Raw genomic sequence first — 72,089 nt, forward strand, 5'->3', positions numbered from 1 at the left:
CCTTGAGCCTGGACAGAGGCAAACATCAGTGTCCCAAAGGACATTTGGCTAAAGAAAAATTAAGGACAATGTCAGTATTAGTGATGAATGAAGTGGCATCTCCTGCTCACTATGAGAAACTGGAAGAATATTCCACTGGGTTTCAGACCCCAAACCTAACCGACCCGTTTTCACTCATGTATGATTGCCACTATTTTTGTGCAATTCAGAATTTCAGAACCTCTCCAAAATAGAAAGTAAAATGTTAAATATACTTATGTCAATCAGCAAATACTTGGCTAGGTTATTTAATGCTGCTGGAGGGAGGCTGCACAGCATCTTTTGGCTGGCCACTGAGAATACCCCAGCTCCGCAGAGCAACTTTTAAGCTGTCCTCATTCAGCAGCCTTCTCTTCATGTTCTCAGCTGATGTTGCTTATCCAGCAATATTTCAGGCAGTGAAACTGGGTGATTGTAAAAGTGGCATGTATTTCACTGTGGAACTAGCTATGAATGAGCTATGGAATTTATAATATAAAAGCAAATAAAAAAATGGGAAGGTCTGACTACTTTATGGGACAAAAGCTAAAATGGAAAAGTCAAGGTATGAGAAGCTTTATTTGTGAATGAAAAATTGACTGTTATGGACACGAGTGCAAAAATACACTTTTTTGAAATTACTAAATGTCTTGTCAGCTCTGATTTTTCCAAGCAACTGATAGTTATGCACTTGATTCTGTAATATTCTTTTAGGAGTGAAAACTAAGCTGTATTAGAAATGGAAGAAGTCAGTTTTTATAAAGATATCTCCAGAAGGTCATTTCTCACTGAACTTGATATAATTCTGGATCTTTAGAGTTATGCTGATTTCCCAAGTTTCTTGAAACGGGTTTGAAATTTGGTGGAACTGGCTATGCTTGACTGAGGTCAGGGAGGAAAATATCCCTATCTGTTGATTTTGATAGTGGAAAAGCAAGCCTTTGGAGGAGGGCTCTTTTCTCACTACTAATAGGGAGAACCTGCTAGCCAATATAATTTCTCCAGTAAGAACAAGCTTGTTTATTTTCCATTGTAATTTCTTACAGGAATTTGTAGGGTACTGTTGAGTAGTTTTTGCATTTAAACACTGAATTACTTAGATCCTATATGAAATAATCTACTACAATGAAACATTGTATTTTAAGGTTTTTTCCAGCTTGAAAGATTCTAGGATATAGTAGGATTTAATGCAGAGTATCTCTGCTACTTGGAATCAGTGTTTTTAGGAAGGTAATTTTATTTTAGGACGGAAAATTATTTTTTTTTACAAAGATGACTATAACCAGGGAGTCTCTGTGGCGCAATAGGTTAGCGCGTTCGGCTGTTAACCGAAAGGTTGGTGGTTCGAGCCCACCCAGGGACGGGTTTGCCTCTCTCCTCTGCCCATGGCAGGGGGGTTGGAACTAGGTGATCTTTAAGGTCCCTTCCAACCCAAACCTTTCTATGAAACGCTGGAAAACAAATTCTCTGTTAGGCTCAGGCTCATTAGAACACTAGTTTGCTGAACTATCAGCAATGGATTAACACAACAAAATATTTCCATGGGTTTATTATTTATTCATTATTTAAAGAGGAAATGGCACAGAAATTGTTTAATTTAAGCAGAATATTACAGAGTGTTCCTTAGGGTTCACATTGTTCTGTCATATCTGTTTGTCTATATGATACTCTGTTGGGTTGCTGTGAGCTGTAATGCGTCTATGTAATTTTATGATGTTGAAATGTAAAAATATATATATACACAAAGTATCAACATGGGCTACTGTGCACCTCAGGGTTAGCAAAGAAATGTCCTTTAGGAATTAATAGATAGCTGAGTAGTTGTGCCATTTCCAGAAATTTTGTGTAAAAGCCTGGTGAGTTGGAATCTGCAGGACAGCTGTTATTGTTTGCTTCTAGCTTTAAATCTCCTGTGCATGGCACACTTTAATAATTGCTCTAATGACAGGCATATGGATCTAAGTCTTTGATGTGATGTTTTTGCTTATGCTTTAAAAACACTTGTACTGAGAGGCTTAACTAACAGAATATGACTTTCTCTAAAGCCTAAAACCAGAACAAATCCATATGCAGTGAAACAACTGAAGCCTATATCCTTCAGCACCTTTCAGTTACCATTGCTGTTACCATTTTATGAGTCAGCCCTCCTCTCATGGGGAAAACTGATAGGGCTCTCTCTCCACTGCCGATCTGCCTCTTTTCATGGTACGTGCAAGAATGTAATCGTTTTGAGATGTCTTCGTTTCTATAGTCTTGGAGCATAAGGACCTAAGTACTAGGAAAGAGGCAATCAAAATGCTGTTTTCAAAGTTGAAGGCAAAAACTCTAGCATACTACCAGCTTGGGAGCAGATAGTTAGCTGGTAAAGGGTGAGCCAATAGCCAAGAAAAAATGCTGGCCTTAATCTAGATGCAAAAGAGCAGCTAATAAAACCAGAAGAGATCTTTGGTCTTGTCTGTTGGCTTTGACAGAGTGCTTCCAATCTACAAATAAGGCACCAGTCTTAAAAGCACCTCCTGGTTTTCAGAAGATGGCTCTATGCCCTCAAGGTGGCAGAAGAGCGCAAAGCAACTTGAAAATGGAAAAGAAATCCCAGTTGTTTTTCAACAGACTAGATCCAGATCATATCAGATAACCAGTTTAAAATTGTTATGTTTTAGAAGATCATGCTATCATAAATTTCAGAGCTTCAGGTAGTAAAAAGCTATGAGTTTAACTGAAATATCTATTAAACTTTGTAACCATGCTAAGAAACAGATGAAGGGGTCAATAGGAATCAATGCAATTATTCTTCATGTTGTGTTTGAATAGTGCACTATCATGCAAAGAGGTAAAGGAGTTGTTTAGACAAAGCCCATAGAAAACAGCTACTGAGTTGTTGCATATGAAATTTCCACCGTATTTATGTAGAATTAACATAGAGAACAGGTTTATAGACTAACCTTCTGGAGCAGAGGATGAGGAGAAGATAAGAACACTGATATGGACCAGGAAAGAAGGTGAGAGAGAAACTCAGTTAATCCAAAGGTCAGTCCTTGTAATTTTATTAACAGAGTGGTCACACCTGGAATGGATACCCAAGTCTTATTACAAAGAAGTGATCAATGAGATCCTGATATACGGAAAACAGTAAAGGCTATGGTAATATCATTGTATACAGGGAAAGAGAAACACTGGCTTAAACATGAGCAAGGTCTTAGAAACAGTATCGTTTACTATTGGGCATGCTTGTCAAAATGCATATTTAATGGTTAACCTGTGGCAGGGGGTGGGGTGGGGCGTATGAATGTAATTCCCGAATCTCCAGGAGAGACAAAGAGCTCATACTCCCGAAGGAGCATCCCAGCTCAGGAGGAGGGATCTGAAATGTGAGTTCCTCTCACCTGGCAAAGAGAGCAGGCACGGAGAATGGAGCCAGCCAAGGACATTCTCGTCTGTAGGCACAAACCACCAGCTTGTCTTGCACAGGGAAGGTGTTCTTAACCTTAACTCTTAAGATACTCAGCAAATTGGAGACTACTAGCTAAAACAATAGTTTCAAAAGTTACGGGAACTATATGAAATAAAGTATTTGAAGTCTGTACCCCAGAACCAAATATGGAACTGAAAAAGTTCAAAGGACCTCTTGTATCTATTTGCAAATGAAAGTGGCCGAGAGAAATGAAGATGATACACACTTTAATTCTACTCTTTGTGTACTGTGAGGCATGGATGTGGTTTGCCCTCTTTGCTCCTCTTCAGAAGAATAAGCAGAGGTCCTTTGGATCTCATTGCAGAGTCTGGGGAACCAATCATTTCGGGTATGTGCAGCTTCTGTAGGAATTGAAATTTTAGATGACTGTGGTAAACCAGGCATGGTGTAGAGATAGGTACAGCAATAATAGCCATGGACGTTCTTTTGAACTGAGGAATTAGACTTAGTCTTATTCCCTGTTAAATGCTGAAAAATAAAAATTAAGGAGAGGGTAAAAAAGACTATCAACCAGAAACGATTGTATACATGAAAAACGTTTTGCCTAAATTGAGGAAGGCCCTGTGTGGGCGACTCTTCTTGACACACATTCCAGGCACTGTGCAGAGAATTTATGGGGAATCAGGAGCAGAGACTAACACCCTGAGATGCTAAATTCCTTAACCAAAAGGTAGTGGTAAACCCCTTTGGACAAAATTGCCCAGAAAAACCTATAATCGTTATGGAGGGAGGGTTTCATGAAGACAAAACCCTATCCTTCAGACGACTAAGTAGAGAAGATAATTTCAGCAATGAGGCTATTGCGTGATTTTTCCCAGGCCTGAGAACCTGGCGATAGTTACTGCTTCTGGGAAGAGTACAAAAAGCATTTGGGTATGGCAGTGGGGTAATGGAAGGATCCACTTAAAAAAAAAATCTAAGTGTAGAAGTAGAGCTGGCAGGGTGAGATAGTTTGCCATACTGGCGTTAAGGATGGAAGAAGGCGTGGAAAGAAGAAAGGGACAGATATTCCTCCAACAGTCATGAACATGGTAGAACCACTTGAACAGAAAACCAAAAGCAAATTCTGTTTTTTAATGGGAAATTTCTAATTATCACATTCTGCAATTATTTAAGTATTGCTGTTTAATAGTATAATACCAGCATTAATCAATAATGTCCTAATTAAATGTAGTTAAATGGTTAATTGATTAATATGATTAATATTTACAATAATTATAACAACTAGTTAATACTACTACATTATTTAGTTACTCAGACATCCTATTGTTCCTGTCAATTTTTAGGTAATCTAGATTTTTTTTCAGAAAGAGTATGAGTAGGCTGAGGAAATGCTGCTCTCCCGGATAGTTTGAATTTTAACAAAATACTTAAATGTCAAGACACAGGATCAAAGATCCCTTTCTTGCTTTCTGAAGTGAGAACTACCTTCTGTTTGAAAAAAAGCTGCCTGATGATAGAAGTACGAGGTCTGTGCCATTGCCTGCCTTTGCAAACAGTAAGTCAGGGCCCAATTCTCACCTACTCTGACTCTGTAGTATGGAGGAAAGACGTTCTGCCCTCCAACTGTGGAGGTAATGCTTCAGGAACTTGATGCAGATGTTGTTCATATCAAACACTCAATAAATGCTACAGCCGGTGTGTTGGCATGGTAAGAGTCTTGGAATACTGGCATTTCTGAAATAACCCTGTCTGTTGACTCCTACTGTGGCAATTTGTGGAGGAAATTTGTGCCCTCCATCAGTGATGAGAGGGCATCCAAACCCATTCTCACCTCAGACTGGTTTGCTACCATTTGACACCATTATGAACCTCACGTTAACCCTGTATATATATTTGTGTAAAGCATAATTGTTGATGCCCGTGTCCCACCATGAGGTCTGGAGGCTAATTTAGTGGGTTGTGAAGAGTTTACTCAAGCGTCGGTGCAGTTGTAAATGGCCTCCACTCACACCTCAGGACAAGGCTGTCTTTGCCTTGCACAAATAACTTTTCACCTTTCCAGAAGTGCAGGCAGACAACAGGAGGAAAAAGTTGAAACCTCGCCCTCGATTAAGATAAAATCAAATAGTCCAAAGTGATTCCAGTGTAAATGGATTGCTTAGCAAGAGAGGTGGTATAAATGCTCTACTTCTCCAGTCGATTTTCTCATCTGAAAACACGGGGTATGCTCAAAGGCTAAGGCCCTGACCGTGGGAGCTGAGCAAGCATCTAACGGTTTGTGAGGAAGATGGAGAGGAAGAAAGAGACGCCTGTGAAATGCCAGCCTGAATTTCCTTTCTGCCACCTGTGTCCTTACAAACCTCATAGCAGTATGGTGGAACAGAAGGAACCCAGTTCTGCAGTTCCTCTGTAAATTAAATTCTTTTTGCTCTGACCTGTTCCAGATCACTACCAACTGGAGTGCATACCTAAAATGACAGAAGTCCATTAACAGCTGTATCTTTGCACAGAGGTGGTTGCAGGAGATTGATAGGTGAGTTACGGGCAGCATGTTAACAAGCATTTGCTTCACTAGGGAGCTATTAATCAGATGGATTTGCATCTGCTGTTTCAGATTCATAGAACCTGACAACTGAAAGACTAAATTATTATTGTCTTGACCAGAGTCTTGACTACTAAATTGCTATTCTACCCCAAGTGAGGCTGCAGTTTGCTGCCAGGAGCTTTCCTGGTTTGGATGGGTGTTCTTCTGATGAGCTCATATATTTTTAGGATGCGTTGTGATACTGACATTTTGCAGAAATAGTCCTTGGGATATTCTTGGCCCCAAGCAGCTCAGAAGATTTGGACAGTAACCATGACAGTGAATTCAGGAAAAAAAGCTAGAAAAATACTCTTCAGGAGCCGGTAATTAGTGTCTAGGTCAATAGGTGGTGCACTACGCGTGTGGAAATGGTGGAGAACTGCTCCCGCTGTTTCACTAAGGGCCTTAAGAATTGGCATTTGGGAAATCTTGTTTCATTTTACGCAAAGAACCGATTTCGGTAGCTTGAAAGCAGTAAGAGAAAATAAAATATATATGTGTTTTTCAGGTGATGTTGACAATAATTATTGGAATGAATTATTTATATTTCAAATGCTTGTGTTCAAAATGGCATTCAAATGTTGTATTTGTTTGTTTTGATACTTAGATTTGGCTTAATGAGAACCTTCATTTCATGAGTAGTTGAAGAGTACACTTAAGTATGGAATCATGTTTAGGAAATTTTGCTCATGTAATACCTGTATTCAACCACCTATTTTCCATGAAAGGACAAATTTACTCCAGCCTAAGAATATGAAAATACAGTAATTGCTGCAGAAGATCTTCATTTATGCACCATAGATTGCATTCATTTTGCATCTGAGATTTATGGAGGAGCAATACAGAAAATCAGTGGTATTTTAATGAGCTCGGAATGAAGCCTGGGTAAAGCTAGATGAACTAGAGATTACTTCTGGTAGCATGTCTAAAAATTTCTTTATTTGAACTTGCTATTATCTCATTGTTTAAAATTGGTATACATTATTCTAATACTGTAAAACACTGCATCAAGCGGGTGGTAGAAAAACAGCTTGTAGGAGATCCTGTCTGAAACCACTAAGCATGACAGTAAAACTAGTCAAAAGTCATGTCAAAAACTGCAATTTAAAGCTGTGTGGTGGAAATGTAGATCTGTTAATCTGTTCATGTTGTTTTGTCCCTTACTTGTATTAAAGGAAATTTGTCTATTCATAGTCTTTGGCACAGTAGTCATATTTTAGACTGATAAACAGAGATCTTTAAGATAATTGTCAGTGGCTCATGATTCTCTTCCCAGTGAAAGCAGCCTGCACAGTTACAACTGTCCCTTCTACAACAGCTTTTCAGGTTTTGAAGTTTCTTTCTGCTCTGCCTTGGTTGAATTTACCGTGTTCTCATCGCCTCTATTTTTTACCTCCTTTCGCCATGTTCATGCAAAAGCACATGCTACAGGGAGCCCGCCGTGCTGCCGGCTGAGCCTGCTGAAACGGGAGACAGCGTCTATCAGCCTGGCACTGGCCCCAGGAGAGCAAGTGACGCTCAGGAGGAGCAAGGAGAGGCGAGACTGAATTCGTCACCCCCTGGCAACTGCAGTTTTGTTTCATCCCCGTTTATCCAAATGATTCCCCTGCATGCTGGGATCACAGCCTGACAGAGAGGAGTTGTGCTCATGGAAATACATGCTTATAAAAGTGCAAACTAGCCCCAAGAGCTGTTGCCCATCACAACTAGTAAAATTCAGGTATCAAGAGGACTATGTAGCAAGCCCAGTTCATACACACAGAGGCACTTTAAACACTTACATGTTTTAGTAAGATTTATGGATACAGTAAGGAATATTTGCACTGGAGACTTCAGGCTTCAGCCTAGATGCAATTCGAAGCACCTACTGACAGGAGCCTTTTAACCCCTGTTCTTCTCCTGGGGAGATAGCATAAGGAACCAACGAACAGGACACATTTATTGATCATGCAAGTGGGTGATCAGCCCCACAGAGGCCAGGGAGGAAAATGCTGCAGTGCTTTAATTTACACAATCATACCACAGCCGAGCACGGTGTATGTCAGCGGCCCCTTAGCCTCTTTACCCAGCCTCACGCCGCTTCTCCAGCAGTTCTGTTCCTACGCAGTACAGCCAGGGCTTGCTGCAACCTTTATCTTTCACCTAGTTACTCCAGCTATTTTCCTTTCCTTCCAGGTTTCTTTCTTGTTCCAAATGCAAACTTTAACCTATTTTAACCCTGTTGTTTTAGCTAATTTATGCTAAAGCTCTAGTTGCATTACTGCTGATGCATACCTACTTATAATTAAATTCTCCAGAGGTAATCCTTATAGGGAGGCAGACCACTCCCAAAGATGATTAAGCTCACTTCACTAGAAGTTTACTCAACATTTTATATTCCTGAAATTAGACAATATGAAGGCTCCCTGCGCTGTCTGTAGTTCATCTCACTTCTTACATTTAGCTACGGTCCTTGAGAGGAAAGACAGTTTCTTCAACACTGTGCATAGCATAAGCAAAATGCTTGATTGAGCAGTAAGTTCTGACGAGCTCAAAACCTGCAGGCCAAACTGAGTATCTTCTCGGTGCTAATGAGGCTAGAAGTTGTGAGGTAGGTGCTATGTATTTTTTCTGGTTTAATTTCCAAATGAGTCCACTTTTGTGGTGAAGGTGTGAAAACACAGAAGAATTTGGATGTTAACAATGGGCTGGTAGAAAGGAAGCGTTCTCTGCCTAGCAGGACGTGTTGTGGAATAGATCACAGAGAGCAAAGGAGAAATCAGAAGATGACTAAAGAGACAGCATTTGCCCTTTGTAGTTTCTTTTCTAAACCTCAAGTATTACATTAACTGTGGGGATTTTTTTCCTTCCCAGGCAGCAATAGTCCACATCCTAGTCCTAGCAATAACCTTTGCATACATCCTAGTCGATTACATAGACTGAGGGATGTAATTTTCTCTTTTCAGTCCTTGTAGGAACTTCCTGGTGTGTAGATAATCTACGTGAGAAAAGAAACTTACCATTTTAAAGCATTTAATTATTTTCTTTTTACAACAACAACAAAAATTATATTTTGAAATACTAAGGCAGTGATTGAAATACTAACACTTTAAGAATCGTTATGGTCCAATGAATAAATGCAGGTGTTAACCTGCAGTGTGTTTTACTCACTTAAGAAAAAATGGGCTGTATTTTATCATGGCACTTCCCCTTTTACTAATTCAGCACACAGCTGTGGGCACGTAGCAGCTGCATTTGGGGCCATATTTTGATATTTGCCCTTTTTTCCTTTATCAATTAATTGCAAGGAAGAATGAAAAACCTGTTCAGAAAGAGGTTTTAGTGCTTATTTCTCTTTGCACTGTTTGGAGCTGCCTTCAGACTCTCAGCCGCTAACCTTTGGAGTGGTGCTTTCTTCAAGTTACAGGAACCTTCTTCTGGATATTTTCTTCATGCTTCCCTTTGGGGGTTCCTGCTGACTAAGCCTGTCTCATCTCTCCCCTTACCTGCTTTTGCTGTTGTCCTCATGGTCCTTTGTGTGTTCTCCCAAGCGCCTTCCCAATTCCAAAAACATGGCTGTCAGAATTGCAGTTCATCTAGGGTTTTCAGAAAAGCACCGTATGATAGCAGTCTCTTAAAAGGCCTCAGGTAAGAACGGTCTTTGCTTCTCGTGGTGTTTTTTGTGTCAGTAAATTATTAAGGTTAGCAACAGCAGATAGTCCCGTGTCTCATACAGAGCTGAATGAACTGAATAAGGGGCTAACAAACCCTGATCTTCCTGACAAGACAACTAAATTTAGAGATCCCTTGCATGGACTTCTGCACATCATTTCAAAATCACACCGCACAGTTCTGCTGATTACAGCACGGCATCAGCCAGCTCTCTCAACACCAAGGAGCTTTCTGTCAAGTGTAAGACAGAAGCCTCATTTTCCTTTTTTCGGCCATTAATCCTGCTTAGCATTTGGAAAAAAGGAAGGAATCATTTCTGCTTTTGAACTTGTCCTACTATGAGCATGGAGTTACTGAGTCTCTTCTGGACTTCTCAAAAGGTGCTGTTGAAATGAAGAGTTGAATAGACAATCACACCCAGAAGGCAGTTGTAGGCAGACTTCAAATGCTGTAAGCAAATGTTTTACAGCAATGGGCTAAGATCGTTGCAGTGATGAAAACATATTGTAAATTCTGGGTACGAATATCTGCCAATGCATCTAAGCAAGTAACTTAACTCATTAAATAGTTTCTTTTGGAACACTGGACATGCTTTATTTCATTTTTTCACAATTTATTTAAACATCTCACATATACAAAATACATTTTCTTTCTTTTTTTTTGAGAAATGATGATTTTTTTTTTACCCATTGTAGAAGATGGAAATGAGATTTGAAAGCAGGAGCACCTGATTTTGGAGGAAGAGGACAAAGATGAAAAATGATCCACATGCTTAAGCTGCGGGTGAGACAGGACATTCTAAGTTTTGAGACAGTCTTCAAAGAAACAGAGAAGTGGTATTTTAAATGCTACTAGCACCATCAAAGTTCAAGTATTGGAAAGATACTCTGTAATAATGCAATTAGCACCACTGTACTTTGAGTGGAACTGAAAGTACCTCAGATCATATGGAGAAGTACCTACAAAAAACGTGGATCACACTTGATTTAGTGTATGAGGTAGTTTAAACCTTTGGAAGTCGTGGTTTTAAACTTCCTCTGTGGAAGATATTCAAAGGCCACAAATGGTGCAAACTTTCATGATTTTTTATTTTGTTTTTTTTTTTCTTTACAAAGGTTGACATTTCCCAAAGCAAGGTGTTAAATCTTGAAAGACTTCCAAGTCCTTTTGGGGCTGTATTAAATTTCATTGCACAATGCTCCAATCAATTCTTCTCCTTCTCTTTCGCCCAGAGTTTAAGCAAGTAGATGAACAGAAGAAATGGAAGGAGTCAGCTTTCATTATAAAAAGAAATGACAAGAGAATAATTTGGGAGAGGCTTTAAGTTAATTTTAGTTCATTCATTTGAAACAGACTGGGCCAATGTCCAAACCGAATTCTTGGTCAGCGCCGCCAATATCCAAAGGTGCAATGTCAAGGATGGGCAAGCGAGATGGCTTATTTGTTCTGTATTCAATGATCGTTTTGCCCCATTCATTGTTCTTTCTCTGCAAGAGAAGATTCATTACAATTGTTATTGCATTGTTCATAGCATTGAGAATTGTTTCACCTGAATTGATAATTTCTGAAAGAATTTCATATTAATTTTTCTGCCATTGTTTGCAAATCAGATACCCATATCCAACTATTTAGATCTCTGATACAGAGAAAGTATTTACTTTAATCTTCCGAAGTCATATGCGTAATGCTCTACATAAGCTACCATATTATTCACACTGATGTTAAATCCTCAGAGAACCCTGACCGAGTTTTTCAGGACTTACAGATCCTGCTCCTCCTACAGCTTGTGCAGCATCTTCTCATCAATCTTCAGCTTACCCAGAATTTGGGTCTGGTCCCTCTGAAAAGCTTTTTCTTTTTTGCCACACAGTACAAGGTAGGCTTTGTTTGTACCCCAGTCCTTCCCACTTGTTAAAGATCTGGCATAGTTGGTTTTGTAGACTGTTTACCTTTACTGCGTAAAATTTTGCTAGTCTGACTGATAATCTAATTCTGAATGAAAGCACAACTCTTTCCCTAATCACGTGCTTAAGCATGGGCAATCATGGTGCCCATGGTTTCTGCGTTACTTACAGAGCAGCCATCCTCAAGAACACTGAAAGTGAATCTGCTGTTGCCTTCAGCTCGTAGTTCAACATCGTTGGATCCCTGCAGTATAACAGCCTTTTTAAGGTTGCCAGTTTCCTCATCCATGTAGGCAATGCTGTTCTTGCAGTGGTAGGTGATGTTCTGGGAGGCATGGTTGGCCAGCAGACGCATGAAAGCAAGTTGGGTGGCCATGTCCTTTGAGGTCACTCCTTCATCATTGTATTCAAACTGAAAAACAGAAAGGAACCCAGTCAATTGTATTGCTGGGGAAAAGTGGATATTTGTAATGGAAGTATATGATATTTGCTCTAGGAACATTAAAAAAAAATCATGTAAGTCTGCAATCACTTGTCTATTGCAACTACAGAGCATCAAATAAAACTAGTAGGAGGTAGGTTGAAAATGTGACATGAGCGGATGTGCTTAAATTGCAGAACTCTGTTCCAAGACAGGGCATTATTAGTTTATGTGAATTCAAAGACAATATCAGACAAGTTCAAGAAGGAGAAATCTATTGTTTCCATAGATTCACAGAACAATGCCTGTCTCAAGAAAACCCTGAATTTTATTTATTTTTGAGTCCAAGAGAATAGTGTCTATGCATATTACAAATGTTTACTTCATTCTTATATTCTTTTACAGCACCTACTTTTAGCCACTGTAAGAAACAGGACCCTAGGCTACCCTGGACACTTGTTCTGACCCAGTGTGATCAATCTTATGTTCTCATCGTAAGATCAACTCAAATTCATTTAAGAATTATGTAATTAGATCTCCTTAGCTGTAGAAAAGTGATTTATTTGCAATTGGTTGGTACAGTGTCTAACATGCAAGTAGACATATTTCTTGTTTTTACTTACACTGGCAATTCTGAATGTTACGGTGGCATACACTCAGGATCTGTGATGTGTAATATAAATATCTTTCCAGGAACAGTGTCGTATGTAAAAAATCTCAATTGAAAGAATAAGCAAAGGTGTTTTTCTTACTTTTTCAGACAGTTTCTGGACTGTCTTTATACTAATGTACCATATTCCAGTCCAGGCTTCCCTTAGCAATAGCCATTAGGCATGCTGAATTGATTATTTGCAGACACCAAGAAAAATTAGAACAATAGTGAGAAATCCTTTTAGCAAACTGTGATCCAAACCAGAACTGGAGCTCTGTTCCCTTGAGATAAAAGATAGTTCCCTTTTTCATGTTTCTCCTCTAAGAGAGTTTAATTTATGTGTTTGCTTGCTGAGAGTCAGTGAATTGGCAGTTCTTCAGACAGCACTGTAGGAAACAATCATCCTCCTACACATCACTTACCTGGCTGCCACCGTGGATGGTTTCACCAAACCATACATGCTTCTTGTCCTTGGGATTCTTGTTGACATACCAGTTCTTAGCGGGAATATTGTCAGGGTTGGCATGGATGCAAGTCTCACCAGTGGCAAAGTCACAGTATGCTCTAATGGCATCTGCAGAGCAGCCTTGGTTAGGATCAATCCAGTAGAAGCCTGCCATTGAGGAAAGAAATGCGAACAATAGTTCACTCAGCCCAACATTTGCATTCAGTTTATATTCACTTGTTTGCTATAGGAACTCAGAGAGAGGTCATAAATATCCCAACTAGGTACAATATTAAGGTGATAGCTGGGAAGAATTCATATTTTAGATTGTTAATGTATAACAAACTGTATTTGAAAGCTAGGGTTAAATATTTTTGTATTATTTTGAAAAATTACTGCAACAATCGTGCAACAATAGCTATAAAGAGCTTTTCAGAATGTCCTTGTATCTATTTTCAGTGGAGGCAGAGAGAACTTCTTCACTGGTCATTTAGTATTTTCACTGGGTGGCCAAGGATACCATTCATCAAAGAAAGCTAATAAGCTGGAAGTACTCCCTGAGCCAGAAAGGGCAAATATCTGGCACTAACATACCGCTGCTCCATTCTGGGTGGCTAAGTCTTAGGTCACGGCAGGTGCGAGCTGGGTTCTTTCTGGAGCCTTCTGGGGTCAGCAGGGTCTCAATTTGGTTGTTCAATGTTTTCAGAGTGGCATCAACTTCATAATCCTTGGGTCTGAGAGAAGGCTGATCAGCCCGGTAGTATTCTGCATCATAGCCAACTTCATATCCACCACCATTGGGACCAGGGGGACCAGGGGGACCAGGAGGACCAGGAGGACCCTAAATTTTTCAAAAGCAAAAGACAAGAAGCATTCTATTAGACATATGGTTCTTGCAATTAAATGCTTCCACACATGTATAGTCCTACTTAACTTGTAGTACCCTCCGCTCTAATCTGAGGCAACACATATGGACCTGCTCTGTGGTGACTACTGTGGGCTCAAGCAGTAGAAGATGCACTGTGTAGGACTACCACATCTTCTTTGTGTATTTGCCGTAAGGAAAGAACACGGACTTCAGGTTTAGGCCTATTAGGGAAATGTTTAATGTTAAATAACAACAGACGTTTGGAAGTCTCTCTTTTTAAAATAAACAAACCCACATCTTTTCCTAAACTTCCAGGCTTTTGAAGTGATTTTCCTGTAACTGTGACATAAATGTGTTAAATCAACAAAAAATAAGTTATACTCACAGCAGGGCCTTGGCTACCATGAGAGCCACGCACACCAGCAGGGCCAATAGGTCCAGGGAGACCATTGCGACCATCTTTACCAGGAGGACCAGAAGGACCAGGTGGACCCTGAAAGGAAACTCTAACAGTTTAATGACAGTAGAAAACACTACAAATAAAGATTCATCTAAATGGGAGTATACATATATATTGCAAAAAAGGAATGGAAGAGTTATTTGAGTATGCTTTTAAATTCACATACCCTTGGGCCAGCAGGACCGTTGTTACCAGGAGGACCTTGATCACCATGTTGGCCCTATTGGGAAAGATACATGCATAGTCATTAAAAAAATGCAGTGGCACACACTTGTATGAGCAGGATTCAAGAGGAAGCTATAGTCAGCATGTGTATTTGGGCTCAGAGAATGGGTATCTAGGGCTAATGGCCTCTACTAGTGGAGTTGGGGTATAAAATGCCTGTTTGGGGGAGGGAGGAGAGAGAGCATAAAGAGGTATATTAATATAGATATAAAAGTTTTTATATTGTTTCTTCAGATTTTCAGAGAAGGCTTTAAAATAGAAGTCAGAATTCCTAAAGGGGATACCAGAATTTAAAGGGAAGAAAATCTACAAATTACTACTTCTTCTCTGTGATAAAAAGGCTTTACAATTTCTGGCCAAAATAAGAAATAATATTAAAACAAAGGCAGAGCTTTTGAATTCTGTGCTAACCAAATGCAGTCGAGTTTCAGGGCAACTAATGGTACTCACACTTCTAAAGTCAACTATCAATAGCAATACCAAAATTTGCCATTTTATGTGAAGAGCATTGAGTGCTGAAGAGAATCTTACGGCCTTTGAAAGATGATGCAGAGTGGAGTAAGTGGTATCAAGCTGCTGGGTTGTGCGTATGTAATTCCACACTAGGGTGACCTTATTTCCTTTTTTTGCTCTTTATATTCAAAATACTGAAAATCATTTACTTACAGCAAGACCAGGAAGACCCTGCAATCCATTGTGTCCCTTCAAGCCAGGCAGACCTCTATGCCCCTTATCACCAGGTTCACCTTTTTCACCACGTGGACCTTGTGGGCCCTAGGAAGGGATATAGATGTCAGAGGAATAAAACAGAAGGCTTCAAGTATATACCACTGTCAAAGCAAGAATTAAGCATGAGCATTCTACATTATGCCATAGGCTGCCCCTGATATATATATATATGTACATCCTGTTAACACACCTAGGAAAAGCGTCAATCCCAAAAGCTTCAGGATCGGTCCCATAAGAGAGAATGCTTATCGAGATTCTAGGTCTATAAATATTTAGAGGTCCTTAAGAACTACTTTTTGGGCCCATATCTTGAGCACAATCATGAGTCCTTATTAATAAAGCATGTTTTCTCTTCTTGCATCAATGTGGTAATGTATTTACAAATCAGACTTACAGCAAGACCTCTTGGACCAAAAGCACCAGCAGGCCCAACAGCGCCAGCAGGACCCTGAAACAGGAATAGAAAATGCATGTCACTGCTGTATATTATACCTAATAAAGGTTCCATGCTGAACACATCTCTGCAGAAAGCAAAGTAATTATCCACATATTGTAGGGGTTTGATGTATAATGTATATATATGATGGACAACTGTTAGTCCTGTGTTAATCAAAAAAATTAAGGTCTCATCCACTTACAGGATCACCACGGTTTCCAGGCTTTCCAGAAGGACCAACTTGGCCATGAGCACCAGGAGCACCCAGAGCACCACTGGGACCAGGGTTACCAGGAGCACCACGCTCACCCTGGGAACAAAGGAATGCAAAGGGAGAGACGGTATGTTACTACTGACTTACACATATTGCAATATTTCTTCCATGATTATGAAATAAAAGAAAAGAACAAGTTACCTTGAAACCAGGAGCACCATCACGGCCCGGAGGACCATCGTTTCCAGGATTGCCCTGTTAAGATACCATGAAAAAGCATTACATTCCATCAACCTTCATCTCACATGGAACTGTGTGTCAGTCTAATTGCTCCCAATGAGTAAGAAGACACTGAAATGGGATAGCATAAATCTTGAAGATAACAAACTCTTCCTTATAGATGCCACCTTCAAATCCCTTCAAATATATGAATGTTCTTAGAAAAATACGATGGTCTTCAAATATTTTAGGTTTTACAAGTTCAGTATAGAAGAAAATTACTGGGTTTTGCTATATTTCTCTAAATGAAAAGGTCAAGACAACAGTGGTCTTCATCTAGCTTGCACTCTTGTAAAACTGAGACCTACTTTTTAGATGAAAAATGCCAGTGGCGAGAAAAGGACTTCAACAGTAGTCACAGCTAAATTACTTTGTGGTGGTACTTCACAAGCTTAAATGGCTTCCTTTGTGAATGTTAATGTCACTTCAACTGTTTCACTGTGTACACTAGCAAACCTTTTCCTTCAGAAAATTCCCACAGAACAGAAAGTTTATTTCTTTTTAATACTTATAAAATAAAATCACTATTCTCTGATCTCTTTGAAATCCTGTGAGTTTCAGGACTCACAGGAGTCCTGTATTAACAATGCTCAGGTTATCAAATAAACTTCCCTGATAAGGCCCAGAGAAAACTTCATATAGTTATCCTTACAGGAGACAAGATAACGTGCTAATACTTTACTTTAACTGTTCTTATAGTGTAAGCCACTGTATGGATACCCTTCTTCAAGGTGAACTACTAACTTGGATGGTTAAATTGGATGGCTAAGTTTATTTGCTGCTCTATGAAGAACTGGGAGCAGGGTCCTATCCTCCCAGTGATCACCCACAAAGCAGGGCATTAGAGGGAGCAATTTGTTCCACGCCAGTGTTCTCACATTCCCCCTTCTGCACAGGACTCAGGTTCTCCATTGTGTCTTAACCTGCACTGATCTCTGCAGTTCAGCAGTACTTGCCACACAGGCCAGAGTTTGCTCCATCGTGTTTAGCCTACAAACATACTTTACATTTTATGGTGAGGGTATGCACATTGGGAAACATTATGTAGCTCAGCTCACAATGTTAAAGTGTGTCTGTTTTGTTAGGACTCAAAAATAGTGCTGAGTGTTGCACAAGTCCAATAATTGAATTCCAACATTTTGTGTAATGTACTTCATATGCCTCCTGAGTGAGCCTTAAGTTAAAAAACACTTTGTCTTTAATACCCCGAATCACTACATCCCTCAAGTAAAAGTGACTGCGATTTTTATACTTCCCTCAAAGATATGTATATTACATCTAACATGATGCCTAAGAAATTTTGCTGCTAACAAGCTTTCCTGATACATTCTTCTCTGTAGCCAAAACCTTATCCCCTGGGGTGTACTATTTTTCCCAGCTCCAAGAACAAAGTAATCTTTTTCCCACTCCACCTTTCTTGGCAATGAAGTAAAAAGTCAAAAAATTCTGATAGTGACTCCAGGATGTATTTCAGGCACAACTTGTGCCTTGAAGAATTTGTCACCTAGTTGGGGGCGGGAATCCATGTCTGTTAGAATCCTGCTATAATTTTCCCTGAGGACACCAGAAGGTACAAGTTTGCTAGCAGGACAACTTCCAGTTGCATCCATCTTTTCTGTGTATTTGTCTTTGGCTCAGAATAAAAGAAAAGCAATCCTGAAGAGGAAATAAGACATAGCTTACATCACGACCAGCTTCACCAGGAGCACCATTTGGACCAGGAGAACCCACAGGACCAGAGGGACCACGGGCACCAGGAGGACCAGAAACACCCAGGGGACCAGGTTCACCCTAATACAGGAACAGTGGTAACAAAATGTGACATTACAATGCAACACAAACCAGTCTTACAGAACTTTTGGCCTATATCTAAGAGAAGCATTTCTCTGCAATCAATTCTGGAAGTTAAACAGATCCAGGACACAAGAAACATATCTAACTACACCAAATATTATCCTCATTCTAAATTTTCTATCTCTTCTATCAGAAACCTCTGATGCCATTCAAAAATATGCTCACCTGCAGACACAAGTCTTGTTTGTCTGCACCAAGCAATCGTTTCTTCCACTGCTCTAAGTCTTTTAGGTCCATATCCTCTGTTTGCAGCAGCAATGGAAACAGCAGAATCTACATCTCCTTTTCCCTGGTTTCCCTTAAGAGGAGACCTCAACTTTTTTCTTTGCACCTATCTGTTTAAAGCAGTTAACTAGTCATATACTCACTGTTGCTCCAGAGATGCCTGGAAGACCACGTTCTCCTCGAGAGCCAGGCAGGCCAAGGATACCAGGAGCACCAAGAATACCCTGAGGACCTGGGCTACCAGGAGGACCCTATGACATGAAGAGAATATTATTTATATTAACAGAGAAAAAGAAATTTTTATGGCCCTCCACATTTCTCATTTGTTTTGCTCTACAACCGCTTTCCAAGAATCTCATGTGTGTCAGTGCTAGTTCCTGCATGGAAAAAGTTGTAACCAAGCCATAAGACTTTAAACTCCAAAGCTAAAGGTCTGTAAGAACGTAATGCCGGTTATACTCTCCTCACAACTGTTTTCCAGTGAAAATGCTGTTTCTGAGCAACACTATACACATGCTTTTTCCCTTCCCATTCAATAACAGTGGGTGATGCATGAAAATTGGGGTATTCAGTACAGAGAAGATGACTATGTGAGGGGATTCCATAGCAAAGAGACTGAGACAGTCTTAGAAGATTTCTAGGTGGTATGTGACATCTCCAAACAACCCTTAGAGCTCTCTACTGACCACTTGAAAGGTAATGGTTGTTTAACTAAGTGACTTTCCCATTTCCTTGAAATTTGAGCATATGTGGCACTAAACTTGGCATAAGTAATCATCCTGACAGATTACCCTAAATTATTACCCTAATTTACAGTCAGGCTTACTAGTTCAATTATGTTTTTCATAACTGAAATTAAATTAGAACATAAAAATTAGAAAATGTATTGTTTTATACTGGACATTAAAGGGCAAATTTTCAATTGTCACTTTCAAAATTTTAACATACATGTCTGACAGTGATACTGAAGATTCCATTCTTAGCTGCATCTTCTGCTGATCACAGAAGAAATGTCTATAAATTTTTATTGAGAAACAACAGAATGGCAAATCACACAAGTGCATCCTTCCATAAGACAGAAATGTGTCTGCCTTTAAAAACGCCAGTAATTCTGGATGTGCAAGCTTAAAGACACTCAAAATTGATTTATTTATTTGCCATATAATTCTAAGCCACTCTTGGGTCAGACAACTTTAACCTTGTGATCTCCACAAATTAGAATTTCTGATGCAGAAATGAATTGAGATGATTGTTCTAAATGGATGTTCACATGTTCTCCTTCTTCCATCCGTGATGCTCAATTTCAGAGCAGGAGACTCTGCCTCCCTTTCTCAGACTAAGTAGCAATTTCTTCTGCAGTTAGCCTTGTTGCTTTCACTTGGGCTACTTGCAGAGAAAGATGCAACTCACCACAAGAAAAAAAAGAGAGAAAAACCTGACCCAGAGATCAGGTTCGCTTTTTATGGCATGTTTGTCAAACATGTCTATAAACAATTTCTTGAGTCTCAGTGAAGCTTCTGCTTAAAAGCTTTGCTAAATTTGTGAACAGAAGAGAAAAGCCCTTCACAAATATCAAAAGTATCTTAGAAGCCATAATATTTACATGAAGAGAAACATTTTTAATGAGATGTGATACTCAGTAACTTACAGCTGCACCAGCCTCTCCAGATGGACCCTTCTCACCAGCAAAACCAGGTGGGCCAGCAATACCTTGTTCACCAGTACGGCCAACGGGACCAACATCGCCACGCAGTCCTCTAGCACCATCTTTGCCAGATGGGCCAGGAGGACCAGGGGGACCAGTGATGCCCTAGGATTGAGTATGAATATGATATCTTTACAATACAGACCCATCAACTGGGGAGATCAGAGATAAGTTTCATTTTATATCCATGTACAAAAATTGTGCTTTGAAATAAACAGCTGTTCTGAAGCAGCAACTTCTATTGCTTTTGTTAGCAGTGGATAGCTGGAATCAGGAGAATTACTGAACTGAGAAATTTTTTTTTTTACTCAGCACAGGTGGAAGTGGCAAAATTTGGCAGGAAAATATAGATTTGGCTCTGGAGACATTAATTGCAACTATAAAATCCATGAGAAAAAACCTCTTCCAATTCAACAGGATTATTTGCTTTGGATACTGGGATCTACAATATATTTAAATGTGGGGTATCTAAGGAAAGAAGTGCCTTTCGGTAAAGGTTGGAAACGCCTTTGAAAAGAAAACTACAAATGTCAATTTGAAATGAGAATTTTTGGCTGAAAAATAAGGAAGCAGGGATTCACATTCTTAAACACAATGAGAGGTTGCCCTACTTGAGACAGGGGCTGGAATGCAGATACTTTAGAAAGTGTGGACAGAAAATAACCTTAACATTCTTTTTCAAATAGGACATGACCTTCTTATTCCACTCAAAATCAATGGCTATGCAGTTACTCACGGAGAACAAAAGCAAAAGAAACACAGATTTTTACAAATGGTTAAGCACCTCAAGATGCAGAGGAATGCTTGATGGATTGTAAAAAAAACCCAACAAACTAAATGCATAACTCCCACTCTGGGAGTTTAAACAGTTAAGAGACTTTTTATTACCTCATCCAGTCCTATAAGGATCTGAGATGATTCCAGTGCAGTTAGAATTTGTGTCCATGTAACAAAAACGAGGATTATCCCTAACCAATGCAACTTCTGACTTATCTCCCATTAGAACTTCTTCATTAGTTACTCACAGCAGGGCCAGGAGGACCAACTCTTCCAGCAGCACCAGGGAAACCAGTCATGCCCTAAAAATAAAAGGGAAAAGGAAGATTTAGTTTAAAGGAAACAATGACTTCATGAAAAGCAACAATGTCAGTGCCAAAAGCCTGAAGACTTACAGGAGGACCAGCATCACCACGGGGGCCAGCAGGACCAGCAGCACCAGCAGGACCCTATGTATGAAGGATTGAAAAAGACAGATGAATCAAGCAAAGACTGTTAATGATGTTCCCTATTTAGAATAAGGGCTCAGTCTCACTCTCATGGAAGTTAAGGGCAATTTTACTTTTTACTTTAACAGGAGGAGGACTGGGCCCAAACCCACAACTCCTGTCCTGATACTAGGGTAGTAAATTCTCACAGACATTTTATATCAGTATCGTAAGGACTGAGAAGAGTTGCGTAAGGCATTTATGATTCAAATGAATTTGCTTTGCAAATGTTACGTGCATCTAAGCAAATGTGGAAGTCAAAATGTGAAAGACATAGAAAGGCAAAGAACAGCAAGTCCTCTGTTTGCATTGTATGACTAGTTCAGCCACGTAGTGCAAGGCCCTGGTATTGCTCTATTAGAAGCATACAGTAAGAACCCCAAACCATGTTATCTTGCAACACTTTACAGTATTTGAGATACCAGGGCCTAACTTTCTGCATCATTTCAACCAGTTCCCCAATAATGGGCTGCATGCATGTGAAGTTGTATATACCTTTGGGCTATAAAAGGATTAGCACATGAAAAGCCTGTGTGCAAGTAGGTGCACGGACAAATTTGCACATATGCTTCTGCATGACTGGGTCTGAAAGTTAGACTGCGACAGCACATCCTGTCTTTGAGAGGAAGATACCACCCTCCTCAGCTCTGAACTTACCCAAAATCATCCCCTGAATGATCCAAGATAGACTGATTTTGCTGATCTTCAGGGCATGTTGAAAATTTTTTTTTTTCCTCTTCATTTCAGTTCTAGACTCATGATCTGAGCCCACATAAATAGACTGACAAAGTTCATATAATGTGTGAAAATCAGTATGGTGACTTTCCTCACAGCCTAGTTTGAAGTTTTGTTTCTTTTTTTAATTACCTTTTCAAAATTCAAAGCCTTCGGGCTAGCGTATGGCCTGCACAGCACAGATAAGGACCATGCATTTTACAGAGACACAGTTCACTTACTGGTGGTCCAGAAGCACCGATTGGGCCAATAGCACCTGTTGGTCCACTTTCACCCTTAGGTCCTTTAGGCCCACGCTCGCCTTTAGCACCAGGCTGACCAGCTGCACCCTATGGGCAGAAAAACACACAGGACAAGGAGTTGGAAAAGCAAGCAAAGGAAATAGAGGAATGGCATGGCATCAATAAGAGAAAAGCACAAACAATACTCACAGGAGGCCCAGCAAATCCACTAGGACCTACAGGACCAGGCTCACCGCGTTCACCCTAAAGAGAGGACAAAGAAGAGAGGACTAGTTGGAATGGCCTTTAAAAGTGCATTTTTCTGAACATCGTGTCTTTGACACAGAAATAGTTGTAGGAATTGCTACTTACAGGGATACCACGGGCACCAGCAGGACCAGCGGCACCAGCAGGACCTCCTTCACCCTAAAACAGATGGCAGAAAACATTACGACACTGTGGGGGAAGGCCTCACTGCAGTCAGAACAGGGGTGATCTTGTGGTACAGATGCATATAGCAAGTCACCCTGAGTCTCCAATGGAGATGAAAATGCTGAAAATGCTTCTGTTTTGACCTGCCCTTTATTAATAATTTCTAACGATACTCAGGCAGGATAAAGAATCATTCTGAGCTAATGTGTGGTTGTCCATCACCGTATCAAAACCTCTTCTCACAGTGTGAGGAGGATTGTGGAGATTAGCCTCAACGAGGAAGAATTCAGACAAAGCCTAAATCAGAATCTTCTCCCCATATAACCCACTGCCATGTAGATGTGCATCCCTTCCCTTCCCTTTTAGGAAAAGGTTTGGGGTGCTATAGCAAACTTCACTAAATAGTTCTGCAGTCCCAATAACACTTGCTTCCCAAATCTGAAAAACTTGAAGAACTTGTGCACACTAGAAACATGGAACTGGTTTTTATGGAACTCCTCATCTTAAATATTCATGCGTGGGTAAACTGCATAAACCAACACGACACTTTTTCATTCAAAGAGTAGACTTACCCGATCACCAGCACCACCAGCAGGGCCAGGAGCACCAATAGCACCAGGCAGACCCTATAGGTCAAAAGACAGGACACCATTTCTAACAAAATGTAAGCAGGAGTCACTACTTTTAATATTTTTTCTTTTTCCTCCTGGAGACAGGTGTGTGACTTTCTTCCAGCTTTTTTCAGTATAAAGGACACATGATTTTATAAAACAAAATCTATTCTGTTATTTTCCTTCCAAAGTATGAATTTTAGGACAGACAGCCAAAACCTCAAATTAATGATAATTTTGTGCAGCTTTTCAGGCTGCCTTTAGAATTAGCTGTCTGGGCTGAGCCCATAAAGTTGAACAGGATAATGTCACACTGAACAACTGTCTACAAAATACAAGGTTCTCTGCTGATGTAATTTCTCTGCTTGTGTGCATGAGAAGTTCTAATTTTTCTCTCTTTCCCCCACATTCAAACATCCCTGGACAAGGGGCAACAAAATCATATTGATTTGTATCAAAAGTGAGCAGATATAAGAGGAAATGCAATACAGTGGGAAATGTAAGTCCTGAACATCCTTTTTAGTCACTTAAGTTCTGAGCTGTAGCAAGGTAAACTCAAGTAGAACCAAAAGACACTTACACGAGCACCATCTCTTCCTGTTGCACCAGTATCACCTCTCAGACCTGGGGCACCCTAGAATACACACAGGGGAAAAAAAGCATATTGGTAACGAACACAATAGTTTGTATGAACGAAGTCTCGAACTGTTTGCTGAATATCCATGTATTACTTGCATATCATATGAAATGCTTACCATGCTAGTTTGTTTGGGGAATGGACTTTGATTATTATTTCATTCTTATCGCTGAGCATGTACTGACTCGCAAAGCGAGAATTTGCAGATAAAGGGGACTGACGTGCTTTTCAGAATTATGAGCCTGCCTCTTTCATGGGAAACCTATTTAGTTTCCCCCAGGTGGCAGGAATTTTGAATGGAGGTAAAAATTCAAAACCAAGTTGATGTATATTCCAAATGATGAATGTAAATCCCTGCTGAAAATCCCTTTTCTTTTGGTCAAGAAATAACCACACATAAAAATTCCTTTGGGTATTCATGTTATACTTTTCTATTTGAAGCAGGAAAAGAACTGTTAAAAACAATGATGTCATATGAGTGATCACATAAAATGCCGTGTTTTGTGTAACAAAAAGTTATGTCCAGACCATCACTAGTGTCAAGAAATCAGACAGCACTGTTCTATCTCTTTTTTTTTAATACATCCTACTCTTCTGCATTAATCTGCATGTCAGTACATAGCGTTTTATAAAAAGTTGCAAGCAATTTTCATCTTAATTTCCTTACAACTCCATTTATGCTAAATTACTATGGATTTTTTTAGTCCAAACAAATAAGGCAGTTCTAGAAATCTCAGTTTAGCGTTTAAATAAGAACACAAGAGAATATGGAATGAGATGTACATAACAAGATAAAAATCAATTTTATAGATAATTATACGGATAAAGCAGATGTAGCAACAAGACTTGCAACCAGACTTCACAGCTTTGTATAAGGGCTTACATTGGCTAAAATGTTTTCTGATTTTATAGACAACCGATATAATCACAGAATGTTTTTAACTGGTTTACTTATATGATAGTCACTGCACCTAGCGCAGTCAAGGATTTGATGAGAGACTCAGTCCTTTGTGATCAGTAGGCCCATTCCTACTATAAAACCTATACTCAAAGACAGCTTTAGTATTTCTTCGGTAAGATAAGCTCATTGTTAACCAATCCTGTGAAGCACTAACTGCCACTTAAACCAATTCCAAATGCTGAGCAAAGATCAAAATACAACCTTAGAAAACACTGTCAGTCTGTTAGACCAACAAAACCTCTACTTATTGACTACTAATGAGTCATCATGTAATACAGTTTCACAGTAAGTAACATATTGGGGTAACCTGCAGGTTTTTTTAAGTTAATGAAATTCAAGCATCTCCCAAACCTGTGCATGCCATAACAAAGCAGGTTAGACTGTCCACCTTACCTTTTCACCCTTGCCTCCTGGAACACCAGCAACACCTCTCTCTCCTGGGATTCCACCCGAGCCAGCAGGACCAGGACTACCAGCAGCACCAACATTGCCAGGCTCACCCTAGCAGCAACAGCGTATCATGTAAGGCAGGTCAAATCATTCACACAACTTGGAACAAAATTCTGTCATTACTACTTTGCCCATCATTCTGCTTGCTTGTAAATAGTGTGAGTAGTAGCATTTAATCTTAAGCTATTGTACTTATTTTACTTTTTCAGCTAGTGAAGATGCCAGACGCGAACACTCTCTCTGATTCTGTGGGCTCCTGAGGTTTTAGGGTATCCCATATTCCAAACTAAACTTCTGTGGAAAGACCACCCACAAAAATCTTGAAAACTAAGACCCATATTCAATTAGCATCAAGCCAACGTTATTTTGGTAGATGAGGCCTATTATTGTGCTAATGTTTTGGGGAAAATACTGCTTACTAGACACAAGAACTCCCTGTGTATAAGTAGAGGTGGGAATAAATAGAAGACAGCATGAATTTTGGCCAAAATCTCGGACTCTATCTTAGAACAGAATAATAGTATACCCAGCTGACAAGCTGTATTCAAACTGATTCCAAACTGGAGTTCCCCTCCTGTCATCTATAGTGCCAAACATAAAAACCTTTAATATTGGTGTGGGCTAGCTGGGATGAAGCTTTACCATTTGAAGAAATGACCCAATGGCTATGGCATATAGACAACTACCTGTTACCAGTCATCACTTACGCTCTTAAGAAAGAAGGTTTTGGATTGCATTCATCAGGAATTCAACAATGAGGTAATGGCAGCTGGAACAGTAAGGCAATGGCAGCTGGAAAAGGCATACCTTGTTACCATCAGGGCCTGGTGGGCCAGACGGACCACGGCTTCCAATGGAACCAGCAGGACCAACAGCACCACTTTCACCAGGAGGACCACGTTCACCCTGCAGGAGACAGTCTGATTTGAGTTTTTTCTTGAATTGTTCTATAGCTTAGAGGTTTAAAAGCACTGACTAGTAGCAATGACAATGCGATGCATTTTTAGCAGAACAAACCATCAAGAACTATATTAGATTTGTGCAGATATTAACTAAACCGGTCATAAAAATTGCTCTAGCTTTTGACACAAATACAGCAAAGTGAAGTACTAAAGTCTTGCATCATGATAACAGCTGACAAAGTAAAACTACTTCTTGAACATGGATTTTGGCTACTGTGCTGATTCTGGTAATGGTGTCTTGCATTCTATTGTCAAATGGAGCTTCTGATACCAATTTGAGGGCAGATAATGGATTCTAGTGAAATTAGAGCCATAGTAATTGGCAAACAATTATTTTTACAGTGGCAAATGCCTGGTGAATATTGGAGAATAAAGGTGACAGCTAAAGCCTACTAATGTGACCTGTACATTATAACAGGTATAAGGATAAATTCTGAAACAGAGGTCATCTGGAGATGTGGAAGTAGCCAGAAACTGGGCTTAAATGCACAATAGATCTATCAAAGGTAGAAATATCAGTTTTACTAAAGGCATCTCAAATTGTCCCAGTGTGATCAAGCTGGACATCAGTGAATAATCTCATAAGGCATAACGGAGATTTTTAGTTACGTTGGAGAATCTGGGAGTTTGAATGAGAACTATAATGTGGTCAGAAAACTGACTCAAGGAGAGGTACCACACTGCTGAAAAGTACCAATAATGCAGAAGGCTAACTTACATTGTAGTGATGTTCCCCAATTAATATATCATTTCATTATTTTTACATATATTTTGTTAATGACAGAGAGGCAGAAAAGGAAGAAAGATATTTATAAAACATGCAGATATCACAAAGGTGAAAGCTTTCGTCAACAGGAAGAAGGGTTAGCATATTACACAGAAAGAAGTGAATAACCTGCTGGCTGTCACAGTAGAAATGGGACAAAATTCAAGAATGCAAAGTACCAGGCCATTTATTTAGGTACCAAAAACGAGTATTTGTGCTGTAAATGGGGGGGTTCACCTGGTGAAAATGACAGAAGGGGAAAGGTGACAAACAATAGCCAACAATATGATGCTGACATGAAAAAGGCAAATGTGATCTGGCACAAGCAGTGAGGTATTTTTAGGAAGTGTTAATTTTGTTGTACAAAGCATCAGTAAGACCTCATCTGGAATACTGAATGAAGTACTCTCTGGCTGAGTACGAGATGCTTAAGGCAAGCTAGAGTAGAGACAGATAACTGCTACTATAGTGATAAAGGGAACTGGCTTGAATAGATTAGCAAAATGAAAGTTTAAAGAGGACATGGTTACTAATACAGCCTCAGGGGACTAAATGTAGGAAGGAAAAGTGTTATTTAAACTGATTGACATGACTGGTAAGAGTGAATGGGAATATTTGTCATGAATACATTTAGTCCAGAAGTCAGAAGAAAAGAGGAAGCAATAGAAGTAGTTTAAATATCAACATCTTTATAGGGGGATTTGGAAAGCAAATCATTAATTGAGCATTTTATAAACTACTCATTGCTCTGCATAAATGGGATTTTCTTGCCATGCAGGAAGGCCTCCACACAAAGGTCTCTACAGATGTTTATTCACAGTGCAGGAATAAAGGGAAGTGGGGGGTAGTGTCTTCTAATGACTATTCCAGGCTCTGGATTTAGCCCACCATTTGTTTACAAAGACATTACATGGGAGGTAGGAACTGGCTAGCAAGGGAATGTATGGCTGAACTGGTCAGCGTAAAAACGTCTGCACACAGGCACTGCAGATGAAAATTCTCATATGCACCAGGCCTCAGTGTAACACTATAGGGTCAGTCTTTTGTCAGCCACATTCTCATTGTGAGGTTCATTAACACAAAAAAAAAAAAATTAGATCAGCTCATCAGAATATCATTACTTGGGTAATATTCATATTGCTTATCTAGAAGTTTACTAACATTGGCAACTATTGTATTATATAATCATATATCCTGACACATGCAAAGAGCAGAGAAAATTCTCCTTCGTTCCTGGGAGTCTGCTGCAATATGTTGTGTTCTGTAACTGAGAAGAGCCGTTTGTCTTGAGAAACTTGGAAATGTATATAGTTACTATTATTATTGAACACATTATTAAGACAGTCTGTACTAGATTTCAGATGAGTTACTCACTCTTGGGCCAGCAGGACCAGGGACACCAAATTCACCATGAAGACCCTAGAAGAGAGTAGATGTATTAGTAAACTTTTTTCTAAAGCAAACTTACTAGCTTAAATTCTGCTTTGTTTCTTAGCAGTAAATAGAAATGCTTCTCAAATTGCAGCAGCATATTGAAAATCTTCACACTAAAACCAGTCTTTTCAATATACAGAAATAAACCCTTTTCATATAGCTGCACAATATCTCAAAGCACACATGAGAGAATAATTTCTTATCTAAAGAAAGAGTTAGCTATTAAATTCCAAGCTCATTTTTCAGGTACATGCAATGTAAACTCTTTTACAGAGACACAGAGGGATGTAACTATAAACTTTAAGGGTGGTTATGACACATAGGATGCGCAATTTGCAGATTACATCACATACCTTAACTGCGCAGAACCTAGAGCCTGAATTACCACTGAGCTACCTCAGTTGTATGCCATTGTAAATTCACTGAAATGAGGTCCAAAAGCAAATTCCAACGGACCTTCTTCATTTGTGGCTAGCTTTAAGAAAAGGGACTATTAAACTTCACATATAACACGGATTGCTTTGTTTTGGCAAATGGATCCAACAGGCTCTTGCTTTGCCACGTATGCAATTGTAAACATAATGCTGACGCAATGCCTGCCCCTACTTGTGGAGTACTGTTTCTATCACTCACCCTTTCGCCTGGTTTACCAGCTTCACCAGCTGGCCCCGAGGGACCTGGCAGACCCTAAGTGTAAAGAAACAAGAATACAAATAAAGTTAAGGCAGAAGCACTTCATGCTCTGTAAACCATAGATAAGATTGAGCAGAGCACGCAGTTACTTACCTGGAAGCCAGGAGGGCCAGCAGGACCTTGTTCACCCTTTCCACCTTGGTTGCCCTGGATGGAATGAAACCCAAGTGATTAACTTGGAAGAAGAAATACAGGAAAATGGATTTTGAAATGGGAAGTCCCACTGATGAAAAATAAATCACAAATTGGATCTGTGTGGAGGTTGTTACTTACAGTGACTCCAGGAGGACCCTGAGCACCATTGTTTCCCTCCGGACCAGGAGCACCCTAAATGTGTTCAAGTAGAAAGATGTTATCAAAGTTTTGATTTGTTATGAATAATACCTCTCTAAAGTACTTCTGTGCCAAAACCCAAAGGTCTCTGGCTGCATATTTTTAACTCACACTGGTACGCTTAAGGTAAAGTCTTAGGTTTATTTGACTTAACCATTTGCTTGTAAGAGCTTCACTGTCAAAAGGTACTAAAGATGCTTGCAATTTTAAATTCTGGTGATTGTTTTAGTTATTGCAGCACATTCATCCTTAAGAAAACTTCTTTTGGAATTACAGATATAGGAACTTGGCTGATAGACTGCATTTTTCCCATAAGAGACCGATTATTTGATCCCTTAAACAGAAGATTTAGTAAGTTTCAACTATCAGTAAGAAGTTGGAAATTTACAGATAAATTAGAAACCATACACTGTCCTCAAAAATTTGCACGAGGAGTGCTATTTTTTCCTCTTTATAGGATGCTAATACCCCATAATTAATTACCCAATTAATACCCAAGAAGAGTAATTTTCATTTATGCCTTAACAGTCCCCACTGATGTGAGGTTAGGTGAATGCATTCCGAAGTGTTTTTCTGTTTCATCATCTGTTCATGCTTGCACAGGACAGTGCAATCTTATTACAGAGGTTTTGAAAATCTACTTTTTTCTCTCTGGAGGTTGATAAAGAAAACATATCCACATACCCGTGGGCCAGCAAGACCAACATTGCCTTTTTCACCAGGTTTCCCAGGTTCACCCTGAAGTTGAAAGAAAAAGATACAAAAGTTAACCAAGACTTCTTATCAGATTCAGTTTAGACTACTGGACAGAGACTGATACTCTCCTTGCCAGAAGATTTATTGTAATATTTCTTTAACCCTAATTAAAAAACCGACAAGCTCTATCTGGCTTGTTGAACCAGCTAGAAAGGATAGCTACATAAATAAATGTCTTGTCTTTTGAAAACTCCATTCCTTTATTTACTGAGATCATAATCTGTGACACTCTGCATAATATCCTACGTAATACATTATATATATGTGTGCGTTTGTGTATGTATAGCAACACCACAGATCCTGAAGACGATTATTGTTATCTGTGGCCTCTGTGTGACATGTCAAGAGCCCCACTGAAATCACTGGTAGCTTTTCTTCTAAAGTGAGTGAGCTTTGGACTGTGCCCCATAAATAACAATACTCTGGAACTGAAACTTAGGCTTGGTGGCCAACTTTTACAGAACTTTTACTGAAGTGTATACACAGAAATGATAAAATGGACATGCAGAAATTATAATATAGACATACATTATTCTAATCACTTCAATGTCCAAATATTCCTAAAACAATTAAATTGTTTTTTGTTTAATATTTTACATAACTGGAAAATAATTTACAATAAAACTCCTGAATGTAAGTGGATGTCATCCAATAAGCAGCACAGGATGATCCAGGGAGATGCGTTTGATTGTCAAGAGTTGGGGACCTACAGCTTAGTCTGGAAATACCTTCATAGTAATGGAAAGTGTCTGTATTGTACTTACAGTGGGACCTTTTGGTCCAGGGAATCCAATGTTGCCAGGCTCACCTCTATTACCAGCTGGACCAATTGGCCCAACCCTACCATCTGCTCCAGGGAAACCCTAGAAAAAGAAATCATATTATTAAATTGCTGGGGTAATTTAAACTGGTGCTTAGAGTTCAGTTTTAGAGGAAATGTGTACTGACAGGAAGCAAATGCCATTTAACTTTTAAATACTGTTTATACATTGCATGCTCATGCATTCCTCCATTTTTCTCCTTTTTGTAGAACTGTGTATTTCTTCTTCCGTTTCCAGGACATAGGCCTGATCTGAGATCCACATAAATGAATGGAAAGTTTCTCCCTGATCTTCTGAGTAATACGTTAGTACAATCTTGCTGGTTTTACACATAGTTGTGTTAGAGCTCAGTGCTGAGATGCCTGCTTTTTAAAATCTCAGTTTATGTCTATGTTTCTTATGCACTGGGGAAATTGAATGAAAAGCAGGGTACTTACAACAGGACCTTCCTTGCCAGCAGGGCCTGGGCTTCCAGGCTGACCTGGGAGACCCTGAGAAAGGAAAGAATTCATGTTTTTAGAAGGACCAACTCACCCAACAGTTAACCAAAATTTTTTTTCTACACACAGACACTAAGTTATCAATATACATTGTGGAAACAGGACTGTATGTCCTACCAAGTTTACATCTAAAACACACTGAGGTTTAATTTGGTGGTGTGTGCTCCCATGCCAGTTGAAAATCGGTAGAGGTAAGTACCTGTTTCACTCCGATAAACTCCCTTAGGCTCTACTTTAGCAGAGAATGTGCTTAAATGTTTGCAGATGCCTAATAGTTCACATGCACTGAAAACCCTTTCACTTCATGGTGTGGGGTGGGTAGAGAAAGAGTAGATTAAAGAGGATAAAAGACAATGACATGGACACAATCTGGCTGGAGCCAGCACTACTAAAGTGGACGGCTGTTTTCAGTGAAATAATTTGCAAAATAAAATTAAAATAATTAAGGTCAGCCACCCCACATCATTTTAGCAGGGTTTGCTTTTCTTTTAGGAGCACCAGAGAACATGCACACTTCAGCTGTGATCTTAATGATCACATTCTGTAAATAATCACAAGTGGAACCCCTGCTCAGAAGTCAATGTACTATCCAGTACAAGGGGGCACTGCTCCATGACAAGACAATCAGATGCTACCACATACAAAAGAAATTAATTTCAATAAACATTTTGATGCTTCTTAATCATTTCCTCATGGATGTTTTTTCTATGGAGTGGTGGAAGTGCCCTAATTGTGGTTAGCACAGGCTCAATTTTTGCAGTTGGATTTCTGACTAATTTCGTCCCTAAATTGTAAGTAATTTTCTTTTTGCATAGTTCAAACTTATACCACAGAGTTCAAACTTACTCTTGGACCCATAAGACCAGGCTCACCAGGACGGCCACCATCACCACTAGGACCCTTAGCACCAACAGGACCACTAGCACCACGGTTACCAGCAGGTCCCTACCAAAATAAATAAATAAAATTAGGCAGAGGTGGCAAAAAGCATCACACATCTGTATATAAAAGAAGATGGTTTAGAAATAGTGACCCAGAAAAAAGTCCTACCATGACACCAGCTCTGCCATCAGCCCCAGGGAGACCACGAGATCCAGGCACACCCTGCAAGTGAACACAAATCACATCAAGAAAGGGAAAGAAATAAATTTTTTCCTGTAAGGTGGATAGTGCTTGATAAAAAGCTTTATTTCCTCTTTCCTTTTTGCTTCTAATTCTGGAACATGAAAAGAAAACCTACTCTTAGACCAGCAGGGCCCGGGGGACCAGCAGAGCCAGGTTCACCATTGCCACCTCTCTTGCCTTCCTCACCACTAGGACCAGGAGGGCCAGTGGGTCCAGCAGCACCCTATTTCAGGCAAACAGAGAAAAAGAAGAAATCAGACGCTGTGTTGCAGATACTATCAGCCTTTTTCACTGAAAAAACCTTCACATGTTGCCATACTTACAGGCTCACCCTTGTTACCACTTTCTCCCTTGGCACCAGCAGGGCCTGGTTCACCCTAGAGTCCAAAACAAAAAGAGATCATAGAATTAAGCATCGTTCCAAAAATCTCTCTTCTACCTGGACAGCTTTTTCATGAATCAAAAAACTCTTTAATCATCCAATGCCATGCCTGCCTCTATTGAGATAAATGGTCAATGAACATAACCGTATTTTTGCCTTAACAGGCACATGTTAAAGATGCTTAGAAATGACAATGACTGAACTATGCAATATCCAGAGCTGGTTCCTCTGCTGAGGATACCCATTGAGGGCCTGATTATGAGATTGCTGCCACATCTCTCTTGATACTATCAACATGGTCAGAGCTTAACAGTCCTTGCACTCAAAGGAAGTGCAAAGTGAACCTCTTCAGTCTCTGCATCTGAAGCAAGCAGTAAGACACAGAAATGAACTACAATGTTTAATTATAGTGGAGCAAGAAAAAATGTCTGCATTAAATACAAAAATATATCTAGAGGAAGTCTTTTACAACTGTGTCCAATTTTCAAATGCAGACATGCAATATACAAGGTCACTTACAACAAGTCCTCTAGCACCACTAGGACCAGCAGGGCCAGGAGGACCAGGAATACCACGGGGACCGGGCAGACCAGGAGCACCAGCAACACCAGGAAGACCCTGTCCAACGGAGGGGAAAAAAGGTATTATGAGCCCATTACCTTTTCTGTTGCATTAAGTGAATTGTTTTTTTTCAGAGCCAACAAGTGTGAGTATGGCTGTACTTACAGCTGCACCTTTAGCCCCTGGAAGACCGTTAGCACCAGGGTTGCCCTGTTAAGAAAGACAACAATACTGGTTAATTCAGTCTCAGGTGCACCCATCCGACAATAAAGTCTGGCAAGTTACTCACTGGAGGGCCAACAGGACCACTAGAACCGGGAAGTCCAATCTCTCCTCTTGGACCAGCAGGACCAGTAGGACCAACATTACCAGCAGGTCCGATTTCACCCTGTTTGAGAGAAGGATAGAGCCCTCTATCAGTGTACACAGTGTTAGGGCAATAGTGGAGCCTGACATTAAGAAGACAATCTGATATATATATTCCCACTTTAGAGGCCAGGAAATCAAGCTGCTGAGAGCATTTATTGCATTTTAAAGGCACTGAAGCTGGGATGCCTAGCTAGGCTCCACTGAAGCTGATGGCTAACATGGGAACAACAGATGCTTAGCATATCTGAGAAGCTACATTATTGCCAAGGTTTACACAGAAGGTTGATCTAGAAAATCAGAATTACGATTCCAGTCTTATCTGCAGCCATGTGCCTCCAGCATTGGCTTGAGATGCCTCACAGTGTATGAGAGCTAATTGACCGCTACCTTGCACCTTAAGATGCCATTTGCACTGATGCAAAATGCAAAACCATGTCTGATCAGAGTGCTGTAGGATAGTGTTCACAGTGGAGTAAATTACAGAAAAAAAGTTCTTGGTTTTGCTCTCAGAAGCTTGTATTCACTAAGTCTACTATGAAAAACTGAATATAATGACAACTTCTCTTCAGCAATTCTCTAAGTAGTCAGGGTTCACCCTGGACACGTAGGCAGTCTTCTCTTGAAATTACATGCCGTAACCACACCCACATCTGCATCAGAGAAGACTTTATGGTTTCTGAAAGTCTTGCCTTTTGACAGGAATAACCAGAATAGGATCTCAATTTTTCCTCCTCTTCCCTGCAGTTAATATTGCTAGACCCTGCAGGTCTAGCAAACAATACTCTATTTTCTTCTAAAGGTGGATCAAGGTAAGAGTTTTGTCTGTTGTGACATGGAGTTTGTGTACTTGTGTTAAGGGTGAAAAACTGTATCACACTACATATAAGTGTATGCAGGTCTGAGCTTCTTGGCAAATGGCCAATGAAATTTGCAAATGCAGTATACAGGATACTCTTGCCCAAAATCCCGTGTCCTTCCTTGGACAAAGTAAAGTTCAAAATAATGAGACTCTTACCCAGGTAAAAATGCTAAGATCTGAGCAATAAACTGAATCATCCAAGTTACAGTCTGCAAGAGCAAAATGGTACTGCCCTAAACCTGAAAAGTTTAAATGTAATTTCTCCATTGTAATTTCAAGAACTTAGGTTGGAAGGAGCCCGATACTCAACTGCAGCTTCTTGGTCCTCCACTACTTGTGTAAAGTGATGTAAACTGCTACTTTGCTTATTTATCATGATCCATGTCACCCTTCAAAGGTGTATACAACTGCACCACATAGGAAGCAGTTAAAAAAAAAAAAAAAAGAGGTTATGTGTCTTCCTGAACCTGCCTAGCATCAATCTTCAGCTGTGAAATAACTGCTGTATTTTAAATTAGCATTCATATACGATGTTCTCCAAATACTGCAGGGATTCACCCTCATCCTGATCTGTAACTGATAAGAAAGCACTCCCATTTCAAAGAGGGTGTTTTTTTGCTGCCTAGCAATACTAGTTACTATATTTCACCTTCACATCAAATGTACCAGTAGAAGCAGATGTTCGTACCTTAGCACCAGGACCACCTGGGAAGCCTGGAGGACCAGCAGCACCAATAGGCCCCTAGGCAATGAAAGGGAAGCAGTTGTGTAAAGGTATTCAGTGATGACAGAAACATCTTGCTTGCTGAAGTAAACAGATTAAAAAATTGCACATTTACTTAGACACTTCCACACATATTACCACCTCAGAATATCAGTTGCTTTTTGCAACCCCAAACTGACAGATTTTGTTCACTACAAACAGTTAAGAGTGAGGTCAATGCTGAAAAACATTTGCAGCTAAAAAAGTGTGAATTAATCAACGATTGGTAAAACCTTGCCTTGAGGCCAAACACCTGAGAAAGAATAAACAGAGGATGGGCAGAGGCAGGCATTTGCAAGGCAAGATGTCTTGCTGCACAATCCCACAATGAATGAAGGGGAGCACTGCATCCTGCTGCAAGTCTTAGGTGGCTGTTTCCAACACATTTACTGTGCAGGGGTAACTGTGTAGGCTTTCACACCAGTAGTCCTTCTGGACTGCTAGTCACACACAAGAGCCCTGTGTTGATGACAGCATTTGTCCTTCTTCACACATGGGAAGAGGGTTGGTAAGATCTCTGCACCATTTTACAAGCCAGTGCTTGGCACAACTTAAGTTGAAGTCAGGAAGAATGTACTAGAAATTGGGTCAGGCTCAACAGCAGCTGAGGGCAGGAGCTGATTCTAACATGCGAATGGATTAGAAATCTTGATTCATACCCAGAGCATACATTCTGAGGCAGTGAACACATGCAGCCCCAGTGCCCTTTCATTAACCTGTTTTTTTTTCACGTCAAAGGCAATGGCATGTCAGCTTGAAGGGGCCCTTCTACTGATTCTACTATGTCTAGCTATTGCTGTGAGATTTGTAATTATGATGGGACAAGCTTCCTAATGTACTGTACCCAGATACCACAAGAGAAGATACACTGATGGATTCATAGCCTTTGTTATTTTTTAATGCATACAAATACAAGGGGATAGTTTTTCTTCAATTACTAATGAAATATCCAACTCATTCATAGCTATTGGGGATTGATATCTACTTTTTTGTGAGCTAACATCTTTCAATTATAAATACTTATAAAACTGTCTCACAAATCCAAGGGAATAAAATGGGTCAGCTGGTATAGCAAAGAGGAATTGGATTCCAACATTCTATAACCTACTGTATTTGTTATAAATTGGGTACCTGGAATTCTCACTGGTTTTGCATACATGAAGAAAAAAAAGCAAATGCCCTTTAAAATATGTATGAAAATATAAACTTTCAGAATTTCCATGGCAGTGACTCTTTTTATTTTTAAATTCCCAGTGCCAAGGAGAATAAAACATTATTTCTGTTTTAGTTTAAAAAAAAGGAGTGTTAATAAGTGCCATGCAGAATGTTTACAGCATCATAACCTAAGTATGTGTAAAATAACTTTAGCCTGGCATAGACACTGGGACCCAATGCAACTCTCTGCTGCTGCATTCAGAGTAACACCTCTGCAATCAGCAGCTCCAGAGTATTTTTCCTATAGTAACTCAATTGCCTTCAAGATAGTTAAAATGTTTTGGTTCTACTACAAAGTATAACATCAGATCTTAGCTATAAGGTCCCTATTTGCCTGCAATGCTAATGCCCAATCACATATGTTTTTTAAATACCCCATATGGGAGAACTGAAGTGAAATTCACACCTATGCTAACATTCTACTCTGTTAAAGCACAACAGATGTTTGCAGTGACAAGGATTATTAAAATGCACTTTAGCAAAGTTAACAGAACCAAGTATGGCTTCATAATTGACTCAGATTTTGAAGGCAGGAAGGAAAAACTATTCTGGGCTATTCCTGATTTTTTTTACAGCTTCGAAACTATACCCTTGTACACACATTTAACGGAAATACATGACATTTACTGTAGTCAGTGGTATGCTATGGCAACACTAACTCCTTTTAAATAGACAAATCTGCATTGGGTTAGCACTTATTAGAATAGTTATTGCTTACCAGTCAGATCAGGACAGTTGGATCTTACTGGCTTTTCACACTAGCTCACATAACTCAGGTATCAGTGATGAATGAAAAAGATTAGCTCCTGTTAGTCAGACAGGACAATGTTGCAGGTGCAAAGCTGTGTCCTGGAGCCCATATAATAGTTCCAGGATGTATATAATTATAGTAATCTGCAACACGTGCATGGTATATCTCTGTTAAAAGGTATAAAGTCTCTTTAATTTTGGAATGAGAACTGTTCTGTTAGACTGTTGGAAATGAGAATTCTGTTCATCGAGTGTTTCCCTATGAACTCACCAGTGCAAATACGAGAACATTTGGTTCCTTTGATACAGATGTGTTTAATATAAATCCTGAGGCTCTCAGGACATTGTCTGCAAAGGGTTTATGTTTCATTAATTCTTTTTGTGATGGTCTGATAAGCAACAAAGAACTGTGTTAAAAACGTCCACACAATCAACTTCTTGGAAGCCCAAGAAATCCTCTATAAACAGAAAGAGGGACACAAGGCCTAATGGAACCAGATTGTCAAAGATCAAGACTGAAACTTACAGCAGGTCCGGTGGGGCCAGCGCTGCCATCACTTCCACGAGCACCCTGTGAGGGGAGAACATGATAAATAGAGTTTGAAAAGAGATTTGAAGATCAGAGAAAGCCACAGTAAATGGCTGCTCATGATGACAAACAGACAGATGGGAAGGCACTTACAGCTGGTCCAGGGGCACCTACTCTTCCTCTCTCACCAGGGAGACCACGAGCACCCTAAACGAAAAATTAAATTAACTCATTTATACCTATTCACTGAACAAAGATATACAGATTTTTTTTTTCTTCTGCTAAGTCTCTATATGAAGTGTGTTGCAGCCAGCCAATTCTGTTCTAAATATTCACATACTATTACATTACAGTATCTAGCTAGCTGGAATGTCACCAATGACAAAATTGACCAAAATGCTGGCTGAACCATATCTATCGGATTATCATTTTCCACAGCAGCAGTAAATACTTACAGGTTGTCCTGGGGTACCATTTTCACCAGGGGCACCAGGTTCTCCCTGTGAAAAAGAAAGTTTGCAGGCTTGAATTACTTAAAGGATGCTTTGGACAGATAGCACAACACTATGTAGAGAGATAATCAACTGCTGGATCCTACTGTCTTTGTCTTCTGTAGCACTTGCACCACAGCATATAATAACAGCACATCAAGTCCTGAGGGTGCAGAGATTGTGATTGTCCCTGCATATACTGGAACATGGCCAGTTAGAATCCTCTTAGAAGAGGAGGGCCAGAACAAGTCGCTTCATTTACCCATCTCAGCTTTCTTTACCCCTTTCTTTATTCTGATATTTACTCTGTAGCACATATCTAAGAGATAGGGCCTGGATAGTCAACTACCAATTCAGATCAATCAGCAGCTGTTTTTTAGTTAGAGCAGAAGCAGAATGATGCTTTCTTTTGCCTTAGGTTAAGGTGACAAAGTTCCTGTCAAACGGCCGGAAATAAGGATCTGCCTCAGGTATTTTTAACTTGAGACCAATAATACTGAGATGTGAGTGACAGCCATTAAAACATGACTCCTCTCCTTTTAGTATTAAGTGTTCTCAACAAGCCTGCAGTTGGTCTAGGCTGGTCTATAGCGACAAGATTTGTTCTAGAGCACTTGTATCCTGAATATATCTGAATGCACCTAGTCTTAAATGCTGCAAACAGCACAAGCTTTTGCCTTCATCACTGCTTTCAGCACACTTACACCATGAGTGACCTTGATTTATTATGCTTGTGTTTTCCAATCAGATTAGCACTCTTACTAATAACTGTTCCTTCCTTTACTTAATTGCTTTATCTGCTTTTAATCTCCAACAACCAGACGGACTGAGTGTTTGCTATCTCTTTATCAAACTTTTTCTGAAGGTTAACAACTTGCAGTGATATTGGAGAATGCTATGTTACAATTAATAACTCTATAAGCAAGTAGTACTAAGCTCTTAGAAACAAGCAAGAGGGAGAATTAGTGTTTGAGCTTTTCATTGTTATATTAAAAGTTCTTGAATACAAATCTCCTGTGAATAAGTCAGCAGCATTAAAATTTCCTACAACACAACATTGCAGTAGTGTTTTTTTAAGAACACTGCTATTAGGCACTGAGGTGGAATGGGAGAAGAAACTTAAGAGAGGATTTTGCTAGAGATGTTTCTAGACAATATTTAAAAACTTTTTTTAAGGATAGTGTTCAAATGTGCACTAATCTGAAGAAGGTAAAAAGGAAAAAGATTGTGAAGATCAAATAGCCTTAACTCAGAAGAGCACTGCATCTATCCAAATTTTTAGCAGAAAGCCTTACACTAGAGCATGTGTCTCACACAGCAGAATTTTGTAGAAAAATGGTATGTTTTCATTTTAGTGTGCTTTAAAAAAACCACCAAAATGCAAAATACAATCCATAGAAAAGCAGAGATAGCAAAATCAGTCTTAAGTGCTCCTAGACAGTCAATCACCAGGAGCCCGATTCTGAAGGTCTTACTCATTGAAAGTACTAACTTGACTGAGGGCTCAAGAATAAGGCCCCAGGAATGATTTCTCATGTTAAGGTACACATATTTGTCCTACATGGATCCACTGACTTCTAATTATTGCAGCTGGGCAATGTTTAATGACAACATGGAAGAGTGTTTGGAGGGGACTTCATAAGTCTTTCGCTAGAAAGAGCTACATCCTACATTTTCAGATTTCATCTTTACCTTGTTGCCAGGAGTACCGGGTTGTCCCTTCTGACCATCCAGACCATTGTGTCCCTATATTGAGTAGAAAAATAAATAATAATATATATTTTCCCACAAATGGCTATACACAAACTGTTAGTTTTGTAAGGTAAATCCTTTTCTCCATACAAAATTATTTCCTAATATAATTTTATGATTTTTTAAAAAAAGTCACTCTTTCATATCAGAAGCTATTAAAAACTTCAAAGAGATTCATGAACTCTTAACTTTGAGGAGATTTCCAGGGGTTTTCAGTATGCTGAAGTGTTGTCAGTCTTAGCTATTCAGGGAAAAGGGTATATACTCACCCTAATTCCCTTAAAGCCAGGCAGACCAGGAGTTCCAGGGAAACCACGAGCACCCTAAAAACACACAGTGCATGAATGATTGTCTCTCATATTATATACTGCAGTTAAAAAGAAAGAAAAAGCATAAGTCTTTCAATAAAATTAATGAGTAGATTTGGGCTGTGATCATTCAAGTGGGGAACACAGTCCGTTCCCTAACCTCCCAGGACTAGACTTGTTCCAAGACTAACAGTAATCAACCTGATTTTCCAGCTCTGAATCTCAGAAATTTCATGCATTATTATGTGATAGCACAGCTGTTTTAGCTTTCTATGCCAAGGTGCCTGCTCACCTGCTCCTGTGTAACTCCTCACTATGCCACTTCTGTTACCAATTACACTAGCTTTACTGGGAGGGCAGAAGCACTAAACAAAACCATAACTATATGATATCCCTGAAGGTAAGAACTGAAATTGGATTAATGCATATAGGGAATATTACTAGACAGTTAATGTGGTGCAATTCAGAAATGTCATTGATTTCATTGGTTTCATTGATAAGAGAACTGTTTCATATTGTATACAGTAGATCGTTACGTACCTGAGGGCCAGCAACACCCCTCTCACCAGGTCTTCCAGGTTTGCCAGGGTGACCCTAAAAAATGCAGTAAAATGCACTAAGTCAAGCTCCTTTTATAAAATAACAACACAAACCATTAAAAAAAGAAAAGACATTGGCAAAGTTTCTCTTTTTCAATAAATACAGCGTGCTTGTTAGCTTTCAAGTTTCCCTCTTCCTGTATTCAGGAAGCTAAATAATGTATTTGGAGAGGTTTTGAAGTTATCCATTTTTCTGTACGTTTCCAACACACTGCATCTCTTGTACTATAAAATAATTATTTCAGGGGTTTATTTATTCTATCCGATATAGAAAAAATGTAAAAGTTATGGCCAATAGAATGCTTAGCTTAACAATAACTGAATGTTAGAGTTGAATCACAGCCCGAAAAGAGATGAAAAACATTTAATAACCACTTACATCTTCACCAGCCTTTCCTGGAGGACCAGGGGGACCACGAGGACCGTGGGGACCCTGTTAAAAATAGATTGAGGATTACTTAAAGCATCATTTTTCAGATAAGTCTTTTCACTGGTTTCCGACTTGAATTGGGGCATAGCTGGAGCCTGAACTGAAGCAAGGTCCTGCCATCCTAATTGACTTTGCACTTTATGATTCCAGTCTGAAGGAGTCTGAATCTGAGTGTTCAGCTCTGTTTCTGTGACAGGATCAAGCAGGAATATCCAATTCAAACATTCAAGGACACACATATGGATAGGAGAAATGGGCCTAAGCATTACAAGCCTACTTTGGTGTCCTATTTCTAATGCTAACAGTGTCAGTACGTGAAACCTGTACTTACTGTTTGACCAGGTTCACCAGGCTCACCAGGAACGCCTTGAAAACCAGGAGGACCCTAGAAAAGGAGGGAGATTTTGTTAGTGTTTGAACAAACTATTTTTTTACTTCACCAGTATGTCAATGTTAATTGGTCAGTAGGAGAGATGAGACTGTACTTACAGGGGGTCCAGACGCTCCAGGTGGGCCTCTAGGTCCCATTAAACCCTAGGGGAGAAAAATTACAAAATATTTTTAAAAAATCACCTTTATATAAACTCATTTACAACACCAATTCCTGGTATTCCTAAAATATTGGTGAGCATTATAGTTTTCAGTGCGCAATGTCCAAATCAAGTTAGAGGAAGTTAAGAGGTCTGCAGGAATTTGCACAGGCAGTCCAAGTGCAAACAGATCTTCTAATGGCAATGAACCAGTGCAGAATCCAGTGAGATGATTAGGAACATACCATTATGGCTGGGAACCTTGTGATTAGGCTTCTTAATCTGTTCTCGCTTGTTAGCAAGTGCACTGGTTCATTCTTCTATGTACCCTCTCCCTTCCTGTGCATGAACTTCCAGAGTTTAAAGATGAGGGTCACAACAAGACATTAAGAAAGGTTGTATTTTTGGGCCTGTCAATTTTATCATGATTTTCAAGAAGAGATTTTTGAGAAAAAGATCATTAAAATGGTAGAATGGTAAAAGGGAAAATAAAGGTATATAAATGGCAATATTACAATGAACTGGGAGGTTCACACATAATTTTGGAAAGAAATCAAACAACTCATATATATATTGTGTATATGTCTATTTCAAACACTGATCACTTTCTATTTAAACATGTCATTGTTTTCTGTTTTTGATTAAATTTTCTTCATTTCACCTCCAAAATAAGTCACTAACATACTCTCCTTGACTGAATTTAGAATTTATATACCTCTTGGAAAAAAGGGTCAAGAATCACTTCTAAAAAGGAAATTTCCATAGATCACTGCTCTTTCTTAGCAGTTATCTTAAGCTTTACTAAGCAAGCAAACAACTTTGAACTGAAATTTAATTTAGGCTTGTATTGTCCAAATGAATGTTTTATAAGATGTTTCAAGAGAAATCATTATGGTTTTAATTGGTTTTAAAACTTTCTTGGGAACTCTTCTAGATTCTCTCATTACAAGATTAAAATCATGTGCCAACTTTTCAATGGCTTATGTAGCTTTCCTGTAAGACTGAATACTTTTTATTAAGGGGAATAAATGCGTATTAAATACAGGCATTTACTTATGGAAGCTAAAGCAATCTTGTGGCTATAAAAATATGCAGTAATTCTAAGAAAAATAACTGTTTCTGGACAGTCTGAATCATATGTGGTGCATAAGCCCTGTGAATCTCTTCACAAATTATATTCTATAATTGTTTTTCCCTCCTTTTTTATCTTCCCAATCTCTCACATTTTCTTCATGAAACTTAAAAATTCCTCACAGTAGGTAGATTCTACTGCTGTTGCTGTCAGATGAACCCTAACCAACTCAAAAATTGGAACTTAGAAATCGTGACACCCCAAATAAATCCTCATCTACATTTTCTGATTTACTGTCAGACACTGAGGGCAGAACTTGATTAAAGATACTCCTATTTTCCTATATTTAGTATCTAAATGGATGCCAAAATATTTTCAAAAATTTGTTTAATATTACAATTTTCAGGAATGGAAACAAGCACTTGACCCAGAATAATCCTGGGCAGCCTTCACCCTGCTGCTCACCCATCAGATGCATTGTCTGTGTTGTCAGTGTGAGTGGTGAATTTAATCCATTTTCTGCTGTGTACACTGAAAATATCTGCTAACACCAGGAAGGGTTAGAAATTCATGTGGAGAGGCAGTAGACTCCTTAAATGTCCATTTGGACATAGTATACAATAACCGATAAAGATTCCTTCTCAGAATAGTAGCAAGTAGTAGCAAGTACGAACATTGAGTTGTTGAGAACCAAATGTGGTGGCCAATTTCCTACCAAACCTGTGCAATCCAAGGATATCAAAAGGGTTGTACAGGAGAAAAATGGTCAGCAACTGGAGCTGAGATACTGAGTTACTTTCTAGACCTATACCTCTTTAGTGAGCAGCTTTACAATTGATCTCATTCCTAAAACACAATCTTCTGTCTCAATATGGGTAAAGTAATACTATATCAAAGTACATGTGTTATCTGACATCAGATTATGAGATTCACGGATTCATAAAAGTGTGGTCCACAGACAGAATTAAAGCAAAAGACCCAGTAATGCTATATTCAAGTTAAATACACAGTCCCAAGACCATATTTCAAGTCCTAAGACTGTATTTCAAGCACTTCACATTGTCCTACGTCAGTTTACAGCCTGACTCAATATATGATCAAAACACTAATTTTAAAACTATGCTTTGCATTAATAGAGCTGGATTAGACTTAAAGGAAAATACTAAACATGTTATCTATGCAAGTTATCAAGTGCTAAATCATATACCTACCATAGGTCCTGGGCCAAAATCAGCTGCTTTAGATGGATCATATTGAGCAGCGAAGTTCTGTAGGTGACAAAAAGTTTGAAATTAAAATACTATAAATTTTACTTTAAAAGGTATCGATAATTATCATTCTACATGTAACTGTCATCTGACTTGCTATACAGTAGGTTAAAGCAGCATATGTAAAACTCGACAAACATGGCCCTATTATAAATACATTTCTATTCACTTGTTTCCAGAAAGACTTGATTTTACTAGGAAGGCCCTTTCACACAACAGCCTCAAGTACCCATGCAGTAGTACAGAGAGGCACTGCAATAGTGTGAACTGAAAATTAAGAATATAAACTCAGTGCTCATTTAGAATTGAAAACTTTCTTGAAACTCTCAAACTGCTCTGCCTGATTTCCAATGAGGCAAGTTATACCTATTTTTTCATTACATTGCTTACGGAAAATTCATGCACCCACCCTGACTGACTATCGGATGAGGTGGGCCCTTCAGCTTCAAAAAGATCTGAGGAGCACGCAGCCTCAGAAACACTGCACTGGATTTCTGATCTTTTATCAATATAAGTTTTGTAGGCAAATATACATCTAGTTTTGTAAAGTACATTTTCCCTCTTCACTAAAATGGAAAAAAGTTCTATACAACACAATCGAAAGTCCTTTTCTTGCTTGTTTTGGTTTATTAGCATATTAAAATAAAAGAAATTAATGAAAGCAGTTTGGGGTTTGCTAATAGGAAAATAAATTATTGCTATTCATATTGAAGGCAAAAGAGTATTCTTCCATGCAGGAGGATTTACTAAATTTGATCGATATAACACTGTCTATGTCTTCATGCTCCCTGTGCAAGCTAATGACAAGCGAAGAGTTAAAGCCAGCATCCTGCAGAGAATACGTGATGGACACTTCTGCAGAACGTGTGTATGTGACGCAGTCCACTTACGTTCTGCAGCACGAACACAGATAGAAATGAAAAATTCTAAAGGAAGATATTCTAAAATTCTAAAGGACTTTTAGGTATGGACTTTTAGCTTAAGGATAATCTTCTTCAGCTTATTCCAATACAGTTGCTGTCTCTTGAACCCAATCGCAAAGTGCCATTTCTTTTCCCCATCTGCTTAACAGCACAGGTTTCATTTAGTTGATTCCTAATCCATACACTTCATGGCTGTATAAATTTAATGCTAATTAACAGGGTTGATTTGCTCCTGTGCATAAGTCCCTGTTGAATACAGAATCCAAATTTGCCACGGAAAACATACATCCCAAGGATAGTTTCACTGGAACTGGGACCATCAATTTCTTGCCGATCACAAGAGAATGTTTCCTCTACTCTCCAATGCATTCCAGCAGAGATGCATTTAGTCTTATTCACAAAGCACAAATTATCAGTTTCAGTAATAGAAGTTTGGATGCCTTACTCCGCCAAGACCTGGAGGACCAGGGGGGCCTGGAGGACCTGGTATACCATCTTCACCATCTCTGCCTGGTGGACCTGGTGGACCCTAGAGTCAAAAAGAGGATTGTAAAGTGAACATTAGAAGTGGCTAAAGAAATCTCTGAAGTGATAAACTCATTAACAACCAGGCACCCACAGCACAGACTACAGCAGTGCTATATATATGCAGTTTCAATAAATGGCTAACTTTAGAAAATAAGCATAGCCTGAATTTACATTGCCTTGCCACACATCATATCAGGTATTTACTGTAGTTTCATATTTAAGAAGATTTATGGGGGCACTATTGGATCTATGCTACCAAAGTGTAATCTCCAAATTGGGAATTTTCATTTTAAGCGACTGAATTTTGGACCCATGAACCCCAAGTGACCCACACAGCCTGTCAGATTCTGTTAGTGAGAGCCTAAAATTTGACCAACTGAGGATTGGCAAAAGGCAGCCCTACTGGTACGAACTAACATAGATCCAGAGTAAGTCAAAGGCCAGTTTTTAATCAGTCTAGACTATTTGCCGGTAAAATTGCAAATTCAATGACAATAAAGCAGTGCTCTTCTACAGATTTTTGATACTGTGACTCTGCTATGACTGTCATAACTTCTTTTACAACAGCTTGAAATTACATGTGTTCAGTCCAGCAACATTTGCCCTTACATTCCTTCATCCTCAATGCACAAAGCTAGTCAAGTTTTGCCACCATGCCCACTGAGGCGAGGTATTTCATTTGGTCTGTATTTTGGATTCAGTTCAGTGGTAGATGAAATCCGTAATAAAAGTCTTACGGATTTCTAAAGGAGCAGGATTAGGCTTGCTACACTCAGGACAAAACATGTATCTCATTTCATTAAACAAATTTAGTTAGTGGTAGCCTAAAGCAAATATCCAGTTGCCCATACAGATATACTCTTCCTAATAGTTCCCATTATATTTGTCAGCATATTATGATCTAAGAAATCTTCAAGAGCTACCTATCAGTACTATGGCATTTTCATTTTCAGAAGATACAAAAAAGACACATGATAACTACACACTGGCCAGGTAAGGATGTGAATTTCAGAATACCACTTTACAAAAAGCAGCAATGATGCAGAAGCAAATCAGAAAAGCAGGTATCAGCAACATGAATGAACATTACAATTAAATTATTCAACTGTCCTTATTTATGGTTACTTTTACAGTAGCCTTTAACAGTACAATATCTGCTTTGACTAATAGAAGGTAGATGACAAATGCCTAGATGCCAAGAAGAGAGCTTTTTCAAGCCATCTTTGGAGGCACAGATAATGAACGACCCTCAAAGTTAGCTTTGTCTATTTGGGTTTGATGTAGAGAGCTTATCCATACACCGTATTGTTCAAAGACTTCATCTTTATGTGTCAACTTTCCCTTCTGCATTTTCATGCACTATTTCCACTGTGGGCAGTTGGAAAAAAGTTTTTCAAACCATCACTTGGAGTGCTAGGCTGCCGTCTGAACTCAACCACATCTGCTTAGGCACAATGACCGTAATTAGGTTGGTGAGGTATTGCCAGGGCAGAATCTGGTACATATATAACTTGGTTTCTGTTTAATGAAATTGTACATGCAAGCTTTTACAGGTACATTCATTTAATCTCACATCAATGCCTAAACTTAGTTTTTTCCTACTGGTCTTCCAACAAACAAATGAACGTCAATCTAATTCCTTACCCTTTCTCCCTGTGGCCCTTTGTCTCCTCTAGGGCCCTGCTGGAAGAAAATAAAACTTAGTGAGTTTCCGTGGAAATTTTCCAGGATGATACAGGAAAACAGATACATTAAAAATAATTAGTGTAAATGAAAAAGGGAAGGAAGACTGTACATACAGGTCCGATAGCTATTTTCCACAGACAGCATATTCTTTTTCCACAATAAGCTACTGGAAATATATTAGTCACTGTCATTACTACATCAGTTAAAAGTATCACTGCATAGTCCACAGAAGTACTTGCAAAGTTGGTTTTAGTCTCTACTGAATAACTAGCTCTAATTTAACAGTAGTGACTTTTAGAAATAAAATAGAATCTGTTTAGCCTTTTAGACCTGTATGGACATTGCTGTATTGTTCAATTCACATAAATCCTTCCAAAGGAACTCTGGTTGAACAAGAACGTTACTTTGATGCGGTTTAGTTCTTGGTAGGCTTAGTTCTGCTCTTGGGTAAAGCAGCTTAAATCCAACATTTTGAATTTACCCCGGTGTTAAGATGTTGCACCCATTGTTCCCTCCTTTTTACTTCCTACTCATCTCAGTGCTACTGCTATTCTCAGGGAACACTGAAACCAATGAATGTAGTCAGTTTTCCTTTCATCCAATATTCAACAAAATATTAATCTGCCTAAGAATATCTGATATCGTCTCCATTTCCACACAAGAAAAATAAAAATGCTTACCTTCCGCCCTGCAGCTACCTGGAAAAAATAAAGAAGAGAATTTAAAAAAAAGATAGAATTTCTCCCAATATTTTAAACTAAAATAATGTACAAACGTAGACTCATCTTCTTACATAACTATAATTTTTCTCAGTACAGTATATTTAAGTATGCCCTATGGTTTTAAATTACTATGAAGGCTAGGATTTTATTATATAGCAAAGATACATGTAACTGCATTAGAACATTCTGTTGAAGACTGACAATTTTATACCTATTACAGCCTACAAAACTGGCATAAAAGAAAGTCACCTGAGTTCTCTCATAATCCTTCTGTGTGATGAAATTTAGACTGGAAGACTGCCTTTAAAGTCCAGTCATCTCCAATCCAAACTGCCAGGTATAATGTCCAAACACCACTGCTCCGTTACTTTCTCCTCATGGTCTTTACACCTATGAAGGCAGTCTCTCAAAAAGGCCGTCCCACTTGAGAAATTGGGGTGGGTACCTTTCCAGGCAATCCCTTCAGGATTTAATTGGTATCTTTCCATGACCATCTTGGGAATTAACATTAGTAAATAATTCTGCCATGAAAAAGAAGTCTAGCCTGTAATTGAAGTTGAGTGTTACCTATTAGATAAAAAATAATTATACTGACCTCACTCACATCTGGATAACGAAGGGAAAGAAAGGAAAGAAAAAAAGGAGATAATTAGAGTGTGGATTCAGTTATTTTACAAGTTTTACATTTCAATGCTTTTAAAAAAAAACGCATTTCTGTTCATTTTCTTAATACAAGAAACGTTTTCTTAATGTAATTTCTTACTTTTAAGGTGATTATCTTAAACTGTAAAGACACAGGTGAGATTGCTATGTATTTCAAATTCAAAACAGACTTGCTAATGAAATTAAAACAAGTAATATGATTGATACAGTAAAAAGGCAGATCTCTTCTATAAGCCTGCTCTAAATATGCTTAAACATATCTCCATGGAAAAAACTGCACACATATATTTTCACATATGTGTGCATGCAACAGGTGAATAAACCCAGAGAGGCTGACACACGTGAAGATATTAAATTGTAGGAGTAATCTTCAATTTTAATATAAATGGCCCCATCTCACTTTTGATGGGGAACTGTTCTACCCAAACATACCTATTTCCACAATTTCCTGTAAAATGTCATAGTGTGTAACAGAGCACAGTTTGAAGACATTAAACACCAAATAGCAAATAACTTTCTCTCTGTATGCTATTTACTACTAAGTACGCTCTTGTTAATTAGTTGGAGATACTAATTTTCAAAAATCTGTTTTCTGAATTTCAAGCAATTAAAAATCTATTTTGGCTGAAACTTACCATGGTAAAAACGTCTCACATCACACTTTAATGCCAGCGATTTGACTTTATTACTAATTAGCAAGTTGTTTTTCCATCAAATGTCGCTTTGGCAATGGATGATCACACTAAATTCAGATGGTTCATACAGTCCAGCAAAAAGGTAACAATACTGAAGTGCTGACCACTATAAAGCACTGAAATACCACGGCAGGACACCGATTGCCTACACTAACTCAACATAAAATTAAAAACATTACTGCCCCCAGGTGACGGTGACACTGGCGACTACACGGTCTTACTTCGGGAAAAGCGGGGGCGGTCGGTACGGCGGGATCCCTACACGAACCGCTCCGTCTCCTCAGCCTTCGCGAAGGCGCTGCTGCCGCTGCCCGTCCCCGACGGGGAAAACGTCCCGGGGGGGCGGCCGCGGTGCGCCAGGACAGGCCTCAGCCCGGCCGCCCCGCCAGAACGGCCCCGCCGCGGGCCCTCGGGCCTCCTCCGGGCCGCGGAAGCCCACCGCCACGGCTTCCTCGCCGCCCCGCCGCCACCCCACGCCTCGCTGCTGGCGGCGGCCGGCAGGGGCGAGGCGGGGCGCAGCCGGCGACGGGCGGGGCGCGGGGGGCACCTTCCCGCGGGCTCCGAGCGCCTGGAGGGGGCCGCGCACGGCTGCTCCCTCCCTCCTCCGCCTAGGAACCAAACCCCAGGTGAAAGCCAGTCCTGCAGAGGAACGGCGGCGAGCGGCTAAGGGGGGACTGCACAGGATGCTGCCCAGCAGGGAGGCAGGGGGAAGGCTCCGCTTCTCCCCCAGCCAAGTGCGTGGGGCGCGTTTCTTTCCCACCGCAGCGCGTATGGGGGCAGCTGCGCTTCTCCGTCAGCAAGGGGGGAGGCTAAATCGTCTTCCCCGCGAGTGGCGGAAAGCCGCGCTGCACCCTCGGGGAGCACCATTCCCTTTTCGCACTAAAGCTAAGCAGTATTCCTTCCCTGCCTCCCTCCTCCTGCCCGTACGGTCCTTCCCTCTCCGGAGACCCCCGGGAGGGCGGACTCGGTGTGCGGGAAGCCAGCCGGGGAGCCGCGAACAGGTTTCCCCCGCCGGCCTGGGTCGTAGGGCGCCCAGCGGCACGGCGCGCCGCAGCGGCCCGGCTCCGCCTCCAGGGGGCGCCGCCGTGCGCGGCGGGGCGGCGGCGGGGCGTCCCGCAGCGAGCTGCCCGCCGCCCGCGTGCCCTCCCCGCGGAGGGAAGGGGTGAGCCGCCGCTCTCCCGCTCCTCGCGGCTCCCCCGCTTCGGAAAGCGCGCCTGCGGTGTCACGAAAGTGCAGTCTGGGTGCAGCCTGGATTCCTCCGCTCGCCGTAAACACTCTCCTAGCCTTTAAGCATCTCCGCTTGAATTAGGGCTTTGCATTCTCCTTTGGGTACGAGCTCGTCTTTTTTTTTTTTTTTTTTTTTTTTGGGGGGGGGCGATTTCCCTTGGCCTTTTGCCATCCTTTTCTATTTCTGAGGAAAAAAAAGAAGGTAGGTTCTGATCTGGGACAGAGGTGGGAGTTTCATGAGATGGTCTCTCTAGCTTGGGAAGCTGCAGCTCCCTGCAGACTACCATCCGTGGGGAAGACGTCTGGACAGCGCGCAGAGTAGGACAGCCACCCCCTGACACCACCCATGCCACAAACAAGCTAAAAGCACTTACGTTGGCCTGTTGCTAGGTATGAAGTTACTGCAAGCAGCAACAAAATCCGTGTATCCACAAAGCTGAGCATGTCTAGTTGCAAGACATGCAGACTCCTTGTGGTGCAGAGTCCCTGGTCGGTGGTTAGCTATTACCTATGGGACGCAGGCATACAGTCTTGAGGAGTAACTCCAACCTTAGCAGAAACCTGCTGCCCGGGATGCTAAATTAATCAAGCCCCGGTCCGCCCTATTTATACCGCAGGAGGGTCCCGGGGCTGCGAGTCACCGGCGGCGGCGCAGCCAATGGGCGCGCGGCGGCCGCGGGCCCCGCGCGGCTCCCAGGCCGTCACGTGCCCCGTGTCTCCGGCCCGCCGCGGCAGCCTTGGCAGCGGCGGCCGCGGGGCGGAGGGGGCGCGGTGTCGGCGGGGGAGGGGTCGGCGGGGGGAGCGAGGGAGGCGGCGACGTTAAATTGGTTCCATGCTTTGAGGACGTGGACACTTTGAGGCTTTCGGAAGGAAAATCTGACTCGTCGTCTGATTTTTTTTTTCTTTTTTTTTTTTTTCCAGGCGTCCCCCGCCCCTCGCCCTGTTTTTCTGGGCTGCGCGGCCGAGAGCCTCGCCGGGCGGCCGGCTGGCCGCGGCCGGGAGGGCGCTCCGAGGGCTTTCAAAGCAGGAGCTGTCCAGGGCCTGCGGAGCCTCCCGCCCCGCTCGGATCCTGGCGGCGAAGCGGCCAGGGGAGCCGGGAGGAGGCTGGATCTCCCTGCCGTCCCACCGCAACCGAGGGCAAAAGGCGACGCTCCCCCTCACCAGAGGTCCCGAGGCGCCCGGCCCCTCCAGCACGTGGTGCGGGCAGCCTGTCACCCCGGTCCCTCGCCCCTCGCCTGGGTGCTCGGCTCCCCGCGGCGAGCAGGGGGCAGCGACAGCCCCATCAGCCCGCTCGCAGCCGACCGCGGCAGAGGCCGTTCGCGTCCCGGCGGTTTGCTCTCCCCAGGGAGGTCTCTCCGGCCAGGGCGCGGGCAGAGAATCGCGAGTTTCTCCTTTCGGCTTCGCGGCCGCTCGGGCAGCGTGCGTGTGTGAGGGGGAAGCCTGGGGTGTCCCGGCAGTCGGCCGTCCCGAGCACTCCCCGCCTCCCGGCCCGTTAAACAGAGCCCCACGGCGGCTCTCCAGCGCAGGAAGGAGGACGCGCGCTCCCGGCAGCTCCCCTTGCCGCCGGCCACCCGCGCACCCAGCTGAGGGGAAAGCTGGCGGGGGTTGCTTGCCACGTCTGTCCGGCAGCCGGCTTCTCCCTTCTCGGGGGGGGGAGGGGGACGCCGACCGCCCCACGGCGCTCAGGGAGGGGGGGCTGAAAGGACGTGCCCGCGCCGTGCCTCTGAGGGCCGCCAGGGACCGGCCGCTCCTCATGGCGGGCAGCAGGGCCCCATCTTCCCTCCCCGGGCGTCTCTGGCCCCGGGTCTGGGGTCGGGGGGCTGCAGTCACTTAGGGTCGTCCATCTCGGCCCCGCCGGCCTCTGGCCCGCGGCGGCTGAGGGGAGCTGACGTGGTCCCGCCGGCCGGGCCAAGCGGCGGCCGCGGCCAGCCCTCCTCCCCGCCCAGGCAGGCAGCCGGCCCCCTCCCGGGCCCCCTCTGCTCGCTGAAGGGAGTCCCGGGCAGAGGTAACGGCGAAGGCAAATGGGAGCCCCGCCTCAGAGCGGGCCCCCACCTCCGGGGTGGAAGGGGCGAGGAGGGCGCGGCGGGACGCGGCGCTGGGTCCCTTTCCCTCCCCCAGCCCTTGGGTGTGGGTCGCCAAGCGGGCGGATCCTGCTCAGACGCACCAGCCAGCCGCAACGAGCCTCCGCGCGGGCGGGGGAGCCGCGGCGGGGCGAGCGGGAGGGCTCCTGACAGAGGGGTCGGCGGGGGCAGCCGCCTCTTGCCCACCCCTGAGCGGAGGCGGTCGTCTCTCCCGCAGCCTGTCTTTGGGGAGATGCAGGGGGTGTATCCAGCCTTTATCTGTGAGCTGCCCCCGGGGGGACGTGTACAGAAAGCATGGGAAAGATGGGACATGGGTGTCCGTCTGAGGGGGACCCCACAGAGGTTGCGTCCTGGGGCACTGCCAGTGCCGGGCACCGCCGAAAGCAGCAGCCCTGTGCCACGCTTCCACGCGTGTCAGGGAGAGCCTGCCGTACCCAGGCTGAGGAGCCTGCCTGAAGCTGCCTCCACGTATGGGACATTCCCTCGCTATCAAGAGTGCCGATGAAATGGATGACGTGCATGACAACGCACTGCATGTGGAATTAAACCTGTAGTTTGGCTAAAAAAAACCAAACATCAGCATTAGAAAAAGATGATCTAATAAAATATGTCTGACTACAAAATAGGAGCCCAACAGATGATGATGTATTGAAACATTGTAATAAAAGTATATGGCATAAGTAGTACATAAGTACTCTTTCAGATTGTATCTTTCATGTGAATGGCATCAATTTAAATTAAGTAGGATTTAAAATTAACCTAGGCAGCACAGTTAACTCAACTACTTTAAAGTTTATACCAGCGTAAACCTACAATAGCTCAGTGATCTTCAAACAACTTGAAATAATGATCGAAATTAGAGCCAAAGCACTGAGCCTCAAGTCCGAGTATTTCCTGACACCTCCACTTCCAGTGAATAGTGTTGGGTTTTTTAAAACTTGTCCCTTGAAATCAATCATTTGACTCTATAGCCAGAGTTTTTCTTCATTTTGTCAAATGAATTTTGACTCTGCTGCATCAGAACATTTATTGCCTGCTTATAATAGTAATTAGACTCTTTTGAGACAAAATCTGATGTAATTGCATACCTAAAATGTCAGACAAATGTTCTTTGCCTATTTTTATGCACATTTGCCAGACATGATAGCCCTTTTCTACTAATGGAATACTCCGATGGTGCAAGAATGTGGACACATGTATCCTGACCAAACCAAACTAAACCACCATTCCCCTCCATCCTACCCATGAAGTTTTACACAAGAAAGACAAGCCTCTACCTCGAAGAAGGGACCCCCCCCGCCAAAGACGTGGATTTTCAACTGCCACTTCTACCATAAAGCAATGGCTTAGGGAGAGACAAAGCCAGAAGCTCAGCAACACAAAAAAGCTATTGAGATGATATGAAACTACAGCTCCTAGGCTTTGAAAGAGATACGTTCTTGGTGTGATCCAGCCATTTCAGGATTGGTGCACATGGGTAAGGATGCCCTTCCCTAGAAAAGAGAGAAGGAAATATAGAATAATAATTCATTGGTATGGCTCTTTTCCCATGTCTACAGGTCTCTTTGCAACAAACCACTATGCTGAAAAACCCGTAACTGAAGTTCCCTAGGAGCAGCAGCTTTGACTTAACAGTCTCAGATGTATACCTATGGAGCCCGTGGCCATTTTCTTCACTAACACTAATCTGTAGTCTTTTTCCATATTTTGAGGAAAGATGAGGAAGGAAAAAGAGGAATCTTTTTTTCTCTCTACCATCAGCACTAATTTAAGCAACACCAAATGATTTTAGGATAAGTGACAAAGGCCTGTTAAGTTGATCTTCCTGCAAAGTAAGTTTGTCATACAGATACTGACACAGCTTCTGTTGTGAAGGTAGGCTACATTGCTCATCTCCTCTATCTAAGCATGCAAAAGTAATCTTAGAAAGTTGGGAACAAATCAATGTATTTCCAAAAAAGGGAGTGCTCAGTGAATTTGGATCTATAGTGTGAACTTGGAAAACGTATTTTCCTTAAAATACTATTATTGCAAATGGTTGCTATTATGCAAATATCTTTACTAGTACAGGGACTTCTAAACTAACAGAAGTAACATGGCAGCTTTTGGAGCCGCTAGCATACCAGAAGTGATGTGATCAGCCAGCTTTAACAAGGAAACGTCTAAGAACTCATTTTTCCTTTGGATCATATCTGTTTAAAGGAACTATTTCACACTGAAGCCAGTAATGCCTATGGCACAGTTTAAACTGAAGTGAATGATAATAAAAAATAACCTCTGGAAAATTTGCTGTTAGGGCAAGCTTTGAAAGAGATGGGTTTCCAGGTGATGTCAAAGCAGATTTATTTCTCATAATTTTGACAATTCATTAGAATGCAGACCTAAAATTCTGAAAAATGTAACTTTTTTAATACGTACAGCAGGAAGAATTTGCCCTGCCTACTCCTTCAGAACTTACCAGCCAACCATTGAGTCATTATCCAGCCAAACTGTTTAATACTGTCTGGCCAGTACCATATTACAAGAAAACACAGAGCAATGCCAGAGTTTGGAGAAAGATCTGCATCTTTTTAGGCCATCCCCAAACCTCATACCCCAAGGTGGATAACTGTTTTTGGTGTGCTGTCAGATCCCAGTTCTCCTCAGGCTGTTATTATTGGGCGAACAACAGTATTTGATTTCTTTACATCTGTTCCAACACAAAGCTTCACAAATTTGTTCAGATAATGGATATATGCCCAACTATATAGCAGTAAAGGATGAGCAACAAAGCTGCATAAGGGAAGTAGCTTTCCAGTGGGAGTTCTTTGAGTACTGGGGCTGGTTAAGTGACATGATCTGGCCGTAGCACAGCGCTTTGGTCTTTCTTTTGTAGGATACATAGAGATATGAGGGTCTATATGATTTAATGCAGCACTAAGCTGAACCAAGATTCTACTTGGTATCTCCTGTGTAGACTCAGTTTGTCGTTACTGAAGCCAGACCAATTTATCAAGCTTAAGTAAATTCAGGACACACAGACTACTTTTAAGATCATTGTCAACTCGGTCTATTGCTCTATGACACTGAAAGTCATCCAATAAAATAATGCAATTATTAATATGCTAGCTTACTTTACATCTGAAAGCTAATTTTAAAACTAATTTTTTAAGACCATTTGGACTTCACCTCCATTCCATTTAATAAAGCTGTAAGTCTGCACGGCTGTTATAGAGAGCCCTCCACTCTGGCTCTGATTCTGTTCTCACTCAGATAGTAGAATGGAAACTGCCATTGACTTCAGTAGTAGCAGAGCCAGGCCAGTATCCACCATATTTGTAAATCTCACAAGCTCAGAAAATCTCACAAGTATTTAAGCCATATCACAGAATTTTGGACTTGTTTTTTTTCTTTAACAATCTTTTTTTTTTTGTCCCATTCTATTTGCCAACCTTAGAATTTTGGCTTAAGGCACACAAGATTCTCATCAAAAACAGAAGGCAAGGTAAAATTAAGGCAGGCCGTGCTTTTAAAATGATCATCAGTTTCAGTAAATTCTAGTAAAAGCAAATAAAGTAATTCTGGTGAGAATACTTTCTCTATATGAACACAAATATTAATGTGTGTGTGTAGACAGACTCTAAATAAGCTGGTAAGTCTCTGCTGTGGCAGTGTGTTCTGGTATACCAAGCTTGTACCACTGTTAATCAGCATATTGCTGAAATGGAGGTCAAATAACAGTATTAAAAAGTTTCCATTCCATCTTTATGGCATAGCACTGTGAAGTGACAGCTACAGAGCCTTAGCTCCTGGGGACTTTCATATTTTTCTTTATATCATAGACAAAATAAAAATGGAATTGCAATGAATATCACTTGTAGCGAATCTGTATAGATCCATTCCTTCACATTCTCAGCAGGCTTGGGAGTGATAAGGTCAAGGACTCAGAAGTACATGAATAAAATAAGCACTGGAAAATGTAAGAGAGAGAGATCAGTCGAGTAATTGAAAATAACCAAACATGATCATGGGTTGTATTTGGTTTGTGTGAAAATGTATTTGCATAGAAGGTTTGTGGAGGGTATCATATAAAGCTCTAGTTATTACTCGATATAATTATTATAGCAATCAAAATCACACAGGCAATATTACAGAAGAATGCCAAATAATTGGTACCTTGCTTTGAAATTAAGTGCAGTTAATTCTAACACAGTTAGAATAAAAAGAAACTTAAAAAAAGCCACCAAAAGAACCCACAACCGGAACTGTTTATAGCAGGTGGAAAAATAATCAGTCTTTTTGTTATCTTCAGGTCCTGAGTTTCAATGAATGTAATAAATGGTATTTCAATAAATGGTAGTTTTCCATATTAAGTGATAATTTCCAGCTACAACAAAGAGTACAAAACTGATGATTTGATGGAAAGAAATCTGTCTCAATGGAGGAAGCACCTTCAGCCTGGTGCTTCATTATGCGGATACCATTTGGTATGCACGCTGACGGTCGAAAATAAGCAGCAGTGCAAGTAAAGGCTCGTTTCAGACACTGCACATAACTGAAGATAGCTTCTGAAGCAGCTAAATTCCCACAGGCAGTGGGTGTAGTTTTCAAATGCATCTAAATCCTACTTTGAAAAATGAGGCAGCATGCAGATATCAGTAAGATTCAGAAACAACATTGCCCTGTCAGTCCAGGCTTTTCCATGACTTCAAAACTTTTCACCCCTTGTTATCCTGCAGAGGAAAAAACCCTTCTGCACAGGCCTGAAAAGCTTTCATCTCCTACAGCAGCTATGGACGGACGTCTGTTCTGCTTCATGTGTAGTTAGAACCCCTCATTCTGGAGGGAGGATGCAGAGGAAATAATCTGTGTGCTGATTACTTTCGGATGTCCTTCCCACAACTTTCTACTCCCCATTCACTGCAAAGACAAACAAAATCTCCTGCTGCAGACTGGGAAAAAATCTTAGAGCATCTGAGTACAAGGACTCACGGCATATGCTCATGTCACACAGAGGCAAATGTGAAATCTTTGCAGATGCAATCACTCATGTACGGCTTGGCTGAGTGCAGTGTCTTGCTGTGTCCCAGAGTTACTTGTACACCACAGTGTTCCCATTTTTAAGTGGTAGAATCAATGAATGGTATGCAGTATGTTGCTGTTTCTCCCTACAAGCATTTTTAAAACTGGTTGTGCTTTGTTAAAAGTATTTAATAATGATTAATCGGTCATTGTTCATTGTAATAGCGTGTAGTTTTGTAAAAAAACCCAGGTGATTGCATGAGTGGTGTAACGAATAGACCTTACAGCTAGATGTGGCATACATCCTAAAAACATCAACTCCTCCCTTCTCCCAGATTACCCTCTCACATCCTCTATACCTGCTCTCTCTCAGTAGGCTGAGCTCCCTCCTGTGCAACTATCAGCTGGGCAAAAAGCAGCCCACACTGGGGCTAGTCCCAAACAGGCCAGCATATTTGTGCTGAGTGGCCTGCTGGTAAGCCAAACTGGACAGTCTCTGACTCCCACTGCAGCCTTTCCTTCTTGGAGTTGCTGATTTTAGCTTTTTCCCTCTACGTGCCTGCCAGTTTCATGAAACTTGCAGAATCTTAGTATCTTTGTGCTTCTTCCATCAGTTCCACTAACGTGGGCTACAAGGTTAGGAGTTTACAGGGGGATGCAATAGGCAGGCAAATAGAGAGAATGCAGGTGTTCTCTTACTGAGGTCTGTCGTGCCTTCAGACCAAAAATATGTTTGCTGAAAGTTGTTGACACTCTTCAGCACAAAATAACATCTTAGTATTAACTTTCCTTGTTAGTAAATACCGCTAATGGATAAAGAGTGGTAGCTCTCCATTCTCTCTCCTATATTGTTTTCCACTCTTTGAAAATGATTGCTAATCCTTGACTCGATATATTCCTACATAAGCCTGTGAGATGATAAGCACTCTTGCTGTAGCGGTGTACTTTACATTTTTTTCACAGGATGATATTTTCACATTTGAAATTTTAATAAGATATTTGAAACATTAAGCAATAAATCAGTGGACTCACTGAAGCTCTGCAAAGGGCAAATTGACAGTGAGAGTTCAGGCTTGTAGTTGCTGCACCATAAGAAGCTAAAGACAATAAGAATATTTTAATAAAATACTACCTCTTCTAGTTTTTTTTTTCTAAATGTTTCCTATTGGTCACTGTCAGAGACAAAACACTGCATTAGATGTACCTTTGATCTGACCTGATAGAGCAACTCTTGGGTTCCAAAGCACTTGTGAAAGAAAAAACCCCACAGTATTGGAAGAAAGCTAGGTTCTTTAAACAGACAGGTCAATCGTATCCCATTTATTTTCTATAACTGGTATCAGTACTGAGCCTGTGTATTTAAAAGAATTTTTATTTCCTATATAGTTTGCAGATTAAAAAAGTTTACTTTTTTTCTTCTCGATTGTCCTTGGGAAAAGTCCGTAGTTTAGAATATGCCTGAAACTGTGTCGTGGTTTAACCTGACAGGTAGCCAAATACCATGCAGCCACTCGCTCACTCCCCCTGCCGCCCCCTGCAGTAGGACGGGGAGAGACTCGGAAGGGTAAGAGTGAGAAAAACTTGTGGGTTGAGATAAAGACAGTTTAATAGAACAGAAAAGGGAAAAATAACAACAACAACAACAATAATGATGATGATAGAATATACAAAATGAGTGATGCACAGTGCAGTTGCTCACCACCCGCGCTGACCAATAACCAAGTAGTGATCGCTACTTCCTGGGACACGCATACCATTCATGTACTGAGCATGACGTCACATGGTATGGAATACCCCGTTGGCCAGCTAGGCTAGCTGTCCTGTCTGTGCTCCCTCCCAATGCTTGTTTTTTTTTTTTTTTAAGCTGAATGTCCTTGACTACCAGGGTACTTAGCAGCAACTGAAAACATCATCGTGTTATCAACATTCTTCTCATACTGAATCCAAAACACAGCACTAGAAAGAAATTTAACTCTATCCCAGCCAAAACCAGGAGAAACCACCATTGAAAAATTAAATGGAAAACTAATGTACCTGACAGGTATACTCACGGGACTCTGAGAAAGGTAGGAACATGTCTACAGAATCTCTATTAGTGAGCAGGGGGGAAAAGAGAATAGATAAACTGTCTGAGCTTGACCTGATTTTGCTAAACAGACACAGGGGAAAATATTTTCATTTGTAAATTGCTTTTTATTTTGTGACATGAAACAAGATGCTCGGTGGGGGGTATGGATAAGATTTGGACAGAAGACCTCCAGATGAAATATGCATGTACAAATGTCTGCTGTCTTACAAATGGTAATATGTTTCTATAGTTACTCCTTTTTTTACCATGCAAGAAATTACAGAAAGAATGGTTAAGAACTTGAATGTCTTGATGAAATTTCTGTGTGCATGTAGGCTTCAGTCCTAAAACACTGGAGAATCTCAGTGGATTCATCTCAGGAAGCCCAAGAAGTTTTGTTTGGGGAACAGTGCTGGGAACTTGATACTATCATCAGTGGAACTGATACTGTGCTGCCCTATAGGAAAGGTAGTGGTGTAGAGTAGGGCTATACCACACGACTGCCCTGCTCTGAGGTGACTGCAGGTAGTGTACAGAAGAGCATGCATTAAAAGGGAATGCTATAGTGCAAGGTTCAAGGGCAGCCCATCCAGAGTGCAATGCCTTCTCAGGATAATTTGGGGCTGCAACCTAAGTAGCTTGGATAGCCTCAGAGGTGTGGTTCAGCAGCTGCTCAGCCTCTCCCGCAGCGATCACAGGACTGGGACCACAGGATGCAATCACATCAGAGATCACGCAAATTGATAACAAAAATGTTTTCTTAAATTATTTGTACTGAAAAAGTCTTATAGAATGGAAAAGGAACAAGCCAACAAAAGGGTTAAAGTGCTTCCAAAACAAACCAGACTGGCTAATTAAGTGACTAATTACAATTTAACAGGTCTTTGGCTTTTGGAAGGCTATTCTGAAAGGTTTCAAACGACAGAGGATGGTGTCTCTGTGTTACAAAATTGCTATAGAGAAGAAGTGCGTTGGTCATGCCTACTACAGTCCCCTCAGACGCATGAGAGCAAAGCAAACTAGATACAAGCCTGATTCAAGCTGCCTTCCATTTGACTAAACTGAAAATGAAAATATCATCCTTTATGAGAGAACATATAGCTATACCCATTCTTCTGCTATATCCCTAGCAGATTTGGACTGTGGATTATGCAGCCAGCGGAAGCCAAACTCTCTCTTAGCCATCAAATTACACGCTATTTTCATGAAATGAAGTAAGTATTTTTGCTGCAAGTGAAATGTGCCTCCCTCCATATCCCTGTCATGAAACTGAAAGACATTCAAATGAAGGCAGCTTTCAGCTTTTCTGAGAGCTGCTGTGTACTACTGGTGATAGAGCCTAACTGTGTATGTGTCCTCCAGAATTGGTTTATAAACTTCATCTCAGTTTAAATGCTCTTAGGAATTATTGCTTGAAACTATTTGCATTCAAATAGAGAATGTGAGAGAGTTACATGAGCCTTAGTTTGTTCTTTTCTGTGCTGAGTACTCATGCTTTTATCTCTAATCTTAAATGTTGAGACAGTTTGTGCTCTTATGGACACTCAAACTCTAGTTCTGCATTAGCAGCATCAGCTGTGTCCAAGTACCCAAGAACTTTGCAATCTTTGTGCGTATACAGACACTGCAGCATAGTCAGTCTTGGAAGCTCTAATATTCTCCAATTCTAAACTTCTAAATTCTAATACTCTAATACTCTAATATTCTAAATCTTTGTACTCTAAGAATTTAATGCTTTTGGCTTAGGTAGATGCATGGTTCAAAATTCAGGCCTTATGTTTCTGCATCATCGTCTCAGGACAAGATTTACTTGCTCATCACATGCAAACTCCAACCTCACTGTAAAGATACTTGATCATCAGAGGAGTCTGAGTGGTAACAAAGGAAAAAGCAAACTGCACCAGAGAATGTGTATCTTAGCTTGTACAGTTATCTTTTTTGCTTTGCTTTTGGTTTAATTTAATTTTCCTTAGCTGCTTCCAAATCCATAACCTACCCTGCAACTCAGCGTTGCCACATTCCAGATGATTTCTGACTGGAGTTGCCCAGCTGAACTTTTATTGCTTTGTTTCCAGGCTCTCATATTTCTCAGCTCTTTCCAAGTTGCTGGAACTGCTGCCCCTATTGCAGGGAAGAGCTTTATTGAAGGGGAATACGCAAGCTTGCTGTCTCTTTTTCATGCACAAAGACAAGTTTGGGATAAGAGGAATGACATTCTTGATGTTTATGCAGTATCAACTGCAAAGACTCTTTGAACAGTGAGTTTTGTCATACGACTCATAGTAGCTTAGGATTTCCTTAAACATCAATAGGGAAGCAATGAGCTTGCTTTTATTTTAAATCAACAGGAAAACCGTGTGGAAACTGAACCATTCCGCCTGATTAGCAAGGGTTAATTTGCTCATAGGTTAACTTGGTTCATGAGAAATTCTCATGATTCACAAATTTGACTTAAAAATCAGATAACCTAAAGAATAGTGTAGAGTTTCCTTTCATCCCCATTTGAGGAAATACAGAAGGAAAGAGTTCAACAGAAAGAGAAGACAACTCACAATTAGAAAACACCTCCAATTTATTTAGCTAAAAGAAATATGATTATTTTATCCTAGGAGGTGGTTTTGATTAGTGTTTGCTGATCATATCTAGAACAACAATATTTCTCATTTACTATAGGAGATATGCTAAATTATAGAAAGACTTTATGTAATACATCATAGGTAACAAATCCATCACATATCAGGTACCTGATCTGCTGGTTCATTCATGGGAATTAGGGCTGCAAAAGATGAGTTTGAGTCTTCTTTCCTTTGTGAGCCTCTGCCTCTAGGCCTTGGTGCATTGGATTGACTTCTTCCAACAACAACTAGGGAAGTGAGAAAAAAGAATCAGAGGGGTTTGAGGGCAATGCTTCAGGCTTTTACAAGGAAACCTTGCTCAGTAACTAGCATGAAAGAGCTGACATCATAATTTGAGCAGCTAGATTTTCTCATTCTAACCCAAAATAAAGGGGGAATCTTGGGAAGTATTAAGATTTTAGGGTTTCATTTGGTAAAGAAGAAAATCTATTGTAAATTCATTTCTACACTGTTACACTTCGGTCCTGAAAATTTAAGTTTGCTCTCTCTCTTCCAACTAAGGTTTTTGTCAAGAATAGTATCTCAGGAATAGGGGAAAAGGTGTACTTTGACCTCAAATATTCCAGGTTCTGATGAGTTCTGTATTAAAAACTTCAAAGCAAACTTCTTATCATTGAAAGGTTGCCAAAAATTAGAGCACCTTTCAAGGGATATCCCATATTCAGTGGGTGCAATTCTGTCTTGTAATTGCTGGCCTTTGTTTCTGGACCAACTGATGGGCATATCTTAAAGATGGTGAGGTGGGAAACCCTTTCTTCCAGGACTGGCAGTGAAGATACCAGACAGGCGTAAGCCTATCTATGAAAACTATCAGGACACTAAAAGGAGGTAGCAAGTATCTGTGGTAAAAACAGGAATATGTGAGAAGAAACAACCATCTCCAACTACATCCTTGTCTGATTTCCTTCTCTAGACTGATGTCTGAAAATTATTTTTACTTAATAATCCTTACACCTAATATCTTCATTTTTTCCCCACAGTTAGCCTCTTTTCCTACACCTACAATCCTCTTTCCCTACACCTACAATTCTCTTTCTACCAAAATTATTTTCTCAGTTCCTTTTACTCTAAGTAAAAAAAAATCTCTAGCTTCTAGTTTATTTGTTTGTACAAGAACTGCATTTGACAGTTGCAAAGTTGCTCATTAAAAATAAGACCATACCAATTTTTACATGGATTTTAGGTTCTGAGTTCTTATTCCGCCAAAGTAACAATTGCTCCTAAACTACAGTCAGAGAAGGAGCAGGGGCTCACTTATTAGAGATCCAGAACCAAATAATGATCACATTTACACCTGGGGGAATCTATCACAGCACACCAGAGCATTTCACTGGTGCAAAAATCACACTAATAAAAATGACAGCACTTTGGCTCTCATTCTCAATATCCTTGCCAAAATTAGACTGAGAAAAGTGAGGAATATCTTTACATTCGCTCCCTGCAATATCAGTTTCATAGTTTTCTGCTCTTGGTTTTTAACTTATTTTGCTGTACCTCGCATGCCTCGGCTTACCAGTTAAATCAAATTTCATTCAGAAATTTAACTAATGAGTTACATGATAAACATATTGCATACACCAATATTCAGTTTTCAGGTCATTAATATAGTCAATGGACTCAAACAGATTAGTCAGAGCCCCTATTTACCAATTTAACAGAACTTAGAATCTCATAATCTTGAGGGGCTATTAAGCTTCCAGATAATTTCTTCATTTCCTGCAACAAATGGAACATTTGCATATAAGTTATGTAAAAAGGCAGCATGATGGTATTTGAAATAAGACCAGCAGTCAAGCATTTATCATCACCTGAAGCCACTGATTTACTAATTAACCTCTGGCAATTTACCTCCTGGGTCCCTGTTTCTCCCCCTGCATAATGCGTATAAAAGCCTTCATTTGCATGACTTACAGATGTGTGGTGCATGCTAATAGTTTCATGCTGGCACAGGTCTTTGAAGATATGAAGTTCAACAATGGTGCTAAATATTCTTCTTTTAGTCAGCCCTGCCTTGATTTCAACTGACACAGAAATGTTAATGTTTTGGCACAAACAGGCCCTGTGGCTGAGCTCTAATGCCAGTCTGAACCTTTAGTGTTGCACCTATTCACTCAGCTTTGGCTACACCTGGGCATCACATCTTGCCAAGTAATTATTACTTCAAGAGCTATTTTTCAGTCATCACCTGGACACTTCTGTTTTAGACTGCTTACCATTGTTGTATATCATCCTTGAATATAATTTTTATACTTCCACCAAGCAGAATGTTAGGCCTCATTTATCACTGAGTAAGGTTGGGAAATGGCATTCTCATTGCCTGAATACAATTGTGGATATAATTCAGCTTTTCAGTCTTCTTCACACTAGGAAGGTGTCTGGCCATTAAAATGCCACTTGGAAGATGCTGTCTTGATGACCAGCTTTATGTTAGTCAGTTCTAAAATTTTGGAGGGAAATTTATGGGTGATTATGGTTCTGAGGGCCTGAGACACTAACTTTGAACCACAGCAAGGTGGCTGTGCTCTAGCTATTCTGTTTATTTCTTACATATATTTCTTAATGAGTTTGCCAGAAATGGATTATATTGTCACTTGCAGAGACTTTACCCATCAAGCAAGGCTGGAAAAGAACGAGAGCAAACAGGAAGCCCTTGTCTTCAAGCCCTAATTTGAACAATATGTGTGTTTACAGAGAGCCAGCTAACAACTGTTTCGCTATATGATCATGCTGATCAGAGATTTGCAGAAGTCTCTTGGGTAGGCAGAATGTAAACACATATTGCATTTCAGTGCAGGGATAGAAGGCAAAGTGCAGGAAAAAGATGCAGAGAGGGACCTAGAGGGGTTGTGACCAAGGTCAGGAAATGGCTTAAAGCAAACTTTCGTCTTCCAAGTATACCTGTATGTATGTATATGTGATACAATCTGTTCTTAAGGTTCAGTTCTACTCACATTACCACTTTTCAAAGAAAGCAGCAGTTTATAGTTCCTGGACTTGCCCCATAATAAATAAATGTTCCAGGACTTGTCCCATAATTAGCTGGCCTGAGTTCTTGTATGCTTTTTGCACTGCACGTGTGTGTATAATAAGCTGGGTGCTGTGTGGTGGGGAGAGCAGCTAGGCTCACTCAGTAGCGCTCAGGTAGCATGGAAAAGAGACAGAGGGAAGGTGAGGAGCTTTGTGAAATAGCTGCTGTTCATCTGGCACCAAACATCTGCCTCTCTCCTCATGGGCCGGGAGCTGCAGCTGTGTGCCAGCTGTGAGAGAAGTAGGAGCAGTGTGCGGTGTGGGAAGGAGCGTGGCGGGGCATGAGAGGAGCTGTACTAGCAGACAGAGCTGGCGTTGCAGGGAGTGGGTGCAAACACTGTAGTGAAATGGGCATCACTTTCCACTTGATTTCTGGGTTGCTCTCTATAAGCTACTTAATGCAACGGGGTCTAAACAGCTAATAACAGAGAGCTGCAGGTCCTGGCCGTGAAGTGGGTTGACTTGCTCCAGCCCGTACAGAAGATTCTTCACTTTCTTTTCTATAAGCTCTTGTGTTTCACCACTATGAGGTATTAGAATAGTTTCTTTACCATACTGTGTGCCCTTTGATGGCAGATGAAGCGTACACCATTCCTTGGAATAAAATACTCTGTAGTCACACTAGTTGGCAAAAGAAACACAGAGCCCTATCAGTCTTCACAAGTCTTTGTATACAATGCAATCACAAAGAAAGATGTGAACTACTGCATACAGGTGGTTTGACAAAAGACCTAGCACCAGCTAAGCTGCGATCTGCGATCGGTGTCTCTCAGCATGATGAAGGGTCTCTCAGCATGAAATCTGTCACAAACACGAGAAAACGAGATTACCTTATCTCTATTCCCTCAAGGGATAGGGTAAATTGTATTAGCTTATAGTTTACATGACCTGTGTGTGTGCACACACACAATAACACAAACAGTTGATATGTAAATGTATCTTAAACCACTAATTCGATTGTGTGTATGGTCTATACCTGTTTCCATCTAAAACTGTGTAACTGTGGAAGTTCGTTTTGCTCTTTATGAGGGGGAGGACCTAAATCTGTACTTCATGGAACTGTTTGGTAATTAAACACACGTTAATATTAATGAGATTATGGTTTTGCTGTAGTATCAATAGCAGAACAACGCTCCCCATTACACCGTAAGTTCTCTGTTGGTATTTATATGGAGTGCTCAGCCTTTTTTTTTGAATTGGTTAAAGGCTACTGTTTGGTGGGTTGGTCCCAAAATCTATTTTAAAAAAAGGAAAGAAAAGCTGGAATGAAAAAGTGGGAGTTCTTCATAGCCAGTTCTGCATCAGCCTGTGTCCCTTTGAGAGCGTAATTAGGAAATCTAGGAAAGAGCCCATGTTCCCTCCTCATGTGTCATGCAACAGCTGTCACCCAAAGTGGTGACTTTGTTTGGACTGAGCTCCCTGTGCTCAAGGAACTGAGGAGCTGCCTTTTTTTCCCCAGCAGATTAGGTAGAGTGCCTGGTGTTTTAAAGATTCTAAAGCGGCAGAGAAATCATGAGTCAGAATAGACCTAAGGAATGTTTTCCAACCCAAATAGTTTATTTAAGTGAAGTGCAGTCTGAAGAATGGGGGCAGGGAGGGAGACAGGACTTCGGCTCAGACATTCTTATGATTTCAGCTGAAGTATTTCAGGTCCTGGGGAGGAGTTATTTTTCTTAACCCTCTCTTTAAAAGTTAAGTATCTGAATAGCTACAGTCAATGCCACAGACAAACAATGCATCTTTTTCTGACTTCAACAACAAAGTCTATATTTTTGTGGAGAGTCACACAATCAGAATAACTGACATCAGTTTTCTGAAAGGGAACAGAAAAGCTTCCCTCATTTACACTAGTTTTAATGTGGTGTAACTAGTAAGTTAAATAAAATTTCTTTAGAATGCCACTAGTTTGAAAATAAAAATTATCTGTATCTTTAGATATTCCTTTATGTTTGCTGATGTTTACATTAGTAGATTAATACTGTAATTGACTACTCCATGAATTCCACTCTAAAATCACGTAAATCACAGCGAATGGGTAACATCTGATGATGTGCACTACTACCAGCTACCTATATATTTACAGCAGCGTATACACAGTGGTATATTGGCACAGGGTTTTCTTTGCTTTCTGTTCCTTTCTCCCTCCTATCCTCCACCATTAAAAAAAAACCCACCCAAAACAGCCTTGTCTGGCTTTTGTTTCCACTGTGCTCTAGGGAGCTGCTGCAAAACTATTTTGTGGTTTGCCTTGATGCAGTGCAGCTGTTGGGAAGTACAGTATCTCTCCAGCCCTCCGAATGCTCTTTATAGCTGCAGCCGTTTCCCCCTCCTTCCTCTTACTAAAACTGCTTGCAACTCCTTGATTTCAATATTCAGGCAGAGAAACTTCATTCTGAGTATTCTCCTTATTCTGAAGTGTAGTAAGAGAGGAGGGGGAGAGAAGCCACTATGAACCTCTTGGTATTATGAAAGAGGCAGTCATCACTGACTGCAAATAACTGTATTTAAACCGCTCTTTTCTATCATGCAGCCCTTCAGAAGAAGAGAAAGGGCGTTAGTCTCAGAGGAAGTCTGAGCAGAAATGGTCAGCAGTATGCCTGGGCTTACCTGAAAAGTAGGGGGCTTAAAATAACACAGAGATGAGTTACCTGCTTTGTAAGAATCCACTTTTGACAATAAAACCGTTCCGTTTTCCTGCTCCTCTAACTCTCATCAGTGCTGTGCAGCACTTCACAGGCAGTTAGCTCACAGCATATAAACATGGACCCCGAAGTTGAAAGCTCAGAGAAGGGCACACCCTTTGGTCAGCATAATAACCATTTACCTTTCAGCAAAATCCACAAGACTCATAGTTTTTTAACTAGACACATTAAAGAGCTAAATATATCTGTTACTCTGAGATATGTATGAAAGGCAGCTGGGAAGGACTGGTTCAACTGTAGCCCCTATCTGGCTGTGGCATCTAGCAGTCCTCTCATTTAAACACAATGTCCAGTGAAACTCTCATTTTAGCCTTCAGTGGCAATTTATTCAGAGTAATTGCATCGTGTGCACTGCACTTCTTGGACATTTAATCACCTGACTCCAGGACCTGCAACTAAAGAAAAATACAAAATATTTTTAAAATTAGGATTAAATTATGAAATTGTAAAGTACCTTGGTGTATGTTTACTGACAGCAATCAGTCTGACTGAAACTTACTGGCAGTTCATATTACTTTGGTTCATATAGCTTGGGGTAGGGTCACTCCTAGAGAGATTGTGTTTCAAGACTTTAACCCTTTTAACTTCCCTGCCTTTCTGTTCTCAGAAAGATCTAACCTCTGTGTGCCAGTCGGGCATAGCCTGAGTGACCTTGGTTGATAACAAACTCCTCTTAAAAAAAGTATATCTATCCCATTTTTGACAACCTCAATCATCTTGTGCATGTGAAAAAAACCCCATATATTTTATACAGTGAAATATCAGAAATGCTTAATCCTCCAGAAAATTGGGTTCAGCACTTTGATAAGGCTGGACATAGCTTTGTTTCATGAAGACTGGCTTTTAATACAGCTGAGGGTTTATTGCTGAGATGCGAATTGTGGGAAATTGCTTGGGAAAACTGCTTGAATGGGCCTCCTCTTTTAACTGCATTGCATATCAGATAATGCTGTTTCCTTTTCACTCTTTATTAGTCTGGAGTAAATACAGTTAGACTGTAACTACCACCAAACAGGCTGAAAAACTTACTAAGAGTGCTTCAATTTCTAAAGAAGAGCATGGTCAGAAACACCTATCTGTGGCCCATGGACCTGGTGGTACAGATGCTAAAGAGGAATAAGCCTTGAAAAGATTGTTCTGATTCCTATCAGCATGATCTCGGAGTGCTTTGGCAGGCAGTCCCTCAGAAAAGGGACTTGGAAGAATAAAGATGGGGGAGAAAAGAAGACGAGGAAATACTTTCATAAGAAAGCCTATCAATCCTAAAAGGACTGTGGCAAAGTTTCCTTGAAATTCCTCCATCTGAGAACCGGAGCCCTGGTTTGGAGAACTTACTGCTGAGCCACGTTTGCTTGTGTCTTAAGGAGAGGGCTGGAGAGCAATAGTGTGATTTGTTCCAGCTAGTTAGCCATGTGGCAGTGCTGCTGTTGCTGCAATAGGATTCCTTCATCATTACGTTTCTTCTCTTGGGCTCCACGGGCAGTTCAGCTCTCAGAATCTATGCTTAAAATTATGAGGTCTCAGAAAAAAAGGAGAAAAGCCTCCTTCTGCCCTCCCCCGCCGTACTCTGAACATGAAATATTTGCAGTAGCCACACAGTTCCCATTGAGCAGGGAGACCGTTGCATTAAATTAAGCACAAAGCAGTCTCTGCCCATCCCCACAATGGGCTGTAAGCGCTATGATGCTGTGTATGCAGTACCTAGAAGGCACATAGCCAGCTCTGTGGGTGTGTTTGCCCTGGGAAGTGAAGTTCCCTCAGGGCCTGGGGAGAGTTGGGTTCTGGGGAGATTCACAGTTCACAACACGATAAGTGGGGGGTTCCTGCTCTGGCTAATAGGGAAAAAGCTGGAGAAAAGCTTGCCTGATTTTTTTTTTTCTCTCCCATGTGGTAGTAGGATTCATGGACTGAAATCACATCCTGGACTTAACCTCCTATGGCTGTCTCCTTGGGATTGAGTAGTTGACTCGTCCTTTTCTTTTCTGAGATGGGAGTTGCTGATGGATGTGCAGATTGACCCTAGCCATTCCTGCTTATTCCTGGGGCAGTGGTGATGCCTGAGAAGGGCCAGCCTACGTTTTACCATGTGTCATACACGCATGCAAGCAAGGCCATGTTTTAGTCTGTATATGAAAGACAAACTAAACACAAACAATAAATCTGTGAAAAATGGATTGTTTCTCTATATGCTATAGTTTGGTAAAAATCTTTAAATGAACACATACTGAACTAGCTGTATCATAAATGTGCAGGACCTGATTGTTCATATAATGGTTACATGCTTGTAGAGCAATCATCTGTTCCTAAGATTTTTTTCAAAAGGGAGGAAGAAAAATTTTTTTTCTCTGCAAATCCTTTTGACTGGCAGGACTCAGTTAAAAACCAGTCTATTATTCCTCTCATTTTAGTGAATATTTAAAGTTTGTTGATGACTCATCGTTATGTGTTTGCTTTGTACTTAGCTGCTTCCACACAACTGTACACTACAGAAAGTCTTTACAGATGACCAAATTAAAAATCTTAAGTTATGAAATCAACTAAGATCTAAAGTTTATTCACTTAATTAAAAAAAAAAGGATTTTTTGTGATTTTTCCAAAATGTCTTGTTTGATTTACAGGTGATACCAGGAATAATTGACACAACATGTTATGACTTTCACCTGTAAGTGCCCATATAAGCTATCTGGATAAGTGGTATGAGCTTTACTGCTTTTAGTGAGCTAGTCTTTACAGAGTTTCTTTGTTATGAGGATGGGTGAAACAGTTCAAATAAATTACAATCTTGGGCTAAAAAACAAGCGCCTTAGTTTCTGTAGTACCTATATATTCTTCTCTTTATGTGATCCTGCTCCTTTTCATGTGGTATCTGTATCTGTGTAGCTACAGTGTGAAGTATGGTAGGTTTAGTGGATTTTAAAGACAAACTATTTGAAGGATCCAGTGCTGTTCCTACTTATGGTACAGTTGCATCAGATGGACTGAGCTGGTCTGACATCTCAACAGCTGCCAAAAAAGGTGGTTCCTTTCCCATGAGGTCCGGGCTGTGCAGTCCCTCATTGGCCAGGTTGAGCTCTCATCTAACTCTTTGGTGAACCAGCTCTGTTCACTAAAGCAACTGAAAACCACTGATTTTTATTTTTGTACTTGTTTTTTGGCAGTTTAGTAAGCTGAATTGCCTCACAAAGGAGTCAGACAAACTTTGGACTGCAAAACTGCCCCTTTCAAGCTGTAAGCTCTCAGCTTCAGTCAGTTCATCCTGTAAGTGTTCATCCTTTTCACATTGCCTAATTTGCATTCACAAAAATCGGACTAACAAATTATTAAATCATAGTCTGGGATTTCTTACTGGAATCACTACTTAAGAACTTTCCCCATTTCATTTTACATATCCAAAATATACTACTGAAAGTGTCACCTTCCTATCCATTTGCTTCTTCTGTTATATTAAAATTAACCAAAGCTAAT

At 40.7% G+C, this 72,089-nt stretch overlaps 1 protein-coding gene and 1 non-coding gene across 4 annotated transcripts; one reads left to right on the forward strand and one right to left on the reverse strand.

Moving 5' to 3' along the window:
* Positions 1-1,307: 1,307 nt before the first annotated feature.
* On the forward strand, positions 1,308-1,381 carry TRNAN-GUU (transfer RNA asparagine (anticodon GUU)). Its single transcript has one exon. It is a non-coding gene; the product is annotated as a tRNA-Asn (tRNA).
* Positions 1,382-10,233: 8,852 nt separating this feature from the next.
* On the reverse strand, positions 10,234-51,688 carry COL1A2 (collagen type I alpha 2 chain). 3 transcript variants are annotated; one of them, XM_075143744.1, is made up of 51 exons: positions 51,480-51,688; positions 48,483-48,500; positions 47,761-47,799; positions 46,034-46,117; positions 44,609-44,665; positions 42,285-42,329; positions 42,127-42,180; positions 41,745-41,798; positions 41,307-41,360; positions 40,728-40,781; positions 40,399-40,452; positions 38,671-38,715; positions 38,369-38,422; positions 38,213-38,257; positions 35,647-35,700; positions 34,020-34,118; positions 33,896-33,940; positions 33,689-33,787; positions 33,111-33,164; positions 32,903-33,010; positions 32,713-32,766; positions 32,509-32,607; positions 31,600-31,653; positions 31,106-31,204; positions 30,270-30,323; positions 29,526-29,579; positions 29,346-29,399; positions 29,193-29,246; positions 28,500-28,544; positions 26,205-26,303; positions 25,341-25,448; positions 23,930-23,983; positions 23,311-23,364; positions 22,679-22,732; positions 22,517-22,570; positions 22,307-22,414; positions 21,258-21,311; positions 21,111-21,164; positions 20,029-20,190; positions 18,524-18,631; positions 17,985-18,092; positions 16,224-16,277; positions 16,011-16,118; positions 15,767-15,820; positions 15,310-15,417; positions 14,585-14,638; positions 14,344-14,451; positions 13,685-13,931; positions 13,068-13,258; positions 11,742-11,984; positions 10,234-11,155 (listed from the first exon to the last, which is right to left on the reverse strand). In XM_075143744.1, the coding sequence occupies exons 5-51, from the start codon at positions 44,609-44,611 to the stop codon at positions 11,009-11,011; spliced, it is 3,819 nt and encodes a 1,272-aa protein (XP_074999845.1). In that variant the 5' UTR covers positions 44,612-44,665; positions 46,034-46,117; positions 47,761-47,799; positions 48,483-48,500; positions 51,480-51,688; the 3' UTR covers positions 10,234-11,008. The 3 variants fall into 3 exon arrangements, with proteins under 3 accessions (XP_074999845.1, XP_074999844.1, XP_074999847.1); XM_075143743.1 differs by having other exon boundaries at positions 47,761-47,796; positions 51,480-51,687; XM_075143746.1 differs by lacking the exon at positions 48,483-48,500 and having other exon boundaries at positions 10,733-11,155; positions 47,761-47,815; positions 51,480-51,553.
* Between the last annotated feature and the right edge of the window lie 20,401 nt (positions 51,689-72,089).

Source organism: Calonectris borealis, chromosome 2, assembly GCF_964195595.1.
Source record: "Calonectris borealis chromosome 2, bCalBor7.hap1.2, whole genome shotgun sequence".
Lineage (NCBI taxonomy): Eukaryota > Metazoa > Chordata > Aves > Procellariiformes > Procellariidae > Calonectris > Calonectris borealis.

Excerpts from the sequence above, each read along its gene's own strand:
- COL1A2 (XM_075143746.1), bottom strand. The coding sequence starts at position 51,553 with ATGCTCAGCTTTGTGGATACACGGATTTTGTTGCTGCTTGCAGTAACT. Across the intron at positions 35,701-38,212 it reads CTGGCCCCACCGGACCTGCT|GGGCCTATTGGTGCTGCTGG; the intron begins GTAAGTTTCAGT and ends TTCATTGCCTAG. Across the intron at positions 13,259-13,684 it reads CCACCCAGAATGGAGCAGCG|GCTTCTACTGGATTGATCCT; the intron begins GTATGTTAGTGC and ends CCTCAATGGCAG.